Here is a 60948-nt window from a genome sequence, read left to right on the forward strand (position 1 = left end):
GTGGTGCATTCAGCAGATTCTTTATGAAGTCTTTTCCAGGGGTGTCATGCACCCCTTAAATCTGAGGGGGCACAAAGTATGTGAGGATGCCTGGAGGCTGGTCTGGAAAGGTGCTATGCCCATAAATTGGAGACTGTTGTATTTTTCAAACACCTGAAACAAAATCTGAGGGGGCACAAAGTACAGGAAGATGGCTGGTGGCTGGTCGGGAGGGGTGCAATGCCCAGTCCATAAATTGGAGACTTTTTCAAACACCCGAAACAGCTTTCTCCTGCAAATAAAAAAAAGGGTTCCAAAAGGGTTATTCGGCTGTCCCCATAGGAGAACCCTTTTTGGTCCGGCTCCAGCTAGAACCCTTTTTGGTTTGGTTCCAGGTAGAACCATTTTGAGCTCCACATAGAACCCTCTGTAGAAAGGGTTCTACATGGAACCCAAAAGGTTCTTCAAAGGGTTCTTTTTTTAAAGAAACTACATATGCTTCTCTGCATTTCTGCTAAAAATCTGTGTAAAAGATTGAAAGGAATGTGAGTCTTATTCGGTACATTTCGTTATTGCTCGCTTTTCTAAAAATCTATCAACCTTGTCAGCAGGCATGCCAACTAAGATAGACAAACTATCTACTCTAACTTGATTGATAGCCTGAAATGCCTTCTTGGTAGCTAGTTATGAAGGTTGTGACATTGGGAACATATCCGGGCTAGCTAAAGCCAACTTCATAAAATTGCTACGTGGCTAGTAGTATTACAGGACAAATCTGTTTGGGCACGTACCCCTGTGCCCCCCCATGGGAATGACGCCTCTGGTATTTTCTATGGCAGAAATTATGATAAAGGTGCAACAGGTTAGTTAGAGAGTTGTGTCAAGAAAGTGTAGCCTACAAGAAATTGTCAAGAAAGTGTAGCCTACAAGAAATTGTCAAGAAAGTGTAGCCTACAAAGAAACCGATGAGGTAAAACCCTAAATAATAATAAATCCATCATCTTACTCACCATGGCTCATGAACACCAGGATGTAGGCCTATATTGCGTTTACATTTGAGTCATTTAGCAGATGCTCTTATCCAGAGCAATTTACAGTAAGTGCATTCATCATGGGACAACCACATATCTCAGTCATAGTAAGTACATTTTTCCTCAATAAAGTAGCTATCAGCAAAACAAAAGTGAGTTCATCATTTAATCCACTATGAATTTGAGTTTTGTGAGCCCTGCATGGCACATACACACAATCCCATTGTTAAGCAAAACAAACAATGCATGCAAGATTTGTGTATCAATCATTTCACAAGGCCACCATGCAACTTCATCCTGGTATCACTGCGACAACACTTCAAGAGAGTGAAGAGGAGAGGAATCAGTTACAGGTTTGTATTGACCGATCTGTTGACACAGACAATGACGTGTGGTCGAATTCTGTTACAGACCTTACTATTGTTTGTCCACCCATGGTCCAAGATCCTGGACCTGTCACTGAGCGAAAAGGTGTCCTATTACTGCTGTGCAATGGCTACCACCTCTCTGAGATCTGTAAACAGAGCAACCCAACAGAGACCTGGTGATGACCTAATTGTTTTGACAGGCAAACAACGGACCCCTGAGAGCCCATATGGGAACCCATGAGTCTACAGAGGGAGGAAAAAGTGCACTGGTTTGCATTTCTGTGCTGCTGATGAGGAGTATCCAAGATGCCATTTTAATTTAGTTTCTATTGCTAATCCTGGGTTTCAGCCTCGCTAGCGCATGGGAAAGCAGTGTGTGGATCTCATGTGGATTGCTGAAAATGCACATTCCTTCACATTGTGTTCCACAGCCTTATGATAACAAGGCATTGTAGGACTAAAAGGAGTCAGATGAGGGTACGATGGCAACAGCTGACACCCCTCAGCCACGAGCCATTTGTCCAGCCAGCCTTGGGTGATGATGATGAGGTAATGGTTGTTCCTGAAGCATCACACCTCTTTATCACTAAAGCCCTGTTCAAACAGGAGCATCTCTTCACATATTTCATGAATTATCCTACAATGCAACAGGCCCTGTGACCTCAACGTAAAGTCATGTCTGGGTTAGCCTTCACGAACAGTCATAAAAAAGTCAGTCAATTCTTTTTGTGACATGCATGAGATAGATTCAGAGATACAGTATAGAGGAGGGGTGCAACACTAGAAGAGCACCTGGTCATTTTGCCAAGGTATATCACATTTTAAAGAGAGAAAATATGTATATCTATATATGAATATATAAATATATTTGGATATTTGATCATCATTAGCTATACTGAATTCACACAGAATTTCAGAATCCATGTAACTGTTTTGTTTTTGATAGGGCCTAACTGAATTTGATGTTTGCTGTCAAGGGGGCCAAGGTTTCTTCAACCTTATCCAATATGATAAGACTTTGCTGAATTTACTGCAGAGACTGACATATGCACCATTAATTTGAGATGAGAGAGAATGTCATTGGTCCTGTCGATCTTTCTGTTAGCCTACATGTTTGTCACGACTTCTACCGAAGTCGATGCCTCCTTGTTCGGGCATCGGAGGTGTATGTCACCATCTTCTAGCCATCATTGATCCATTTCCCCCCCCCCCCCCATTGGTTTTGTCTTGTCTTGTCTTCCTACACACCTGGTTTCAAATCCCATTTATTACCTGTTATGTATTTAACCCTCTGTTCCCCCTCATGTCTTTGTCAGAGTTTGTTTGTTGTTCAGATTTCGTGTTGTTTGTATTGGTGCTCGACGGGTCCTCGTACCCACTTTGTTTTATATTATTCATAGTTATGTTTTGTTTAAAGTTACTAAACAACTCAATTCCACTAAGTTTGATTCTCCTGCGCCTGACTTCCCTGCCACCTATACACATGACTCTGGCAATGTTTAATTTGTTAAGGTGGTTTATGCATCTGTAAAACCAAACATAGGCTATACATTTGGTACACACAACATGTAAGGGATAATCAACAAGGGTCTATGAGTTCTATGGAAAATAATGAAAGGCATGGAAGGTGTGTTCAGGAGTGGAACTAATCCTCCATGGAGTTACCTATATATATATATATATATATATATACTGCTCAAAAAAATAAAGGGAACACTAAAATAACACATCCTAGATCTGAATGAATGAAATATTCTTATTGAATACTTTTTCATTACATAGTTGAATGTGCTGACAACAAAATCACTCAAAAAATTATCAATGGAAATCAAATGTATCAACCCATGGAGGTCTGGATTTGGAGTCACACTCAAAATTCAAGTGGAAAACCACACTACAGGCTGATCCAACTTTGATGTAATGTCCTTAAAACAAGTCAAAATGAGGCTCAGTAGTGTGTGTGGGCTCCACGTGCCTGTATGACCTCCCTACAATGCCTGGGCATGCTCCTGATGAGGTGGCGGATGGTCTCCTGAGGGATCTCCTCCCAGACCTGGACTAAAGCATCCGCCAACTCCTGGACAGTCTGTGGTGCAACGTGGCGTTGGTGGATGGAGCGAGACATGATGTCCCAGATGTGCTCAATTGGATTCAGGTCTGGGGAACGGGCGGACCAGTCCATAGCATCAATGCCTTCCTCTTGCAGGACCTGCTGACACACTCCAGCCACATGAGGTCTAGCATTGTCTTGCATTAGGATGAACCCAGGGCCAACCGCACCAGTATATGGTCTCACAAGGGGTCTGAGGATCTCATCTCGGTACCTAATGGCAGTCAGGCTACCTCTGGCGAGCACATGGAGGGCTGTGCGGCCCCCCAAAGAAATGCCACCCCACACCATGACTGACCCACCGCCAAACCGGTCATGCTGGAGGATGTTGCAGGCAGCAGAACGTTCTCCACAGCGTCTCCAGGCTCTGTCACGTCTGTCACGCGCTCAGTGTGAACCTGCTTTCATCTGTGAAGAGCACAGGGCACCAGTGGCGAATTTGCCAATCTTGATGTTCTCTGGCAAATTCCAAACGTCCTGCACGGTGTTGGGCTGTAAGCACAACCCCCACCTGTGGACATCGGGCCCTCATACCATCCTCATGGAGTCTGTTTCTGACCGTTTGAGCAGACACATGCATATTTGTGGCCTGCTGGAGGTCATTTTGCAGGACTCTGGCAGTGCTCCTCCTTGCACAAAGGCGGAGGTAGCGGTCCTGCTGCTGGGTTGTTGCCCTCCTACGGCCTCCTCCACGTCTCCTGATGTACTGGCCTGTCTCCTGGTAGCGCCTCCATGCTCTGGACACTACGCTGACAGACACAGCAAACCTTCATGCCACAGCTCGCATTGATGTGCCATCCTGGATGAGCTGCACTACCTGAGCCACTTGTGTGGGTTGTAGACTCCGTCTCATGCTACCACTAGAGTGAAAGCACCGCCAGCATTCAAAAGTGACCAAAACATCAGCCAGGAAGCGTAGGAACTGAGAAGTGGTCTGTGGTCCCCACCTGCAGAACCACTCCTTTATTGGGGGTGTCTTGCTAATTGCCTATAATTTCCACCTGTTGTCTATTCCATTTGCACAACAGCATGTGAAATTTATTGTCAATCAGTGTTGCTTCCTAAGTGGACAGTTTGATTTCACAGAAGTGTGATTGACTTGGAGTTACATTGTGTTGTTTAAGTGTTCCCTTTATTTTTTTGAGCAGTGTATATACTACCATTCAAAAGTTTGGGGTCACTTAAAAATGTCCTTGTTTTTGAAAGAAAAGCACATTTTTGTCCATTAAAATAACATTGAATTGATCAGAAATACAATGTAGACATTAATGTTGTAAATGACTATTGTAGCTGGAAACGGCAGATTTTTTATAGAATATCTATATAGGCGTACAGAGGCCCATTGTCAGCAACCATGTGTTCCAATGGCACGTTGTGTTAGCTAATCCAAGTTTATAATTTTAAAAGGCTAATTGATCATTAGAAAGCCCTTTTGCAATTATGTTAGCACAGTTAAACTGTTGTGCTGATTAGACTAGTTGAGTATCTGGAGCATCAGCATTTGTGGGTTCGGTTACAGGCTCAAAATGTCCAGAAACAAACTTTTCTTCTGAAACTCGTCAGTCTTTTCTTGTTCTGAGAAATGAAGGCTATTCCATCTAAGAAATTGCCAAGAAACTGAAGATCTCGTACAACGCTGTATACTACTCTATTCACAGAACAGCGCAAGCTGGCCCTAACCAGAATAGAAAGAGTGGGAGGCCCTGGTGCACAACTGAGCAAGAGGACAAGTACATTAGTGTCTAGTTTGAGAAACAGACGCCTCACAAGTCCTCAACTGGCAGCTTCATTAAATAGTACCCTCAAAAACACCAGTCTCAACGTCAACAGTGAAGAGGCGACTCCGGGATGCTGGCCTTCTAGGCAGAGTTGCAAAGAAAAAGACATATCTCAGACTGGCCAATAAAAACTAAAGATTAAGATGGGCAAAAGAACACAGACACTGGACAGAGGAACTCTGCCTAGAAGGCCAGCATCCCGGAGTTGCCTCTTCACTGTTGACTTTGAGACTGGTGTTTTGCACGTTGTTCGATTTATGGAACACTAAGATAAATAGTTATCTGTGTCGTATACAGTAATAACTACAGCCATATAATGTTCATATGTTTGTCATGTATAGTTTCAGACTCTGCTATAGATATACAGTAGTCTTAGTCTCCACTCTATGGAGACCAATGACTGTAGACAGAACTCTCGGGAAAGCCTGTTTATCACGCGCTGTCTCTTACACAGTAGTGTAGACCCCGGTTGCTACAGTACTCCATGGTAGGGGTGCTACCTGGTGATGGTTTGCTCAGGTCTCAGGTCTGTCTCTCAGCACCCTGCCATTACCTTGTTTGTGGAGGCAGCTGATTGCCCAGTGCCACCTCAGCTGGCCCAACTACGCCTTTTTAGCAGCTAATTAAGGCAGCAACAATGAAAAGTAATTTGTGAAATTGAGGTGGGGGAGGAGGAGGGGGGAGGGTTCTGCAGTCTCCCATCTGAGTTGAAAAAAAATAGGAGAGGGTGTGTGTGTGTGGGGGGGGATAATGGATGATGTCATTGTGATAACCCAAACATTGGCTCATCCTACAATGTGTTAGGAGACGTGCTGTGGCCTTCTGTTTTGGTTACTACTACCAGACTGATACAAATACACACACACACACACACACATACGCATAAAGACAGCTTTTAGCTCTGGCCCTCCTACAGAGTTTTGACTCGATGATATACAGTTTATGTCAGTTTATGTCAGAATTTACATTTGGTGCAGAATTTGTGCAGCAGGTTAGGATAATTAAAGTTGCAGGTAGGATACTTTGTTTTAAGGTTAGGAAAAGGGTTAGGATTAGGGTTAACTCAAGTGCAAAAAATTATAACTTTTGAAGTAAATTTGACATAAACTGTATCTTGTCTAGACATGACCCTCCTACAGGGGGGACCTGATGATGATGCACAGAACAGAGGGCATGGGGAAAACAACAGGGAGATAACTCAGTACAAAGCAAATGATCTCATTTGCATGCTTGTCACTATCACAGAGGTGAAAATTGCCTATTAGGGAGTGTGTATGTGCAGGTAAACAGACAGGGCAGATCAATTAGTGCATGTGGTTGTGGCGCTATCATGCCCTCATTTGAGTTGCATGACCTCACTCAAATGATGTGCTCTCGTTTAACGCATGATGCAGCCAAGAATAGAACACCAATCACATGACCAAGGGCGTAACTTCATCATCCACCATTAACAGCATCGTCCGTGTGGCACCACACAGCGTAAAGCAGCAGCATTATATATTCCAACAATGAAATTGTTGACAGCTTGTTGTCACATTTGATTATGAGGGCTCAGTTCCCGAAAAGCATTCGCTGTGCATCCCAATCAAAATGTTCACTTTGTGTTCTGTATCAGAGCAATAGATCCCTAGAGCAGGATTCACTGATGTGTGAATACATGAATGATTATGACTGTCCAAGTGAGACGCAAAATTAATAAATCATTCAGCATGAAATTAAAATGCAAGGCCATTTGGCTGTTTCTTATCTAAATAGAACACCAAATACGTTTGATTACTAGAGATTAACTAAAATATGTCTATATTTTATTCCTAGATATGCATGCAGATAATGTCTCAATTAATTTAACTAGCTGTATGGCAAGGTGGGGAGAGTTGGTTGAGATTCATGTATATTGTATTGCCTTCTCTTCTGGTCTCTCGTGAGTCGTGCAAGATGCCAAGCAAATTTGCCCATGATGGGATGTTCGCCCGGACATGTACTTGCGAGGGATTCCCCTTTTTCAGCGAGGACAATCTGTCATTTCCATCCGATTTAGGCACCGCAACAAAAGCCGCACCGCGGGCACTCCGCAGTTGAATGGTTGGGGTCAATGGTCGCACAGTCACGTTTCACATCTGAGGTTAATTAAAGGACAAGACAAGGGGATTTCCAATGCGCAGTTTGTGGTTATTTTGACAGCGTGTATAGGCTACATTATCATAATTAAACGTGTTAAATGAATGCATATATAGGCTATAGAGACATATGCTATGAAATTGAGCCTGCAATGTAACCTAGTCAACAAACCCCTAGATCCCAAATCTGCAAAATGTTTGCAAACAACCACACACAAAAAAGCAAAGGCCTTGTCATTTGAAAAGCACATGAAGACTACAATTTAATATATCTAATCCAATATCAGCAAGCAGGTTGAATATCCACAGATTAGGCGATTTGTCATAACTGGATTTCAGTGTTTGACAAAACATGTCCTAATCACATATTATAATTTGGGCATGTTTTCGTTTATGTGGGAGGTCATTTAAGGATTTGATTTAAAACATCAAAGCATTAGCTGCATAGGCCTAGTCATCATTTTGCATTTGGTGTCTTTAATGTAAGGGATTACACATACCATTTTCAATTGCATCATTGCAATTATCCAAATGAGAAATTGAAAAATATACATTTTAGAGATACATCTTACCCTAAAAGGTTGTTTTCCCCCACACAAAAGGGCAACACGTTTAAGTGATTTTTTTCAAGTATATTTTTCCCCTATGTGTGATCATAAAAATATCTGATCTCGAATAACAAGCATGCAATTGATAAAGAAAAGGGGTGCAATAAATCAATGGGTGACCACCCCTAACAATGTGACAGGTTATGAGTGTCATTCAAGCAATGTGCAACAGGCCTACTCTACAATTGTTCATGTATGTGTCTGTGTTATTGTATCCTACAGCCCATGGTTATAACGAGGTTATAACCAATGACGTCATATATTACGTGTTATAATATGCAATGCAGTCAATTTCCTCATACCCCATCTCAACTTCACAACACACCAAAAGAGACCAACATGATTTTTATGGTCTGACAAATGCATGCATTGATAATGACGCTGCTGCTGTTGATTTACTATGCTGTTTACCATTCAATGTATACATAGGACAGGTTTAAAAATATTACAGATTTTTGCACCCATAGGCTCGAGGCACCAGCTACTATCCAACCAGGCTTTGTTGACCGTTAACATAAAAGGTGCAACAGACGTGGTAAACTCACAGGAAAGCAAAAGGGGAGGGAATGGGGCAGGGTTGGGCAAAAAGGTGTTTTGTTTCTTCCTTGAAAGTCTTGTCCGGGGTATTTAAACTGAGTAGCAGCATGTATCTTGTCGATGTGCATGTCAGGACTTGTTGTAAATGCATCGAGGAGAGGGCGTGGCGAAACAGCCAACCGCGGGAGTGAAAGCAGAGTAATACCACTATGAAACAGTCTCCCCTGTTATCAACATTTGGACCATAGCTCGGTGATAACGTGTTGGATAAGCATCGTTTTCCACGGAATAAAATAAGACTATATGGTTTGAATGGGCTGACTTTTTTGAGAATCGCAGCGGGAAACGTGGAATGTCACAAACTGCAAGTGGACTTTCTTCCACAGCCAACGCAAGGACAAGCCGCTTGTTGGACACATTCTGATGTCAACAAGCCATCGACAGTGCCTCAACTACAGACAGATTTACAGTAATCGCGAATCATCAGATACATCAAGTAAGTCTTAAAAGTTATCAAATATCTTGATGATGCTGCTAGACTTGGCTACAGCTGTACTGTACAGCTGAGTTTTGACAGGCTGCTAACGTTAGCTTTCAAGGTCGAGTTGTTAGATATAGCTAGCTACACAAAATGTGCTATCTAAATCCTTAGAGGGTTTTTCGGCTGTGGATTTAGCTAGCTGTCAAAATAACTTGACACGTCAAATTAGGCTATTATAGCTAGCATGCTACATTGTAATCGTATTGTAGTAGTTTCAGAATATAGTTTTCGAGGCAATCAATGATGTAAGTTAGCTATTTAGAAATATGAAAATAAAGGATTCACGTGGTAGGAGTCAGCGGCATGAATGGGTTTTCCTGTAATGCAGAAAGTGTGTTTGTGTGAAATTCAAGTGGCATCATCTTGTTGGTTGCTGCTTTCGAAAGCGTTTGTTGTCTCTTGTTTTACACACTTGGCTGTCATGAGTTTGATGTGGGAACTTTTATGGTTGTGTGGAGAGGAACAGATAAGATAACAAATGACAGCAGCCCAGTGATGCATTTCCACGTTCAACTTCGAGATATGGAATTCACGTTTTTTATACCATGTTGAGCATTTTTCCCCATCTTCAATTACATGACTGTCACAAGGCAGTATTTCAACAAGTTGGGACCGAGGCAGACCCCTATCGCGTGGAACGGTTTATCCTGCGCAATCACAATCCACCTTCAATGTTTATTTTCCATACTTCATAATATCCGTGTGAAACGTTTTATGTATTTTGAGTCGGATAGGAATGATACGACCTGTGTGTTACAACGTAAATACATGTTTTGCTCAAAAATAATATCAAGCTTTGCAACAGTTAATGGGATGACAGGCGTTTGACAAAAAAAATTACAATTTTACTGCCGACAGAGTTTGGCGCGCTCAGTGATGTGAATGAGCGCGTGTCGACCCGCTGCTGGCTTGGCTGTGGATTTGTTTATAAATAAGGATCGCACACACGAGGGCGTAGTGGCTGCCATCTAGCGGCCACATAACATATGGGTTGATAGGTTAAACTGTCTGTCGAAAAGTCACTTTTTGAAAACATACATATGCTAAGACAATCTGTATTTCCAGTGGAACAAGGTATTTTAAGCTTGTACCTTTAAACCAAATTTAATGTACAATTTTGCTTGATATTTGGTTTTGAGGAATTTCTAACTCCACAGCACCGAGACCCCTAGGACATAGTTCTTCCTGACATGGTGTATTACCCAATGATGTATATTTAAACCCTGGATTTCTGATGCTTTGTATTGGCCATTGAGAGGCTTTGAAGCCACCGGTCGGCCATATTGGCTCTCCCAGTAGGAGCATAATTTATTACAACATATGTGTTGTGATAATTGTGTTGTTTGCTCTATAACATGGTAGTTCATATGCCTTGCGACCGTGATATATAGGTCTGAGGCCGAGACAATAAGAAGACACATAATGTTTAATCATAAAACCAGAGAGCAACATCTGTCCGGTGAAGTCCACAAAGCATATTGAATGTAACAAACAGTTACATGACCTACAGCATGGTCAAGCAAGTTAATGTTTCCTACATTTTCAGACTATTGATTTAGAACCAGAGAGAGTTACCTCAAGTCGGAAAGATGGCTTATCTTATACGGCTTAATTGTTTGCATACCTTTACACACAAACACACACTGCTCATAGTAAAAAGTTCCCCAATATCCACCAGGTGACAACAGTTTGTAAAAGGGGCGATCAGTCATGGTCTATTACAATTTTGTTATGCATTTGTAAACATCAACAGACTGCACCTGGTATGGCCCGCCCCCAGATGGAGAGTGGAGTGGACCACCATGGCCGGGGCAGACAACACACCTGCAGCATGCAAGTCCAGCGGCCAGACGCCTGGCCTGGTGGCAGCAACAACCCTCTCCAGGCTGCATACCACCAGTCCTGCCAACTGCTCCCCAACATGGACACCCAGCCCAGCCAGGGCTCTCCACCCCCCAACCCCAGAGAGAAGCCTCCCCACCCCCCAGTGCCCATCCACTGGACACCCTCAGAAGAGCAAGCACAGGTAGGTTATTACTACTAGTTGCTGGATACTGTGATGTTTCATATAGTCATATAGTCTATGTTGCTGCTAATACAGAGTTCTTAGGCATAGGCCTAAATGGTAAGCCACTGAGGCAGAAACCATGGTCATAGGATTACAAGTGGTAGCTGTGAATAGCTTAGTGCTATGAGGAAATACTAGCATCAAAGGACACCATGTTCACATGCTAGTGCAGTGGCATTGGATGGGAAAGTTTCCCCTCAACTGTGTGATGGAATGTGTGAGTCGATCGAAAAGGAAAGTTGATGAAATGGAGATGCATTGACTATGGAGCAATATAATTCAATGTGATTGTTATTATACTTGTTGATGTTTGTACATCTAAGATAAGCCAATCTAAGTGAAGTTCCTCATCTGCTAATTTTCCACCAAGTAGAAATGGGTTGGCTAGTAGTCATAAAACCGTTGTCATCACGTGTAGGATGTAAATACAGTGTCCTTTAAGCATCCTCCCTTATATGGCCTAAACCTGATGACGCTTTACCTAGATTGCCTTTAGTATGAACTTTTTAAAATTTGTTATTATTTATTTTTTTACCCCTTTTTCGTGGTATCCAATTGTTGTAGTAGCTACTATCTTGTCTCATCGCTACAACTCCCGTACGGGCTCGGGAGAGACGAAGGTTGAAAGTCATGTGTCCTCCAATGGACAACCCAACCAAGCCGCACTGCTTCTTAACACAGCGGGCATCCAACCCGGAAGCCAGCCGCACCAATGTGTCGGAGGAAACACCGTGCACCCGTCCACCTTGGCAAGTGCGCACTGCGCCTGGCGCACACAGGGGTCACTGGTGCGCGATGAGACAAGGACACCCCTACCGACCAAGCCCTCCCTAACCCGGACGACGCTAGGCCAATTGTGCGTCGCCCCACGGACCTCCCGGTCGCGGCCACAGACAGAGCCTGGGCGCGAACCCAGGGACTCTGATGGCACAGCTGGCGCTGCAGTACAGCGCCCTTAACCACTGCGCCACCCGGGAGGCCCTTTAGTATGAACTTGCTAACTAAGAAGTCTGCCCCTGGCAATGGCATGGACCCCAGATAGAAAGCTTTCAACCGAATGTTACACATTTGCTACTGTTTTATTCACTCAGTTTGATCTGGTGTGTCCATGCTTGTGGAAAGAGTAAACAAACCGCTAAACAATTGAGATGGGAACCAATGAGGGGAGGGGCCAGGAAGAAGGCAGTCAGAGTATTGCATCTCGAATAGGAGCTTCACAGTCATTGACAGGTGTGAAAAGTTAAGCCTATGTTTTGAAGGACACAAGCTACAGCATGTGGGTAATTGTCACTGTCATTTACTACAATGGTAAGTATGGATCAGGCTATTTCTCTGAATCTTGTCAGAGAAGAGCTCAGGGTTGTACTGATGTGGTGTGGTATTGGTGTGCATGTGAGGATTTTAGGGCTGCCGGCTTTGGTCTTGGGGCTATGGAGTTACTTAGGAGGTGAGGGAAGCATTTTGAGCATGTGGCTATGTAACTGAAAGGAATAGTTTGGAATAGTATCTCTCTCTCTGGCGCTCTCTCTCTTTCTGGCTGTAAGTCAAACACTGTGGTTGGGGCATGTCGAGACTTGTCCCCTGCTCATGGCTTCCCATAGAGAGAAGTCTGCTCGACTTCCTTCAGCGGGATATCAGCTCAACAAGCCAGTCAACCATCCATCCTGTCAATGCCCTCCCTGGTTAGAGGCATAGCCCTCTCTCTCCCCCTGTTACCTTCCGCGGGGACCGCCGCTTGTACTACATGACCATTTCTGTTTCTAATCCCTCTTTTAACCCCTCCCCTCCCTTGTGTTTCCTACTTTTGCACTCTCTGGCTCTTACTGCCTCTTCCCCAGTCCCCGGGCAGACTGGTCCTTCCCCGCCCCTCAGCCTGTCCACCCTATCCCAGCCTAGACCCTGAATCCGTCCGCCAATGGCTTGATTCCAGTTTATAGTTACCCTGGCAACAAGCCAGAGTTCCTCTCCATTCTCTCTCTCTCTCTCTCTCTCTGTCTCTCTCCTCTCGCTGTCTAGTCACCTGCATCTTAAGGATCAGAAAATACTCAGGACAGTGACACAAATCCCGCGGTTGCCAGGAGCCTTGCTTCCTGTGGAGCGTTCTGTCAGGGTTGTGAACAAACACAGTGGGGTTCAGGAGGAAATTTGGACGGAAACCATCCATAGAATGCACAGAGCTTTTCCTTCCACTTCATTTGAAGTGTCTACGAATCTTGACACTGCGCAAGCAGTTTATAAACGGTCACTAAAGCATTTCATAGTACTGTGCACACCCCGTGTAGCCTGTGCATATGACAAATAAAGTTGATGGGATTTGATTTCAAACGTATTTTCTCGACCACTGTCGGCAGTGGCAGTGATGCGAGCTCTTCTGAAGCTGTACAGAGTAGACAGGAGTTCCTTCTTTCAACAAACACTGTAATACACAAACACACGTATTCTAGATTTATTAAGCAGATTAGGAGATTACATTCTAACTTTGAAGGGGAAAATACGGGGTTGATGGCGGCAAGCCCCAAGATTTCAAAAAGTCTTCGAGACTAGCCTGAACAGTCTGACAGGGGTGGTGGAGGGTTGCTTTGGGGGAAGGGGAGGGGCACATGTTTAACCCAGTAAACAATGGGTCTGTGTTGCTAAGCAGCCTAGCCATCATTAAGATTGTAGCCTATATGGTTTCATGCTTGTTTCTAGACACCTAAGACTCTTATGGAGCCAGAGAAGTGTGTGTGTGTGTGTGTGTGTGTGTGTGTGGGGGGGGTGTTTTAGATCATATTTTTGTTGCTATACGTGACAACAATATACAGGGGCAGCAGGTAGCCTAGTGGTTAGAGCGTTGGGCCAGTAACCGAAAGGTTGCTAGATCGAATCCCTGAACTGAAGAGGTAAACTGTCATTCTGCCCCTGAACAAGGTAGTTAACCCACTGTTCCTAGGCTGTCATTGTAAATAAGAATTCTTGTTCTTAACTGACTTGCCTGGTTAAATAATAAAATACAGGAGACATGTTTTATGTGCCAGCGTGCTATCCACAATCTGCCTCCTACCGAAACTTGACCTGATTCAGCCTGGTCTGTGCTGCCGTTGATATAGGCTAGTTGATGTTGTGTTTCAGAGATGGTCGTGGTGGGCTATGGAGGTCCAGCTGTCTGCCCGAGGCAGTAATGGCACGTGTTGTTTTTTCTCCCCAGACCCAGACAGAGAGCTCCAGGACACCACAGCCAGGGATCCCCTCCCTGACCTGCTGCCCCAGAGAGATCGCTCTCCCCAGGCTTCTCCCCAGCACAGAGCCCCTGGAGTAGCGGACCCGCGGTTGGACGACGAGGTGGTGGAATTAGTGGCCAACCAGCTCAAGAGAATCGGCGACGATTTGAATGCTACGATCGTCCAGAGAATGGTAAGGTCGAATTATCCCTTTATGAGATGGTGTATTGTTTGGTCTGTTCTAATAAATGTGTAGAGGTGTTATCACTTTAAATGTGCATGTGTAAGTGTGCATGTGTGTATATGTGAGTGTGTGTGCATGTGTGTGTATATGTGAGTGTGTGCGCATGTGTGCATGATTGAGCATGTGCCAGTGGTGTAAATGGATCAATCTGATATCCATGAGCTGGGAGTGTTGTGACTTTAGTTGAGTTTCCAGTTGTTGGAACTTGATGACCTTCCCCCTCCCTTCGTTGTCTCTTTACCTCCCTCCCTCCGTTGTCTCTTTACCTACCTCCCCCTCCCTCCCTCCGTTGTGTCTTTACCTCCCTCCCTCCCTCTGTTGTCTCTTTACCTACCTCTCTCCCTCCCTCCATTGTCTCTTTACCAACCGCCCTCTGTTGTCTCTTTACCTACCTCCATCCTCCGTTGTCTCTTTACCAACCTCCCTCCGTTGACTCTTTACCTCCCTCCCTCCCTCCGTTGTCTCTTTACCTCCCTCCCTCCCTCCGTTGTCTCTTTACCTCCCTCCCTCCCTCCGTTGTCTCTTTACCTCCCTCCCTCATCTCTTTACCTCCCTCCGTTGTCTCTTTAACAACCTCCCTCCGTTGTGTCTTTACCTCCCTCCCGCCCTCCGTTGTCTCTTCACCTACCTCCCTCCCAATGGGGGCCCTGCTGGGCTGTATCGCGTGAGGAGCCAGTCAGTGAGGCAGTCGCAGGGGTAAACACAGGCTAATCCCCCCCGGCAACCTGCATCCCCCTCTGCAGACAAACACATCCGACGTCACTCTACTCCAGCGCTCACTCACTCACACGGATGCCTCTGCCGAGCCAACATTTACTACGCGCACTCGCAGACATAGACACAAATGCCCGCACACCCACACACACATAATAAACTGTCAAGTTTATTACAGTATAATAAAGCCCTTGGTCTGTGGAGCAGGATGGCGATGTATTGTGTGCCCTGGTTAAACTGGCTCTTGCCCTACTGTCTGGTATCAGTGGAAGGACAGGGGATTTTCAGAAACGTGGTTTACAGTGAGGATAGCTAAAAGAACAGGGGCTTCCTGAGCACGAGTAACAACAAAAGGGCGCGCACACACACACACACACACACCCACCACTCGACTGTTTCTCTTGTTCAGAGTTATTTGTCTGTATCTTGTCTTGTGACCTCCCCAACTGTGCCCCTCTTTCTCTGCATGGCCAGTGGTTTTCTATCTTCTCTTACCCTGTATCCTCCCCTACTCTATTTTTCTCTCTCCCCACCTCTCAATCTTTCCTCTCTTTCTCCCTCCCTCTCTGAGCGGTAACTCTCACTCTCTTTCGTTGTGTATTATTATAAGCTTTCTGCTGGCATCTCTCTGTCTGTCAGTGTCTGGTTTTCACTACTTCTCTCTGTCTCTTTCCCACATTCTCTCTCTCTCACTAAGGAGCAGGGCTATTTTTAGTGAGTGACTCAAAGCAGCTGTTGACGGGCAATGTGCCGCCTCTCCTGGCTCTGTTTTGCAGCCAGTGTCTGTCTAGGACTTCCTAACTCCACCCAGTTGCACGGCATACACACACACAAACAAACACACACACACGCACACACACACATACACACACACAAATGCACACACAAACACACACACGCACGCACACACACACATACACATGCACACACACACACACACACACACACGCACACACAGACACACACACACAAACACACGCACACACACACACACACAAACACACACAAACACACACACACACACATACACACACACACACACACACACACACACAAACACACGCACACACACGCACACAGACTCACATGCGGGGAAAGCTCACCTGTTCCAGTAAGGGGATATTAAAGTCTGTTAAAAAGTATAGAATCTAGAAAGTACGAGACTGTGTAGTAGTGGTTTCACAGAGCCTATATCATAATGATAGGATGTTGTGAATTTCTCTTAAAGCAGGGAACTGGATGCTATCCTATGGCATTTTCTAAATGAATCTCTTGGTGTAATTGTGGATGTTTGTAAAGACCCAAGCTATTCTAAATAGATCTTAAGAGCTAAGTCAATTGAGTGTTGTCCAGAATTAGGTCACTTACGTCCGTGTGGTCTTACACTGCAATCATCAACAATGTGACCTCTATCCCTTATGTACTACTGCAGACTGTCAACAATCATTCATTTGAACGAGCATCAAGACTGAAAGGGCAACAATAAAAGACACAATTGTTTTGGGGCTGACCACAAATTTTCCCTCTCTCTCCTTCTCTCCCTATTTCTCTCTCTCTCTCTCTCTCTCTCTCTCAGGGTGGCATCCCCCAACGGCAGGGCTGGAGAGGCCTGTGTCTAGGAGTCCTCCGTTTCCTCTCGGATACCCTCAGCAGTCTGCACCGACTGAGATAAACTGACTCTGGATCGGGATTGGATGCGCCGGAGCTCCCTACTGGACGAATCACAGACTGCTTCAGAATGGACTGAGTCCGCTGGAACGGACGGACCCCTTTTCTTTTGTCTCTTTTGTACATCTTGTGTGTGTGTGTGTGTATATATATATATATATATATATATATATATATGTTTTTTTCAATCTCTCGTTGGGACAGCTATTGATGTAGCATTCTGACCCAGGTGGGTCTCCCAGACCGTGTGGTCTTGTGTGTGTGTTCCTATCCTTCCTTGTAAACTGTGAAGCACAGTGCTGGGTGTCGTGGTGACGCGAAGGCTTTACTTGGTGAAGAGGCTATGGCTCCTGTATGTGTGTGTACAACTTCTTCCAACTGAGGCTATGCTAGAATGAGCAATTCAACTGGCCTTGACAGTGTGGCTTGATGCGGCTACTGAGGGGCCCGTGTAGAATCCCCTGTAAGTCACACTATGGCCTGAATAATATAGCGATATAGTATATGGGATCTGCTGTAGAGACACACTTGCGCTATACAATCATTACTGTCTAGAACTAGGATTTCCTCACTCCAAGAGCTCGGCCTATAGTTTCCGACAAGACCAACTTGACTTGGTAAAAAATGCCAGGGTTCTTCAGTTGTCCCCATAGGAGTACCATTTTTGGTTCAAGGTTGAACCCTTTTTGGTTCCAAGTAGAACCCTTTCCACGGAGGGTTCTACCTGGAACCAAGAAGGGTTCTTCAAAAGGTTCTCCTACGGGGACAGCCGAAGTACCCTATCGCACTTTGTTTTTTAAAAGTGTAGTGGTGTATATAAATTGATATGTTTGCTACTCTTCCCTTCGAACCTGAATACATTTCATTGACTTTTCCATCACTCCCTCCAGAATGGCCTACTCTATCACCGGGACAATCAGCGGTTGGTGTGTGGGACCCTGGATAGAGCAGTAGTTGACACACACACATTCCTTACGCACACACACACACACACACTGGAACGGAACACTGTATGCGTCAGTTACCAGACCATCACCTCTATTGGAGGCGCTGAGTTGAGCAGTAGCACTGTCGGACAATCCCATTATTATTACCAGTGTTAAATTGTTTGTATATATTTGTTTTGGGAGATGATGGCATGGTTTGGAGGTTGATAGTAGGAGCCAGTAACAAGCCATCATGGTTATTTCGCTGTCTGAAGAACTGTTATTATTGGATGAGAGTCAATGAGCTTTAAAAGTACTTCAATTGTAAGTTCTCTGTTTGTGTTTGAAATCTGCCATGTGTGCAGTTGTTTTTGTCTTTGGACCGACAGTTGGAAGCAGTTAGTGTATTTAAATCCAGTGGATTTGAGATGGCATTTCTCGTTAAAACATGATTTGGATCTGTATCTTTTCATGATTACTAAAGGTGATCAAATGATGATCAAATTTCCCTTAATTGTATGATACATGTATTGAAGTTTGGGAGAAGAAACTGAAGACCTTAATTTCTGGTGACGGTAGCCACGTTTTGTAGCATTTTGTTTTGTTTTGAAAAAATGTGTGATGAAATTAAGTTATTTTTACTTTTCATTCCTAATAAAAGATGATTTCAAAATGTATTTAAAAGCCAAGAACCAATAAAATGAGCATTGAAAAAGCTGACAGATAAATATCTGACAATAGACTGAACTAACTGGACCCAAGTCAGTTCATCCCCAGTTACACGAAGGGTGAACTGTCAACTGTGTTAGAGCATTGATATCTGTCTTTGCCAAGGCATTCCATTTAAAAGTGGCGTAGTATGACTTTTTCCATAACCAGTTTGTACATCAAGTTTTATTTCAAAGTGTCCAGGAAAGCAGGCCTTAAGAAACACATACCATTTCTGTAAACCAACTTACTATCATTCCAAAGCATTACAACGAGGAACAAAGTTGGTCTAAATGTCTAGAAAGAGGTCACAACAACAAGCAATATAGTGATGGAAATCGGTTGAGAACGTTTGCATGTCAGTGGGAGAAACTGAGCCTTCACTGTAGCCAGCAGTTTAACCTTGAACCCAAGAGGTTAACACAGTCCCAACTTGCCATGTAAACCTGAAACAGACGTTCTGATGGATACAACTGTGATCATCCTATTTTCTGTGTGTTGCCATACTGTGTCACTTATGGCCTTAACATTACTGCAGTCTGCTTTGTTTTCAGTTCAGGGCTTCTTTTTTTAAAGAGCCCCTTTTTGCAGTGTAATTACACTTGTACGCAAAGAACCTGTGAGAATACCCAACCACTTTTTTTCTGTGGGTGACTGGGCGTCCCCATAGCGTTCTGAGCATGTGTAGTTCATTTCCTGACTGGCTCATGACATCCTGTGGTGTGTGCTGTGTCGTGGTCCACTTCCTGTGGCGACTATGTGACTTCTTGTGGTTCCGTTCTCCAATGCATTCCCTCACAGAGGGACAGCGCTACTGAAGGTACTGTAAAGTAGCTCCGCATTTTTTTGTAATCTCAATCTGTTTCATGCAGTGAAAATGTGCTATTTTTGACTCTTTTTTTGTATTATGAACTTTCTACATGAATTTTTTGTACAGATTCTTTCCTTTTTTACAATAAAGATTTGAAATCTATTCACTTGTTCTGACATGTATTTTTGAGTAAGATTATCAGAGGTTATGATTTTTATTAAAGGCCCAGTGCAGTCAAAAAAGTGATTTTTCTGTGTTTTATGTATATTTCCACATTATGAGGTTGGAATAATGCTCTGAAATTGCGAACATTATGATAATGACCTTCTAGTTTAAGAGCTGTTTTAAAAGACCGCCCAAATGTCTGCCTGTTTTGGTGTAATGGATATTTTGCCTTCCAGGTGACATCACCAGACAGGTTAATTAGTTAATAGATCAATAAGAAAAATAGTTCCAAACCTGCTTGCCAATAACACCTAGTTGTCAGTTGTCCCCTCCCGACTCACAACACCCAGACAGTTCTAGCAAAACATTTCCTTGAGAAATTGCTCTTTGCTAAGATGCGATTTGTTTCTTTCTGAACATTTTAATTGAAAATAATTACAGTAAGGTACTTAATTGTTACCCAGAAGTGATTTGATATCGAGATAAAAAGGGCTGCGTTTGACCTTTAAAATAAAGATTCTAATACAATGATATGATTGTCTGTGATAAAATTGAGTGAACCTTTGCAGCGCAATGTTAATATAATACAATTACTTTTGTTGGTTCACAAGTACTTTATCCTCATGGCCCTGGATTAAAGAACAATCTCAGGTTATGTTCTTTCACTGGTCTCCTGTTTCTGCTACTCTATTATACTGGTAAGATCTTATCACACCAATGACTCTTTGTAGTCAGTCACCTGACTCCTTGTGGATGAATGGGGGACTGTGCTTCAACTGTGGCTAGCGTGTGATGGTCAGTGTGGTGGTCTGGACTGGAGGTGCGTGACAAACAGAAACACTACATAGAGTATATGGAGAACATGTCGGGGATTACCAGATAACATGAGCACAGAGACATCTTGAATAACTACACAGTAAGGCAAGCTTAAAAACATGTACGTGTGTAATGCTCTGATGTTGGCTGCTAATGATATTATGTGAGACTGTTTGGAGATTGTTGTACTATAGGCAATGTCCGCTCTATTCTGGAAGGCTTTGTTGTTGTTCTCATAGGTCTACACACGGCCTAGATTGCACATTGTTTCCAAAACAAGAAGACGAATGACACCTACTTATAATGAATAAGACCCCCCCCCCGTTGAACACACAGTCAAGACGTGTTGGAATGAGTCAACAGACAACATCTGGACCGGAGGACCTCACCTGCACTTTGTGCCACATATGAACCAATTGAATCCCTCCGTGTCAGTGGCAGAATGAGGTCCCCATTGTGATTGGTGTCTGGGATGACCGCTTGGATCTTTGCTGCTCAGTCGGGGGTCTTGACAAAATGAATGACCATACCACGGTGCTGAAGGGGGTAGCTTTTTTTGAGTGGGGGATGGGGGGGGAGTCGGGGAGGAGATAAGAGATTTGCTTTAATTAAAAGGATGGGCTTAAAGCGATGTCAGTAATTAATCCTGTATTTTCCTAATCCCTGGAAAAGAGCAGTGACTCCTTATGGGGCTTAATCACCCATGGTTTCATTTCAAGGCTCTGGCTGTTTTCCTTTTCATCAATCCCCAATGCAGGCGAAAAACAATACATTTATTTTCCACCAAGTTGCTTTTCCCCTCCCCGTTCTCTCTTCAATACGTCACAAACAGATACTCAAACAAACATGATAAACTATGTGGATTTTCATGCTGTTTTGTGCCTCTGGCTTGAAAAGACTTCTCTGCATGTAGTTTTATGGTCAAGGACAAAAATACTTTTTGGGGAAGAAGCATCATTTACATTGACGTTTCACCATACAGGTTGTCATTTCTATCAAGGTCGTTAAATTCAAAGAATAGTAGTCTACACGTCAGTCACGTGTCAATGTCAAAAGCTCACCACTAATTTATCTGATGTACAGTACCAGTCAAACAAGTTGACACACCTACTCATCTAAGGGTTTTTCTTTATCACTTTAAGATCGTCATGTCTTAAAGTAATGATGGACTGTTGTTTTTCTGCTTATTTGAGCTGTTCTTGCCATAATATGGACTTGGGTCTTTTACCAAATAGGGCTATCTTCTGAATACAAACCTACCTTGTCACAACACAACTGATTGGCTCAAACACATTAAGAAGGAAAGAAATTCCACAAATTAACATTTAACAAGGCATACCTGTTAATTGAAATGCATTTCAGGTGACTACCTCATGAAGCTGGTTGAGAGAATTCCAAGAGTGTGCAAAGCTGTCGTCAAGGCAAAGGGTGACTACTTTGAAGAATCTCAAATAGAAAATATATTTTGACTTAAAACGTTTGGTGATACGTGATACTTTATTTAGTAAATATTTTCTTAACTATTTCTTGAACTGCATCGTTGGTTAAGGGCATTTCACAGTAATGTATTCAGCACATGTGACAAATACAATTTGATTTTGATTTGATTCCATATCTGTTATTTCATAGTTTTGATGTCATCACTATTATTCTACAATGTAGAAAATAGTAAAAAAACTCTTCACTGGTACTGTACAGACACTCAAGTCTAGGGTGTTGCCACTCCCTCTATATACATACCTACATACCAACTCCACATTGTCCAACCACCTAATGCTGATGGAGGGAGAGATCCCCTGTTTTGGTGACTGAAGAGGAAACTATGATGCTCATGATAGGCCTGTATGGCATGTCTTGGAAGCACCTGGAAAAATCCCTGTATTTTGCTGCTGCAGGAAACTGATACCTGCTCTTTCACCCACAAGCGGCCATATATCCACTCATTGAACATATATGATCTACTGCTAGACACCTATTGAGTCATTCAAAATGTCACTGCTTTTCATTTCCAAATAACCCCTCAAAAGGCTAATCATTTTTGTTCACAATAGTTTTATTACAAAATGTAAAAATACTTCTGTGCTAGAAACATAAAACGGACAGTCTGACAATAGCGAACAAGAAAAGAGAACTTCCAGAAGGCGTGCTGAAAAAACCGTCTGTGTTGTGTGTGTGTGTGTGTGTGCGTATGTATAGTAGAAGGAGAACATGTAGAACGACAAATCCTTCTCGCCTGTTGAAACACTCGTTGAACGTTCAGCTGGAGGTGAACACTTACACATTGATAAATGGTCTGACTGGAAAAAAGAATGACATTTACATTACATTACATTTAAGTAATTTAGCAGACGCTCTTATCCAGAGCGACTTACAAATTGGACCAAACGTATTGTGCATGCGAGTGTAGGCCTTAATCTGCCGTGCACACACCTCTCCCTCCTCTGGTGGGAATATGGTCGATCACTTTGGGCCAAAGTAGTCCACCACCCCGCTGCCCTTCATACCGTCAAAGAAGAAGAAGTTCTTGTGCGGTGCGTCTCTCTGGGAAAGAGCCTGTAGAAACAAACAAACAGACGCTAATACCAGCCAACAACACACACTCACAACCTGACCATCTCTCAAACTAAGCCAACCATAGGTAAGGATAGCTTTGCTCTGGGAGATTCACCAGCTTTCCATACACGTGGTGTCCTCTAGTGTCCTCTCCATTGCGTGAGCGTCGGGTGCACTGTCCGTTGTGTGATCGCTTGACTTCACCCAGTGAGACGTCGGGCCGGTTGCAGGCCGTTTCATCCGGTTTCATCATTACGTCATATCGTGGAGACAGACAAGCCTGGCGCAGTGCCATCACCCTGCTGAGAGGGTTGTCATCTGTACTGACTGACGTTACCTCTTCTCACCTGGTTCCCTCAACTCTCAAACATAGGTTGGACTGTGACACTTCCCTTATTCTCCAATACTCAGGTCATATCCAAAACAGCCACACCATCTGCCTCAATCTCCCCAAAAGCCCCACAGGACTGAAACGTATCAGTGGATATTTCTGGATTGGACCCAGAATCAAGTGGAGCGGCCTGCTGTCGAGTGTTTAGCTTTCTACCTCCCCAAAATATAACATGGTATCTTTCTCCCCAGTGAAAGCTGCACAACAGTAACTGTGGTGCAGACAGTCTGTGATGTGTGGTGGTCGACACTAGTTTAGAGCCAGGATGGACAGTAAAGTAAGAATGATTTAAAGTCACAGAAACTAATGAAAAGTCAATAATACAAAAAAAAAAAAAAAAACTGACAACCAACCTTGACAACCTCCTGTCCCAGCACTCCTCCCACCACAGCACACACAGGGGCCATCTCAGAGAAGCAGTAGCTGATGACAACCCAAAACAACAACGTGAGTGTCACCAACAGAAACAAACTCCCCAGTTCAGTAGGATAAATTAACAATTGTCTTACCTCTGGAAAAACTGAAATAGCTCAGAATGGAGCAGCCAGTTACAGATGATCTTTGATACATCTAATAACTACCATCACTGGCAAAACCCCTACAAACCTACAGTGCCGTCGGAAAGTACTCAGACCCCTGGACTTCTTCCACATTTTGTTACGTTACAGCCTTATTCTGAAATGGAATAAATGTTTTTCCCCCTCATCAAACTACACACAATACCCCATAATGAAATAGAGAAAACAATTTATTTAAAAAAAACACAAAAAAAACATACTTACATAAATATTCAGACCCTTTGCTATGAGACTCGAAATTGAGCTCAGGTGCATCCTGTTTCCATTGATCATCCTTGAGATGTTTCTACTTGATTGGAGTCCACCTGTGGTAAATTTAATTGATTGGACATGATTTGGAAAGGCACACACCTGTCTATATAAGGTCCCACAGTTGACAGTGCATGTCAGAGCAAAAACCAAGCCATGAGGTCAAAGGAATTGTCCATAGAGCTCCGAGACAGGATTGTGTCGAGGTACAGATCTGGGGAAGGGTACCAAAACATTTCTGCAGCATTGAAGGTCCCCAAGAACAGAGTGGCCTCCATCATTCTTAAATGGAAAAAGTTTGGAACCACCAAGACTCTTCCTGGAGCTGGCCCCCGGCCAAACTGAGCAATCGGGGGAGAAGGGCCTTGGTCAGGGAGGTGACCAAGAGCCTGATGGTCACCCGATGGTCAACTCTCGAGCTCTGTCTCGAGAGTTCCTCTGTGGAGATGGGAGAACCTTCCAGAAGGACAACCCTCTCTGCAGCACTCCACCAAATCAGGCCTTTATGGTAGAGTGGCCAGACGGAAGCCACTCCTCAGTAAAAGGCACATGACAACCTGCTTGGAGTTTGCCAAAAGGCACCTAAAGGACTCAGACCTTGAGAAACAAGATTCTCTGGTCTGATGAAACCAAGATTGAACTCTTTGGCATCACATCTGGAGGAAACCTTGCACCATCCCTACGGTGAAGCATGGTGGTGGCAGCATCATGCTGTGGGGATGTTTTTCAGCAGCAGGGACTGGGAGACTAGTCAGGATCAAGGGCAAGATGAACAGAGCAAAGTACAAAGAGATCCTTGATGAAAACCTGCACTCTGGTCCTCAGACTGGGGTGAAGGTTCACCTTCTAAGAGGACAACAACCCTAAGCACACAGCCAAGACCACGCAGGAGTGGCTTTGGGATAAGTTACTGAATGTCCTTGAGTGAAAACCCGGACTTGAACCCGATCGAACATCTCTAGAGACCCAAAAATAACTGTGCAGCAACGCTCCCCAGCCAACCTGACAGAGCTTGAGAGGATCTGCAGAGAAGGATAGGGGAAACTCCCCAAATACAGGTGTGCCAAGCTTGTAGCGTCATACTCAAGAAGACTCCAGGCTGAAATTGCTGCCAAAGGTACTTTAACAAAGTACTGAGTAAATGGTCTGAATACTAATGTAAATGTTATATTTAAGGTTTTTATTTTTAATACACTTGCAAAAAAAAGTTTTTGCTTTGTCATTATGGGGTATTGTGTGTAGATTGATTTATTCCATTTTAGAATAAGGCTACAACGTAACTTAATGTGGAAAAAGTCAAGGGGTCTGAATACTTTCCGAATGCACTGTATTACTAACAGTCCAGATTAATATGTGGCTGTCAAGTGATGCACCATGTGGTGAAATCTGGGTTGAATTGAGCCGGGCACCTGACGAAGTCGTGAGGTAGCAGGTCGCTACTCAGTCCCATGGCCTCCAGGACATCATCCCGGATCTGTCTCAGGAGCATGGCATCTGCCTCAAAGCTTTCTGGGTGGGGGTCGCGACCTTTGTCTGTACGGAACTTCAGCAGTACTGTGGGAAAGAAGAGAGGAACAAACGGAGAGAAAACAATAGATCGAGTGGTGGAGAAGTGCTGGAAACCATAGAAGAAACAGAGGAAGCTCTGATTTTATGGGTTACATTGCTTCATATACTGAGCTGCGTTTCCATACGAAACAGTATGTTACTAAGGAAATGTTGGTGGAGTTGTGATTCTATCACTTGCTGGAATGACACTGGCTGGCAAATTTTTTTTTTTTTTAAGTACAAAAAAATGGAAACGCTTCCAATTACATACTGATCATCTTGTGGAAACAGTGTGCAATCAGATCTTTATCTGTGTTGTACCACAGACGATTGACAGTGGCAATCAACGCAGCACCACAAGTGTTGCGCCAACAAACCTCTTCATCTGATAATGGCTTTGAATGAAGAGCAGTTTTTGATCCGTTTGACAAGGCCGTGATCAGACATCGATGACTCATGTCCTTGTCCTGTCAGCACGCGCCACTAGTACTACACCCATCCTGTGTGAGACCGTGGGCAGATGTGTCAATATGAGCAGGATGTGGTTTAGAGTCGGAATATTACTAAAAGGGAAATAATTAAAAAGGGGAGAGATGGACGCACCGTTGCAACGGAGGCGTTTTAGGTTCTAAACCCCCCTTTAAGCCTGGCATGTCTACTCTCCCCCTCAGTGTTAAAACAGGTGTCATAACTTCCTCTCTTTAGCTGTCCATCAAACACATCATGGAGCCCAGTCCGCCCACGGCTATTTCCAGTAGAATGACACCTTGCACGCACGCTCGCAAAATAAATAAATAAAATAAATGCATAAATCACCATCATCACTCTCAACTAAATATTCTCTCACCCATTGAATTATCTCAACCTGTAAGTGTACAAAGATATCTGTGCAAAGTAAACATTGTCTTAAGAGAGTAGTCTGGAACATTCTTGATTAGATTCAAACGGATGAACCAAAAACAACACATTCAAATTACATTGACTAAATCAAAGTTGAGGGAAAACAGTCCTGTGCCCCCACGCCTGTGCTGCCTTCCATTCCTCCAGAGGTGTTATGGTTGCATACAGTAAGCTAACCCCCAACCCCTGACACACAGAGGAGCTGTAACAGAGGAAGTGCCACTTCCTCAAGAGCAGCTCGGTCGAGAGATACCACTACGTCTAGACATAATTATAGAAACCCAAATGCTATAAGACACCTCCTGAAAACGACAAAAACAAACAAATGAACAGCTTCTTTCCTTTCCGGCTGTTATTTTAATATTAGCTAACAACAGGGACTAGAGTACGCAGCCTTGCGGATGAAGTGTCGTGGGTGGTGGCTGTTTGTTTCTCTGTTCTAAAGTCACACACGACTGGCCATGGAGAGCCTGTGATGGAAACAGAGCCATGTTAAGAAGGTCTATGAAACCAGGTGAAGGCTATTAAGGGACAAAATCAGACTAGAAGGAACAGGGTGCAATGCTACAACAACCAAAACAAGAGGGGGGGGGGGGGTGTGGTGGTGGGCGATATCATTGGAGCTGCAGGCACACACGTGTAGAGGAAAAAAGACGTGATGGCAGCCAGTTAGTGATCTAACTCCCTTTTATCAGATAGACATTTATATCCAATGGCTTTGTGGAAGGAGCAGGTACCGTGTAGCAGGAAGTAGTCCACGGGGGTGTGCTTCAGGCTGCTCTTGGCCTTCTCATTGGTCCAATCCACTTCCAGAGCCAGTTTCAAGGAGCAGAAGCAGGCCGTCTGTTCAGTTGGGACAGAGAGAGCGCCAAGGAACATGACGTCATTAGATGTGGAGGAGGATAACGCTAATTGAGATATTATTATACAATGCTCACCTTTTTGATCATGGTGGTCTCATTTGGGTCGATCTTTGTTTTTTTGGCCTCGGGTCCATCATTGGACTCCTCTGTTTTGGGCTTGACTACTTTGGGCTTCTCTCTAGACGGGGGCATCAAAACAAGGGACAGATGAGCATAAGTATAACTGGTGAATAATCAAGACAAGTAAATTAGACACACGACAATCACACACAACACTCACTCAACATAGTTGTGCTCCTGGCCAAGGTCGGAGAACATGTATCCGTGGTAACCGAAGACGTCGCCACAGAAGACCTTGATGTTGTGCTGGAAACAGAGTTGGTCCACGCGTACCATCAGATCTCTGGAGCAGCCGGTCAGACACACCTGAGAGGAACAAGGGAGGGCAGGACAAAGTCAGAGAGAGCAGCTAAAACTCCAACTCCCATGGTGCTATCTACACTACATGACCAAAAGTATGTGGACACCTGCTCGTCAAACATCTAATTCCAAAATCATGGACATTAATATGGAGTTGGTCCCCCCTTTGCTGTTATAACAGCCTCCACTCTTCTGGGAAGGCTTTCTACTAGATGCTGGAATATTGCTGCGGGGACTCCAGCCACAAGAGCATTATTCAGGTCAGGCACTGATGTTGGGCGATTAGGCCTGGCTCACATTCAGATTCCAATTCATCCCAAAAGGTGTTTGATGGGGTCAGGGCTCTGTGCAGGCCAGTCAAGTTCTTCCACACCAATCTCAACAAACCATTTCTGTATGAACCTCGCTTTGTGCAAGGGGGCATTGTCATGCTGAAACAGGAAAGGGCCTTCCCCAAACTGTTGCCCAAAAAATTGGAAACACAGGATCGACTAGAATGTCATTGTCTGCTGTACGGTTAAGAATCCCCTTCACTGGAACTAAGGGGCCTAGCCAGAACCATGAAAAACAGCCCTAGATCATTATTCCTCCCCCACCAAACTTTACAGTAGGTACTATGCATTGGAGCAGGTAGCGTTCTCCTGGCATCTGCCAAATCCGGATTTGTCAGCGATTCATCACTCCAGAGAATGCATTTCCACTGCTCCAAAGTCCAATGGCGGCGAGCTTTACACCACTCCAGCCGACGCTTGGCATTGCGCATGGTGATCTTAGGCTTGTATGTGTCTGCTCGGCCATGGAAACCCACTTCATGAAGCTCCCAAGAACAGTTCTTGTACTGACATTGCTTCCAGAGGCAGTTTTGAACTTGGTAGAGTGTTGCAACTGAGGACAGACGATTTTTACGCACTATGCGCTTCAGTGGTCACATTCTGTGAGCTTGTGTGCCACTTTACGGCTGAGCCATTGTTGCTCCTAGACCTTTCCACTTCACAATAACAGCACTTACAGTTGACCGGGGCAATTCTAGCAGGGTAGAAATTTGACGAACTGACTTGTTGGAAAGGTGGCATCCTATGATGGTCCAATGTTGAAAGTCACTGAGCTCTTCAGTAAGGCCATTCTACTGCTAAAGTTGGTCTATAGAGATTGCATAGTTGTGTGCTCAATTTGATATACCGGTCAGCAACAGGTGTGGCTGAAATAGCTGCATCCACTAATTTGAAGGGTTGTCCACAAATTTGTTTTAATTTATTTAACCAGGTAGGCTAGTTGAGAACAAGTTCTCATTTACAACTGCGACCTGGCCAAGATAAAGCAAAGCAGTTCGACACATACAACAACACAGTTACACATGGAGTAAAACAAACATACAGTCAATAATACAGTTGTGAAAAAAGTCTATATACAGTGTGTGCAAATGAGGCAAGATAAGAAAGGTAAGGCAATAAAATAGGCCATAGAGGCGAGGTAATTACGATATAGAAATTAAACACTGGAGTGACAGATGTGCAGAAGATGAATGTGCAAGTAGAGATACTGGGTTGCAAAGGAGCAAAATAAATAAATACAGTATGGGGATGAGGTAGTTGGATGGGCTATTTACAGATGGGCTATGTACAGGTGCAATGATCTGTGAGCTGCTCTGACAGCTGGTGCTTGAAGTTAGTGAAGGAAATAAGATTCTCCAGCTTCAGAGATTTTTGTAGTTCGTTCCAGTCATTGGCAGCAGAGAACTGGAAGGAAAAACAGCCAAAAGAGAAATTGGCTTTGGGGGTGATCAGTGAAATAAACCTGCTGGAGCACGTGCTGCGGGTGGGTGCTGCTATGGTGACTAGAGAACTGAGATAAGGGGGAGGCTTTACCTAGCAAGACTTGTAAATGAACTGGAGCCAGTGGGTTTGGCGACGAGTATGAAGCGCGGGCCAGCCAACGAGAGTGTACAGGTCGCAGTGGTGGGTAGTATATAGGGCTTTGGTGACAAAACGGATGGCACTGTGATAGACTGCATCCAATTTGTTGAGAAGAGTGTTGGGAGGCTAATTTGTAAATTACATCACCAAAGTCAAGGATCGGTAGGATAGTCAGTTTTACGAGGGCTTGTTTGGCAGCATGAGTGCAGGATGCTTTGTTGCGAAATAGGAAGCCGATTCTAGATTTAATTTTGGATTGGAGATGCTTAATGTGAGTCTGGAAGGAGAGTTTACAGTCTAACCAGACACCTAGGTATTTGTAGTTGATGCTGGACGGGCGGGCAGGTGCGGGCAGCGATCGGTTGATGAGCATGCATTTAGTTTTACTTGCATTTAAGAGCAGTTGGGAGGCCATGGAAGGAAAGTTGTATGGCATTGAAGCTCGTCTGGAGGTTTGTTAGCACAGTGTCCAAAGAAGGGCCAGAAGTATACAGAATGGTGTCATCTGCGTAGAAGTGGATCAGAGAATCACCAGACCCAAGAGCGACATCATTGATGTATACAGAGAAGAGTCGGCCCGAGAATCGAACCCAGTAGCACCCCCATAGAGACTGCCAGAGGTCCGGACAACAGGCCCTCCGATTTGACACACTGAAATCTGAGAAGTAGTTGGTGTACCAGGCGAGGCAGTCATTTGAGAAACCAAGGCTGTTGAGTTTGCCGATAAGAATGCAGTGATTGACAGAGTCGAAAGCCTTGGCCAGGTCGATGAATACGGCTGCATAGTATTGTCTCTTATCGATGGCAGTTATGATATCATTTAGGACCTTGAGCGTGGCTGAGGTGCACCCATGACCAGCTCTGAAACCAGATTGCATAGCGGAGAAGGTACGGTGGGAAATGGTCGGTGATCTGTTTGTTAACTTGGCTTTCGAAGATCGTAGAAAGGCAGGGCAGGATAGATATAGGTTTGTAGCATTTTGGTCTAGAGTGTCTCCCCCTTTGAAGAGGGGGATGACCGCGGCTGCTTTCCAATTCCAATTATACAGTGTACATGTTCATTGAGAGACCTTGCAGGGAATGTGATGACAAATTACTTGATGATGAGCAAGTAGGCCTAACTCTGCATTTACACGCACACATATACACCTTTTGGATAGATTCCACCATAGCCATTCTTAAACAACCTACTCCTTTACCCCCTTGAACAACACACCCACCAGCTTCTACAACAGACACCCCGTCCTTCTGACACAAAACATATTCAAGTAAACTAAATCTGTTATTCAGTCAAAGAATCAACTAGTTTGTTTTGGCTAGTTTGTTTTATCTGAACGAGGGGGGTAATGGGCCTTAATAAACAACTGACCCTTGGGCTGGGTCCATCTTATCCTTTAGACCAAACCCAGCACACTCCACACTTGGCTAGAGATAAGGGGCTGTCTGGCAGCTGACGGGCATCTGTCTGTGGCATCGCTGACATGGGTGAGTGGTACATGCTGTTCCCTCCCAGAACACAAAGTACCACAATGTTGGGAAGTGCCAGCATCGAGTTGACTACACGCACCAGTGATTTTCCAAGGGCAGCTTAATGATGTGTGACTGTATGTTTGAAGTTGTTTTAAATTGCTGCCCTCATCTAACGCAAGATGGCGCTGATAGAGATGGCAACTTCGCTTCAAGTACTGGAAACTATGCAGTATTTAAAAAAAAAAAAAAGTATTATTTATTACATTGCAAGCCCAGAAAACCTTAAGTGTTATTACATACAGCCGGTAGGAACTATTGGATATCAGAAAGACGTCAACTTACCAGCACTATGACCAGGAATACGACTTTCCCAAAGCGGATCCTTTGTCTGCACCTCCCAGGTCATTTGAACTGATTCTAGAGGCCGACCCAAAACAATACCATCGGAGGAGAGGGTGCCGGAGCGGTCTTCTAGTGAGGCTTCGGATGCGCGCACACTACCCACCGCTTCAGAGTATGTTACTCACTAATGTCCAGTCCCTAGTTAACAAAGTCGATGAAATTAGGGCAAGAGTTGCTTTCCAAAGAGATATCCGGGATTGTAACATACTCTGTTTCACGGAGACATGGCTAGCTGGGGACATGCTGTCGGAGTCCGTACAGCCAACGGGATTTTCAGTGCATCGCGCCGACAGGAACAAACATCTCTCTAGTAAGATGAAGGGTGGGGGTGTGTGTTTCATGATTAACAACTCATGGTGTAATTGTAACAACATACAAGAACTCAAGTCCTTTTGTTCACCTGACCTAGAATTCCTCACAATCAAATGCAGACCGTATTATTTCCCAAGAGAACTCTCCTTGTTTATCGTCACAGCAGTGTATATCCCCCGCATGCGAATACCAAGACGGTCATCAAGGAACTGCACTGAACTTGATGCAAAATGGAAACCATATATCCTGAGCCTGCATTTATTGTAGCTGGGGATTAACAAAGCTAATCTGAGAACAAGGCTGCCTAAATTCTATCAGCATATCGATTGTAGTACTCAAGCGAGTAACACACTCAACCACTGCTACTCTAACTTCTGCGATGCATACAAGGCCCTCCTTCGCCCTCCTTTTGGTAAATCTGACCATGACTCCATCTTGTTGCTCCCCTCCTATAGGCAGAAACTAAAACAGAAAGCACCTGTGCTTAGGTCTATCCGATGCTGGTCTGACCAATTGGATTCCACGCTTCAAGATTGCTTCGATCACGTGGACTGGGATATATTCCAGGTAGCCTCAGACAATAACATTGACGTATATGCTAACTCGGTGAGCGAGTTTAAAGGAAGTGTATAGGAGATGTTGTAACTATTAAAACCTTCCCTAACCAGAAACCGTGGATTGATGGCAGCATTCGTGCAAAACTGAAAGCACATACCACCGTATTTAAATCATGGCAAGGTGACTGGAAACATAGCCGAATACAAACAGTGTAGTTTTTCCCTCCGTAAAGGCAATCAAACAAGCAAAGCATCAGTACAGAAACAAATTGAAGTCGCAATTCAACGGCTCAAACACGAGGGTCTACAGACAATCACGGATTACAAAAAGAAAATCAGCCCCGTCGCGGATATCGACGTCTTGCTCCCAGACAAATTAAAAAACTTCTTTGCGCTTTGAGGACAATAGAGTGCCACCGACACGGCCCGCTACCAAAGACTGTGGGCTCTCCTCCTCCTTGGACGACATGAGTAAAACATTTAAACGTGTTCACCCTCGCAAGGCTGCCAGCCCAGACGGCATGCCAAGGCGCATCCTCAGAACATGTGCAGACCATCTGGCTGGTGTGTTTATGGACATATTCAATCAATCCCTATCCCAGTCTGCGGTCTCCACATACTTCAAGATGGCCACCATTGTTACTGTTCCCAAGAAAGCTAAAGTAACGGAAATAAATTACTATCGCACCGTAGCACTCACTTCTGTTGTCATGAAGTGCTTTGAGAGACTAGTCAAGGATCACGTCACCACCACCACCCTACCCGTCACCCTAGACCCAGTCCAATTTGCTTACCGCCCCAATAGGTCCACAGATGATGCAATCGCCATCACACTGCCCTATCCCACCTGGATAGAGGAATACCTATGTAAGAATGCTCTTCATTGACTACAGCTCAGCATTCAACACCATAGTACCCTCCAAACTCATCATTAAGCTTGAGACCCTGGGTCTCGACCCCGCCCTGTGCAACTAGGCCCCGGACTTCCTGACGGGCCGCCCCATGTGGTGAAGGTTGGCAACAACACCTCCACTCCGCTGATCCTCAACACTGGGGCCCCACAAGGGTGAGTTCTCAGCCCTCTCCTGTACTCCATGTTCACCCATGACTGCGGGGCCATGCATGCCTCCAACTCAATCATCAAGTTTGCAGACGACACTACAGTGGTAGGCTTGATTACCAACAACAACAAGACAGCCTATAGGGAGGAGGTGAGGACCCTCGGACTGTGGTGTCAGGAAAAATAACCTCTCACTCAATGACAGCAAAACAAAAAGAGATGATCGTGGACTTCAGGAAACAGCAAAGGGAGTATCCCCCCTATCCACATCGTCGGGACAGCAGTGGAGAAGTTGGAAAGTTTTAAGTTCCTCGGTGTACATATCACCGACAAACTGAAATACTCCACGCACACAGACAGTGTGGTGAAGGCGGCACAGCAGCACCTCCTCAACCCCAGGAGGCTGAAAAAAATGTGGCTTGTCAACGAAAACCCTCTAACTTCTACAGGTGCACAATTGAGAGCATCCTGTCGGGCTGTCTCACAGCCTGGTACGGCAACTGCACCGCCCACAACCGCAGGTCTCTCCGGTCTGCACAATGCATCACCGGGGGCAAACTAGCTGCCCTCCAGGACACCGACAACACCTGATATCACAGGAAGGCCAAAAAGATCATCAAGGACAACAACCACCCGAGCCACTACCTGTTCACCCCGCTTCCATCCAGAAGGCAAAGTCAGTACAGGTGCATCAAAGCTGGGACAGACAGATAGAAACTGTTTTTCAATCTCAAGGTCAACAGATAGTTAAACAGCCACCACTAGCACAGAGCCACCACTAGCACTTTAACAATGCCACTTTAAAAATGTTTACATATCTCATATGTATATGCTGTATACTGTTTCCTTCACTATCTATTCTTTACTATCTATTGCATCTTAGCCGCTCTGTCACTGCTCACCCATATATTTTATACTCATATATTATTATCCCATTTCTTTACTAGATTGTGTGCATTAGGTGTTGTTGTGGAATTTGTTAGATATTAGGTTTTGTTGTGGAATTGGTTAGATATTAGGTTTTGTGGTGGAATTGTTGATATTACCTGTTAGCTACTGCTACACTGTCGGATCTAGAAGAATAAACATTTCACTACACTCGCAATAACATCTGCTAAGCATGTGTATGTGACCAATAACATCTGCTAACCATGTGTATGTGACCAATAACATCTGCTAACCATGTGTATGTGACCAATAGCATCTGCTAACCATGTGTATGTGACCAATAACATCTGCTAACCATGTGTATGTGACCAATAAAAATTTGATTTGAAGATTGATAGACAAATCATCAATGATGGGTGCATGCTTGATGATTGAAAAATGGACTGGAAATCTTCCTTAAACCACACCTCAACTCAACTTGATAGGAAGGTCTTATGGGGGAAGGGGAACCCTTACAGACTGCTATGGAAGTCCTATTGGCTTTAGTTGCCAGCTACAAAAAGGCAAGCCCTCTGTTGTGGCACTGGCAACAAACACTGAGAGACCCTGGCTGGACATGTTGGGCTACTGCTGCTGGTGTAGTTCATTAGAGTGGATTGGCAGTGGGAACTGAGATTGCTGGCACTGGCAGACCGGAGGGGACAGGGCTTTTTAACAGCCTGGCCAGCCGTACTGTCTCTTCCCTTTGAAGGAGGCGTGCAGCTTGGGCGCCTCCTCCCGATGGCCTCCGGCAAGGGCTTTGTGAAGAGGGACACTGAGCTGGATTGTTTGAGACATGAGGGAGGGAGGGAGTGAAAAGAAGGAAGCGAGGAAAGGGGGGGGGGTATATAGCTTATCTGTACAATGGAACCTAACAACGAAGAATTGGTCTGGTAGGAGGTGAAGGGAGAAGTTAAGTGATAGACATGCAGAGAATGAGTGGTTATGAGTGACTCAATGAGAGTACTGGAGTGAGAATTGGGAGAGTATACCAGTATGGTGAGTGAAGTAAACAAGAATGCGTTTGTTTGTTGTGAATTGTTGCCTCAAATGATCTCTATAAGACAAAAACACCTGCAAACACTCTCTCAGGATCGAAGTTATAATCCAGACATATCAATCCCTCAGTCCAAAACACAGTGACTAAAAATAGCAGCCCCTTGTCATGTATTGCAGCAAATTTCAACCAGTTTCAGTTTCCCAGTGCTACACCACACAGACAAGACAGATCCGTAGCTAGCAGATAAAAGAGTCTACCAGTCTACAGCACAGCCCACTCCGCCTCCCCCTCCTCCTGAACTTCCATTAGCACTCCCCCCGGGACGCTTCCGCCGTTTCTCCACCACAGTCAGACTAGGGAAGTGGCTCGTTTGCGCTTTGAAAATCCCTGAGCATCTGATGAGGAGTCTCTTCAAACCCCCGCCCCAGTACATGATTCAGAGCAGAGCACTTCAGACAGCTTCCTTTGCAGTGTGTCTGGAACCAAACGCCACAGGAAAGCTAAGTTTCTACTTGTTAGCTGTACAGACACAAGTTAGATAAATGCATTTATCTCCAAACTCGAGGGTCTTTAATGTTTATGCTATTCTTTTCCCCTACTGGCACCTGTCAATTCCCTCACTCTGTCAGTGTATAAATTATATTTATATGCATCATATTATGAAGCCCTTTATCTACTTCCAGTCAGATGAACTTGTGGATACCATTTTTATGTTTGAAGGAAGTTGCTAAATAGCATTAGCGCAATTACTGGTAGTCTGTGGTAACTGCTAGCATGCTAGGGAGGAGGTAATGCTAGTTAGCATCGAACTTCCTTCATATTGGATGCGGTTACATAAAAGTTGATGACGTCCATGAGTTCATCTGAGTCTGGGGAAGCAGATAAAGGGCTTCATTTATCTGCAGAAAAAAAAACATATGCGCAAAACAGGTGCTACACTGGCATTGGTCTGCTGCAGAGTGTGGTACGGTCTGCCTAACGCATCACTGGGGGCACACTGCCTGCCCTCCAGTACACCTACAGCAACCGATGTCACAAGAAGTACCAAAAAGATCATCAAGAACATCAACCACCACGACCAACGGCATGTGCACCCCACTACCATCCAGAAGGCGAGGTCAGTACAGGTGCATCAAAGCTGGGACCGAGAGCCTGAAAAACAGCTTCTACCTCAAGGGTACCACCCGGCTACTCAACCCTGCACCTTAGAGGCTGCTGCCCTATATACATAAAATCCCTTGCCACTTTAATATTGGAACACTAGTCACTTTAATAATGTGTACATACTGCTTTACTCATCTCATATGTATGACCATGGTGCTTGCCTACGGAGCTGTGAGGGGAACGGCACCTCAGTACCTCCAGGCTCTGATCAGGCCCTACACCCAAACAAGGGCACTGCGTTCATCCACCTCTGGCCTGCTCGCCTCCCTACCACTGAGGAAGTACAGTTCCCGCTCAGCCCAGTCAAAACTGTTCGCTGCTCTGGCCCCCCAATGGTGGAACAAACTCCTTCACGACGCCAGGACAACGGAGTCAATCACCACCTTCCGGAGACACCTGAAACCCCACCTCTTTAAGGAATACCTAGGATAGGATAAAGTAATCCTTCTCACCCCCCTTAAAATATTTAGATGCACTATTGTAAAGTGGCTGTTCCACTGGATGTCATAAGGTGAATGCACCAATCTGTAAGTCGCTCTGGATAAGAGCGTCTGCTAAATGACTTAAATGTAATGTAAATGTATATACTGTATTCTATTCCACTGTATTTAATCAATGCCACTCTGAAATTGCTCATCCTAATATTTATATATTTTTAATTCCATTATTTTACTTTTAGATTTGTGTATTGTTGTGAATTGTTAAGATACTACTGCACTGTTGGAGCTAGGAACACAAGCATTTCCCTACACATCTGCTAAATATGTGTACGTGACAAAAAAATGTGGTAAGAAGTATGGTGCAAATGCAGCACCTAGAGGCCATTTAAGGTAAAAACATTTTTAAAAAAGATGCACAAAAGTAATCTTGATAATAGACCGGTCCTGCACTACCGTACTCACTGCCTCAAATTGTAGGAAGAATTCGTCTGGTTTGGTCTCCACCCTGTCTGTGTCTGCCTTCACCTCTACCATGGGGTTGAGGTACTGGGCACGCTCCAGGGAGGCCTGGGCTCGATTCTGGCCCTGATTGTTCACTGGAATCAGGAACTGGGCTCGGCATGACTCCTCCGTCACCTGGGAAGCAAGGGAACAGACATAGTTAGCAATTTGTAGCATTCATTTCTACTGTCCTGCAATTTTCTCAGTGTTTATCCAACCATTAGCCTACTTGGGAAGGTTCCCTCTCACCTAGCCTCTGCCGAGTCCCCAAGAACGGTAAGAGCCTGTGACGCTACTTCCGCTATTAGACTCCATCTGAACTCCTCCTCCACATTTACTGGATTGGTTGGAGAGTGAAAAAGAATACCTCCACCAACAGTTTTTTTCCTTCTCTTCAAGACCAGTATATAGTGGATCTAGTTTCAGGTGTTTATTTTACACCTGCTACTTTAGGTTACCTCTGTTCTGACCTAACTCTGTTACAACCCCCCTTTGTGTTTGTGGTCAATACCAGTTCGTGGTCCAGCATGGTCAGCCCCTTCACTCCAGCCAGGATGAGATTTTTGGCCACCTCAGCCCCCAGGCCCCTGAGCCCCACCAGGAGCACACGAGACCCCCGCAGTCTGGAACAGAAGCAGATGGCAAAAACCTTAATTAGCTATGTAGCGCCATCATACAATAACGAGTAGAAAGCCGTAAAGACAAAATATGCATGCCTCGTGCAGATTGATAAATTATGTAAACATCAACATTTTGAGTGTTTTACAATCCATTCTTGCTGTGGGACCCCATTTTAACCCAGAACGAACAAATCGGATTCAAGCTAGCTAGATGGTTAGCAAAAACTACCTCTTTTGTGCATCCAGGCCCCATAGTCGGATCTGCCGGTCATACTGAGCAGCTTCTTCCTCGCTAATGATAGAATCCTCCTTTTCAATCATGTCTATCATCTCAAACTGTTTGTCTAGTTTAACAGTAATGGGATTAATAAAACCCTTTTCAAATTCAGGTAGGGTACCGCTATCGCTGATTTGAACGGACGCTGGAAGATGACGTTATCTTCTTCTTTTTTGGTATTATGGCGGTCCGCAAACAAATGTTCTAGGTGCATGCCGCCATCTACTGTATTGGCTGTGTATCAGCCTACTATGCTGTAGTATCTATTCATTACACTTTATGAAAAAATTATCCTACCAACTATCATCACTATTCCACTACTTTGGTCCTATCTAATCCTGCACCTGGCCAGCAGCCTGGGAGTATGGGACACTGTCATTCAAAACACCTTGTAACTCTTCTGCAGTAAAATCTTGTACACCCAAGTACTTCTCTGCAGCTGCCACCACAACATCTATCCTCTGTGATTTACATTCCATTTCTGCGGTACAGTTGACCACCATGGCCATGTACGCCAAAAAAAAAACCTTACCAAAGCACGTTATTCCTATCACTCTCTATTGACCTTGTCCTACTCACAGGGATCCTCTTAGGATCAGTCACCCTTACAAAAAAGATTGCTGTTTTGAAACTGCAGTAAAAGTTTAGTAACTGCAGTCGACTGTAGTATTTTGGACACAGTAATTGCAGAATAACTGCAGTGTCCTGCAGTTGAACTGCTGTTATACTACAAAATCACTGCAGTTTAAAAAAATGTGTTCTTTTGGACGCAGTATTTGCAGCATACTGCAGTTATAGATAAACAATTGAGATCATACCATCACTGCCTGGTACGGCAAATGCACCACCCACAACCGCAGGGCTCTCCAGAGGGTGGTGCGGTCTGCACAACACATCACCAGGGGCAAACTGCCTGCCCTCCAGGACACCTACAGCACCCGATGTCACAGGAAGGCCAAAAAGATCATCAAGGATAACAACCACCCGAGCCACTGCCTGTTCACCCACTACCATCCAGAAGGTGAGGTCAGTACTGCTGAGCTGGGACAGAGAAATTTAAAAATAGCTTCGATCACAAGGCCTTCAGACTGCTAAACAGCCATCACTAACACAGAGAGGCTGCTGCCTACATACAGACGTGAAATCATTGGCCACTCTAAAAAATGGATCACTAGTCACTTTATTAATGCCACTTTAATAATGATGTTCACATACCTTGCATTACTTGCATTACTGCATTATGTATACACTGTATTTTATACCATCTATTGCATCTTGCCTATGCTGCTTGGTCATTGCTCATCCATATATTTATATGTACACACTTATTCCATCCCTTTACTTAGATTTGTGTGTATTAGGTAGTTGTTGTGGAATTGTTATATTACTTGTTAGATATTGCTGCACTGTCTAAACTAGAAGCACAAGCATTTCGCTACACTCACAATAACATCTGCTAACCAAGCATCTGTGACTAATACAATTTGATTTGATTTGATACTGCCATTATACTGCACTTTGACAGCAATCTTTTTCCGTAAGGGTGGACTCATCTTCCTCTACTACTCTCTTTAGTGCCTCAGCATATGACACCTGCATTACTCTGATCCTGGCAACCTCAACCTGCCTTTCTCTCACCAGACACCTCTGATCTCCAGCACCATGGATACCCCTACTGTTTCCACACACACAACCTTTTCCACCGATACTACACAATCCTTTGTCTTAGGCCCTCCTGCACACTTCTCACATCTAGGAATATCCATCCTACACACTACTGTCACATGACCATAAGCTTGAAACCTAAACCAGTAATGGGTTCGGGTCAAAAGCTCTCATGGTATAACTGACACATCCTAACTTGCAGAGTTTTTACCAGATAAAGGCATCAAAACTCAGTAGTACAGACAGTGTCATCTCTGTTTCACCACCCTGTCCACCGGGGGTCTCCGTTGCACCAAACAGTGGGCGTGACAGACACCGGGAATCTTAAACTTCAGTTGAGCCTCCTCAACACTTAACGCCAGGTGGTGCGGAGCGCACGTTCCTCTGGACGGCAGAAATACAAAAACATAAACAAGATTCCACTTCCCCACCATTCCTCAAACTCTCCTCCACCCAACCTGACACCACATATGAAACACCCAGAAGGCAAGGATCCATTCTCTCCAAAAAATCTCACTCTCACTGGGCAAAAACATCTTTATCGCCATCTGAATGAGGCTCAAACTCTGCGTTCTTCACCGCACCTGCCACCGCAGTTAAATTCACCCTCACTAGTCATGTTACATTGTATTCTGTAGCACTCAATATTTACTCTTAATATGTTCCACGTTCTTCCTTTTTCCCTGTCTACCTTCTTAGTCCCACGGACGTTAGTTTCTTCTGTAGCGAACATAGGGTAGTTTAAGAATTCCGTTTGAGTCGTCGGGCAAGCTTTCTGCATACACAGTCTGAATTAAAGCACTGCAAAAACTTGAAAGTTTCCTTACAAGTCAGAATGTAGAGTACAATTGCATTTGGACTTACTCTACCGGTTGTCTATGTGGTTGGTCCTTATTCGGGTCAAAATCTGAGAAAAAAATATCCACACGACAGTATTATTCACCTGACCTTTAGAGTAACGGCACTGCCGTTGAGACTTTTCTATCACCTGGCACATGCACAAAACCTTGTAAACACCTGCAAGACTTCGGTTAGTATGCATACATTGCGTGGATGTACTTCCATCTTGTGCACATCCCTTAGGCGATGAGCAAACAAATCGTGATAGCCATACACAGAGACCCACCTTTTGAAGTCGATTTAATAATACTTTCCTGTGGATATTTTGTCTCAAATTCTACCAGCAGAACGAAATCAGTGGACAACAGGTAAAGTTCAAATTAAGTTTATTCTACATTTGGACTTGTAAAGGGACTGTTTGGAATTGTTCCATCTATATGTGAAGAGAGTGGACCCATTGAAACTCAGATCCGTAGAGGTTTGCACTTTATAAAAAGAATAGGCCATCTCCTTATGTTTTTTTCTCTCACTGTAAGACATACAGTGGCAAGAAAAAGTATGTGAACCCTTTGGAAATACCTGGATTTCTGCATAAATTGGTCATAATATTTTATCTGATCTTCATCTAGGTCACAACAATAGACAAACACAGTCAGCTTAAACTAATAACACACAAACAATTATCCGTTATGTCTTTATTGAACACACCGTATAAACATTCACAGTCCAGGGTTGAAAAAGTATGTGAACCCTTGGATTTAATATTTGGTTGACCCTCCTTTGGCAGCCATAACCTCAACCAAACGTTTTCTGTAGTTGCAGCTCAGACCTGCACAACGGTCAGGAGGAATTTTGGACCATCCCTCTTTACAAAACTGTTTCAGTTCAGCAATATTCTTGGGATGTCTGGTGTGAACTGCTGTCTGGAGGGCAGGCCACAGCATCTCAATCGGGTTGAGGTCAGGACTCTGAATGAGCCACTCCAGAAGGCACATTTTCTTCTGTTGAAACCATTCTGTTGGTTTACTTCAGTGTTTTGAGTCACTGTCCTGTTGCATCACTAAACGTTTGTTGAGCTTCAATTGGTGGACAGATAGCCTAACATTCTCCTGCAAAATGTCTTGATAAACTTGGAAATTCATTTTTCCGTCGACGATAGCAAGCTATCCAGGCCCTGAGGCAGCCCCAAACCATTGATGCTCCCTCCACCATACTTTACAGTTAGGATAAGGTTTTGATGTTGGTGTGCTGTGCCTTTCTGTCTCCACACAGTGTTGTGTGTTCCTTCCAAACAACTCAACTTTAGTTTCATCTATCCAGAGAATATTTGGTCATTAGCACTGTGGAACATCCAGGTGCACTTTTGCAAGCAGTGGCTTCTTCCGTGGTGTCCTCCCATGAACACCATTCTTGTTCAGGGTTTCACATATCGTAGACTCGTCATCAGAGATGTTAGCATATTCCGTAGATTTCTGTAAGTCTTTAGCTGACGCTCTAGGATTCTTCTTAACCTCATTGAGCATTCTGCACTGTGCTCTTGCAGTCATCTTTGCAGGACGGCCACTCCTAGAGAGTAGCAACAGTGCTGAACTTTCTACATTTATAGACAATTTGTCTTACAGTGGACTGAGGAACATCAATGTTTTTAGAGATACTTTTGTAACCATTTTCAGCTTTATGCAAGTCAACCATTTTTAATCTTAGGTATTTTGCAATCTCTTTAGTTCTTACATTTTATGAGTGTTTTTTATAGGTTAAGGCAGCTCTAACCAACATCTCCAATCTCTGTCTCATTGATTGAACTCCAGGTTAGGTGACACCTGACTCTAATTAGCTTTTGGAGAAGTCATTAGCCTAGGTCACATACTTTTTCCAACCTACACTGTGAATGTTTAAATTATGTATTCAATATAGACAAGAAAAATACAATTTGTGTGTTATTAGTTTAAGCACACGGTGTGTCTATTGTTGTGACTTAGATGAAGATCAGATCCAATTTGAATACCAATTTATGTAGAAATCCAGGTAATTCCAAAGGATTCACATTTTTTCTTGCCACTGTATGCATACCATCATAGCACAGGCCTACCAACAAATGTAACAGTGGAATAAATGAATTCATGACATTTTTAAATGCAGTGCTCAGACATTCTGTGAGAGGAAATTACTTTTAAAACATGATATGAAGCTATAAATCAAAGTTCCCTTATGACAACAAAAACATGAAAATGGAGCCTATACCTGGTCCTTGGTTTGTATTTTGTGATATTCCTTAATTATTAGTTATATATTATTTTCTTCTAATCTGCATGGTTGGTTAAAGGGCTTGTAAGTAAGAATTTCACTGTCAGGTGAAACACCCAATTAATGAAATATAATTGGTTAGTTGAAATTTGACTGTGACTTTAATAGTAAATTATAATTAGGTTAGGCTCGAAGACACACGTCGCCGTTCACAGCTACCACCAATATAGTAATTCCATGGAGAGGGAACTGAGGGCCAACTAAGAGAAAAGTAAAGTGAACTTGTTCAAATTACTAGACAGGCAGCAGAATACCTCAACGTGCCCTAAAATCCAGTCCCCTAGGCTGCAGATATGCATATACACATGCCAAAGAGTGATCTTTCACAACTGCTGAACGAAAAATGTTCGGGTATTTTCGTGACAAACGTATGAGAACGTAATGTTTATGTCGTCATATTCGGAATATCCCGCCCCTTCTCTTTGGAGGAGACAGTCAGCCATTTTAAGTGGATGAGTTTCATTTTACAGCGCAACTGTAGGACGGAGAATCTCAGGACACAATTTCAACCTATTTCTCTAACAACTGTTAGTGGGGAATTGACTACTATGAACTGAAACTCTTCCTTAAACCATTAACAAGTACTGTAGATCCAAGTTAAGTGACGCATAAGCCAGTAGAGTTGTAATTTTTTTTGCACCTAAATGTAGCTAGAGGAAATGGCTGTGGAAAGCATGACTGTCCATCCAAACTCCCCAACAACAACCAACCACGAACACAGTCTTCTCACTGACGAAAGGTCGAGTAATTCTACAATCATATTTCTATCAAACTATTTATTTGTCCTGTGCTTTTTAGGTATAAAAAGCCCGGGTTTCTTTTTCCTTTTTTTCTTTCAAAGGGATTAAACTCGCCTTTTTCTGGGGAACAAGTACAGAGGTAACGAACGCCATCTTGAAACGTTGCTCAGCGCAAACTGGAAGGTCAAATATGAACCTGGGATCTGTTCAGTTTGAATAAGTATTTCAATGAGTTATTTTATGAAGGAAAAAGACCATCAGTTCAAATAATTGATCCATCAAAAGTTGCATCCCCACCAAAGTAGAGTGAATGAAGAAAAATATGATTTTTGCTTGCTAATTGTCCACCATCAATTTAACTAGCAAAAATGTATTTCTGAATAGATTTCCAATTAGTTATGTCCAAAACGTTTTTGAACACAAAAGCTTTGCAAAATTGCATCGCAAAGACGTCTAGCTATAACGCTCCAACTCGCCAGCTAGCTGGCTGCCCTCCGTGGGGGAAAAAAAAGCCAGTTTGCTAACTATCCGCCAAGCCAATAGGGCGAATTTTAACAGTTTCATAATTAATCATTACATTCTAGGTTTTTCAGTTCAGACAAAGACTTGATTGCAATGGATTTAATAGCCAGTTGTGGGACATTGGAGGTATTTCCTTTATTAGCACTCATGCTAAGTAACGAAGTGGCTAACTACGCAGTTATTTTTTTGCTAGCTAGCTTGCCAGACCAATCTAGCTTGTAAGCAAAGGCCGCCATTGTGACTGCCCCCTTTTTTTTAGCAACTAGATAGTTGTGTTGAAAACATTTTGTCATTGGAATTGATGCAGCTGTTCACTTGTCACCCTATATATAGACAGAGCCCTCTTAAATCGGCGAATAAAATGAATTGGTTCGATTAGTTCATGTTAACTACCTATGAAGTTCACTATTGGTCCACGGGCTAATGTTAACTAAGACAACTAGCTAGGGATTAATATAACGTTTAATCACTAACAATTAACAAATTGATACATTTCCAGGGCGTGAAATTGGTCATACTAACTAGTCAACAAAAATGTAACAAACGTGATTGCACAATTGTTTTAGCATGCTCATCCACTTTAATGTTTGTGCCACCCATTTTTTAAATTTTATTTGAATTATTACTAGATCTGTACATTAATGGATTTAACATTTTCTTCCTTTGCTAGTTCAGGGCAATTGCCTAATTTTGTGCCCCTATAAAGTTTCTCTTTTCTCAGGACAGACTGCTATATTACTTTAGATTATCCCAAACACCCACCAAATCCCAGCACTGTGTTGAACGTTTGCAAAGCATATCAGATGTCTAAAAAGTCAAGTAAGCCACAAATGTTACCTGATTTCCCTGTCTGTCTTCAGCACCCCCAACAACCCAAGTTATACAATTTCCACAAACCCTAATAATAAAGTGGGGAGACCACTATTATGTTCCAAATACTTTTTGGGGGGGAAATGGTCATACCAGTGCTTTTGAGTGCAGAATGTGAAAACCTCTCACAGTAAGTACTTCCCAAAGGCCCATTGTTTGTAGTTTAATTGATTATTAGGGAACTTTTTGACCTTTTTAATTAATCTGTAATTGTGTTGTGATGATGCATGAAAAGTATTGTAAAATGTATTTTTAAGTGAAAATGTAAGTTTACATGACTGATTGTACCTAGTACTTTCAGCATTAACTCAGTTTATGCTCTTGGAACTACATAGGGTGTGTCCAGTGCACGCACACAACTTTATAGCAACTGTAAAGGTTGTCTTGTTTGAAGTGTGATTGTGTATTATTTATTTTTATTAGGCTATATATTTGGATCCAAGTGTAACTTTTGTTCTGTTCATAGTTCTTTGGCGTAGAGTAGACTAGAGCCTTATCTAATTGGTAGTAGTGAGTGCTATCATTTCCTGACCACTCTGTTGTTATTGGAGTGATACATCCTTTTTTTTGCAAAGTCTTTGTGATGTGGGCTATTAAACCCAGAGGAGGCTGTTGACAGGTGCTTTGCATTTGCCATTTAACACAATTGTCAGGACATCTAACCAGCCTGACAATATACTTTTTATATCAAATTCTTTATTACTGTAATGTTAATAAACCAAACCTGTAACCTCAGTTTGAAATAGGCTACTACATAATGTTGTAAGAAGAAGTTTTCATTCAGGGCAAGACAAGATAGGTTTGGCTGGACCCTAACGTCTCTTTACACAACTAAATGGTTTGGCATACTCCCAACCAATGGGAGTGGCACACCTCTGTAGAAGTATAGGTTGGCTTGACTGGCATCTGAACTGAGCAAAATCATGATAAAGCATTTTGCTTGTCCGCAGAATCCTGAATACTTGAACCTGGCACCCCACTAGAGAAAGGGGCAAGGAATCAGAGCTATGTCAGTAGAGCCTTTGTTCTGTGTACGTGCCCATGTCAGTCCAAAGAACCCCCAGCAATGCAAAGTTCTGCGCTCATCAAGAATGGCCTCATTGTGCCTCTTGAAGGACGTGAGTGATCATGATTCAAGGGTTGGCTGTGTTGAGTTAAATTATGTTGACGCCATTGATTTATGCCAAGTGGTAATACCATGCCATTCACAATGAAGGAAAAAATGTATCAACTTGCAGTTGTAGAGGAATTTGGTTTATTTAAGAGTGGCTAGATCTATATCTGGTCCCTTTCTGGCTGAGAGTAAACTTAGGATAACTAAACGTAAGGAGGAGCAGGAGACTGTAGTAAGTCCCAGCAACCCTCAGGCCCCGGAGGAAAGTCATGTCCTACATAGGAAGTTAGTATGTTGAGGATGTGGTGTGTGATCTGTGTTGGTGTGAGTATAAAGAGAGATCAGTCAACATTTATTTGTGTCAATTGGCCTATAGGCCTATGTCCACAGATTGGGTCTGTATGCTCAGATTATAGTCTATTCTATAGCCTACATCGAACTCATTGTTTTACTACCGAAACCATTTCTGTGTACTTTGGCCAAAAGTCAGAATTGTAATCTGTATTTGAATAATCAAATAAATACAATTTTGAAGTTAGGTTATACCAGACACTTAAAGCGAGACTGTTACTCAAGCCTGCTCTGATCAGTGTCAGCAAATATCCATTCACTCTGTAGGCTGAACTCTGGCTATAGTGACGCTTCAAATGGACATAGTGGTTATATCCTACTTATTACCCATAGGGCGGCGCATAATTGGCCCAGTGTCGTTAGGGTTTGGCCGAGGAATGCTGTCGTTGTAAATACAAAATTGTTCTTAACTGACTTGCCTCACATGCCTTATTGTCACGCCAGTGTATTTCAGTAAATCATGTAATGGCACGCCTCTGTGAAACTACACCTTGAAAGATGGCAGGTGAAAAATTGATCTGTTTCTAATTTCTTGTCTGTGTTCTCTAGCCACATTTAGGCCCAGCTATTCCAGTTTTAATACAGTTTTAACCATTGCAGTTTCCTGTGTAAAGTTTGAGATGTGTATTGGTTGTTGGTTAAATATAAGTAATAAGCAAGCATATTGCATGCTGTTGAGGTCTGTTGACAGATGAAATTGACTAATCTTCACTGATAAATAGCAGACTGTTTAAGATCATTTTTGTTATGTAAACACTTTGATCTCCCCGCACAGGAATGACTAGCTCGATTTAGTGATGGGCCTATTGCTTTCAAAATGTCCTTGAAATGAATGTTGATGTTGAATCCACCCTGTATCATGAAGGCCAACGGATTCCGCATGTCCAGCAGTACTGAATCCCCCTCCCCACCAGTTGCATCATCATAGTTGCATCACTCTCAACTTCTCCCAGTCCAAAGAGACAAAACAGTGAAGCTCAAAGTGTACACATTACACACACATGGAAATGTCATACCTATAACGAAATGCAGAGAAACTTGCTGTTACTGATTGCTGTCCCATATATTAACTGCCATATAATTTGTTTACCACAGACCACACCCACCTTATCCCTGTCCTCCTCGCGATAACTCAGCTTGTTTTGACACAAATAACACACATCCTTTACACCCTAGCAGTCCTATCTCCAGCATACAGTCGTTAGGCCTATGTGTTCAGTCTAAGAAAAACATGATCTGGCCCTCTGACTCTCAGCAGACACTAGATCCTTTATGTCACCCACAATAACAGCCAACCGTCAACCCAGTCACCCAAACACTCATAACTCATCAGAATGTTCCAGCAGAGCAGCCTACGTTGTGTCATGGTTTGTGGGTGAACGGTGGTGTGATTAATGTTTGACGAGTTCAGAGAAACGCAGCTCTCAGACATTATCACAGGATAGGATAACAACAGCTTATTGGCCCCGAGGACAACCGCATTATCTCCACTGTCAAGACAAACGTACAGAAATGCACAAGGAAACGCCATAATTAAAACCCACAAATTAAATTCTTCACGTTAGAACATGAGGGAAGTGACTCCCTCGGGCTATACAAGTCATCAATGTGTAGAACAGGTACACTTGAATTTTGCTATTTTAGCTCAACCATGAAAAAGGAATTATCCAAATTCCCAGCCTAGCACTCGCAGTTGTTAATGCCATTTTTTCCCACTTTACCTTTCCCCAGACAAAAAGCTTTGATCCCTTATAATTATGGTCTGGTGGTGGTGTCTAGGAATGTAATGTTCACCACCCAGGAACCATCCACCTGTCCCATACTGGGAGTCCAAACATGAACTACGCGTTTGAGACCGGAGTGTGGCTTGAACAGCATTTTGATGTGTTGCCTATCTGTTCTCTGTTTGTCACAGACGTGAGGATGGTGAGCTGGAAGAGGGGGAGTTGGAGGATGATGGTGGAGAGGTGGAGGTGGCAGAGGAGCCCAGCACCGGGGGAGGAGGAGAAGATGGAGGTGCAGGTGAAGAAGCAACAGCAACAGAGGCGGCCCCCCCAGAGAAAATTCACCGTAGCAAAGAGCGCCACGCCAGCGGCGACGAGAAGGACGACGAGAAGGCCCGCCGCCACAAGAGGAAGAGGAAAAAAGAGAGGGAGCGAGAGAAGGAGAAGAGGAGAGCCAAGAAGAGACGCAAATCCAAGCACAAAGTAAGATAGCGTTTGTGTGTGTGTTTCACATCCAGCTCAGCTCTGGCTTTCATCGTCCTATACATACCCTTCAGATCAGGGATGTTATTGCTTTCTTACTGTTTAGTCTAAATGTTTCTTCGTACTTTGTCACTCAACCTATCTCTCTTTCTGTGTTGTGTGTGGTGTTACAGCGTCATGCCTCCTCCAGTGATGACCACTCAGACTTTAGCGATGACTCTGACTACAGCCCAGGTGAGAAGAGGAAGTATCGGGACTATAGCCCTACGTACACCCCTTCTGTAAGTTACCCCATGGCTGCGCTCTAAATCACATGATACCTGCTGCGGAGTTGCTAGTCTGTTTGTCACCATGTAATTACAGTGGTCTAACAATGATTTTGTTTCCTTCCCAGTCCCTTGGAGGTTACCCACCAGCCCCGTCCTCTGGCCACGGGGGCCCCATGCCTAAGAAGGGCAGCTACGTGAAGATGGACAAGCAAAGCTACGGGAGCTACGGCGATTATGAAGAGGAGAACTACGAGGGAGAGGAGGATGAGGAGATGGGCGATGAAGACTACGATGACTTCACCAAGGAGCTCAACCAGTACCGCAAGGCCAAGGAGGGAGGCAGCGGCGATGGAGGTGGAAGGGGCAACTGTCGCGGGGGCAGAGGTAGAAAAAATGGGGTCAGAGGTGAATTGAACGACCCTTACTAGTTTGCTTGCAGGTCCCCGCGTGCTGTGGAGATGCTGACACAAGGTGCTGACAGTGCCTCTTTTTCTTTCTCCACAGGAGGTAAAGGTCGTATGAAGAACCAGAGAGGTCGAGGAGGCATGAGAGGAGGGCGTGGAGGTAGAGGAAGAGGAGGGAGCAGGGGTCGGGGACGAGGGGGCAAGATGGGCGGAGACAATGAGGATGGAGAAGGGATGATGTATGGAGGAGGAGGAGGAGGAGATGAGATGGAGGTGAGTCAAAGACAGTCATCCTCTGGCCCCAGATGTACAGATCATTTCACATTGCTTATCAATGATACTGGTGTGCTTGCTAAATTATATTGTTTTGGGAAAGTGTTTTGTTTCTGAATTGTTCCTCATCCAGTTGATGTTGTGTTCTAGTATGGAGACGATGACTATGACCACATGGGTGAAGATGACTATGATGAATACTCTCAGTACAGGAAGTCCAAAGACCGTGGAAGGGGTGAGTTGGCTGTCAGAATGTGAAGGATTACCACTATTATTCACACTACACAATACTTAGTCATGCTACTGTAATAAAGACATGCTAGGTTAGCTGTTCTGATGTCCTTCCTAAGTAAACATGCTTTGCACCTGATCCAAAATGGTTGCCTGTCTTGTTTCATTGTAGCCCACTGATGAAGTGTCTCTCTCTGCTCCAACCAGGTGGTAAGCGGGGGCGGGGCCGGGGGAAACAGGGGCGTGGTATGAACCGGGGAGGCCGAGGGAGGAACCGGGGGAGAGGCCGAGGGGGCGGAGACCAGGGTCACGATGAGGACAACAATGGAGACAATGGGGACATGGGGGTGAGAATAAAACCAACTACAACACCTTACAGACCTGCTCGCTCATCTGAATGAATACTCAACCTGTACAAGTTTCTGATAACGCTCTGAAACTGGTAATGTTTGTTTGCTTGTGTTGTGGTGCAGGATGGAGGAGGAGGCCAGCACAACAAGCACCAGGGGGACAAGCACCAAGACAAGAAAGGGAAACCCATCTGCAAGTACTACATGGAGGGCCGCTGTACTTGGGTAAGAAGGAAATCATGGAATTTGAGCAGAGATAATGTTCTTGCCAGGCATTCTCAATAGAATGCCAAATCATTTTTCTTCTGACATATGTTACCGTCAACTGCTTTTTAAAATCTTGTCCAAACGTGATTTTTTATTGTTTTAACGCTTTGCCAACTTTCCAGGGGGAACACTGCAACTTCAGCCACGACATTGAGCTGCCCAAGAAGAAAGAACTCTGCAAGTTCTACATCACCGGCTTCTGCGCAAGGGCTGAAAACTGCCCCTACATGCATGATATCCTTTACCTGCAGTTCACTTTGTATCAGATAGGACATTTCCTTCAGTGTGTGTTTCCAGCTAGCATTGCTAGAACGGCCATACTAGTTGTCAAGTTTAGTATAGCCTATATCAGTGCTACCCCCGAGACAGTCTTTGAGTGAGTTCAGTCCATTCAGGACTTCCATAGTTCCTTAACTCCCCAGCACGTGATTTCCCCTGCAAGCTGTTCCACACCACCGGGAGCTGTGTGAATGGAGACGAATGCATGTTCTCCCACGAGCCTCTGACCGACGACACCCAAGACCTGCTAAACAAGGTGAGCCGTCCTCAAGTGGATTTAGACACCAATTCTCTCTGTTTCTTTAAATCACTCACCCTCCTCTGTGTTAGTCTGTTAACCCCTTTTGACCACCTTTTCACCTCATGTTTGTAGATGCTGGCGGAGGATGCCGAGGCTGGAGCTGAGGATGAGAAGGAGGTGGAGGAGCTAAAGAAGCAGGGGATCAACCCCCTTCCCAAGCCTCCTCCTGGGGTGGGCCTGCTCCCGACACCGCCCAGACCAGGGCCACCCGACAACTCTGGCCCTGGGGACTTTGGATCTCCTGGACCACCAGAGGGCCCCATGTCCCCCAACGGCCTCCCCGGCCCAGGGCCTAACCAAGGGCCCGGTCCCTGTCCTGGTTCCCTTCCCGCCTACCCAGACAGTGGCCCCTACCAGGGCCCTCCCAACCCCAATGGTCCCGCACCCCCATCCATGGGCCCCCCACCCCCCTGTCCTGGCAATGGAGGGAAGAAGATCCCCTCGTTGTTTGAGATCAAGGTGCAGCCCACGGGACAGCTAGCTCAGAAACTAGCTAATCACCGGTGAGCTTTTCACATCCATCCAAACCTATTTATGTGGCTTTTATAGTTAGTTTTATAGTTATAGAGTGTGCGCTAGGAACATGATATAACTCAACAATCTTTCTCTCTGCAGAGGTCAGACCCCAGGAACTGCCACAGGCCAAGCTGGCGCCACTGGCCCCCAAGGGCATCCCGGTGGCCTTGGTGGGCCTCCGCCTCGGTTCCCTCCACCTGGCATGATGCCCCCAGACATGTCCATGTGTCCTCCCCCACCCATGGGCCCTGGAGGACCCCCCATGATGCCAGGCTTTGGCCCAGAAGGGGGGCCTATGATGCCCCCCGGACCTCCTCCAGGGGGTAACTTCTTTGATAACTTCTTCAACCAGCAGCAAGACATAAATATGGACGAGGTAGTGGAGGAAGGTGAGCTGAGCTGAGCTGATATCGTATCACATCATGAACGAAGCATACAATCACTGTTCGCATCAGAGACTAATCAGAGACTTCCCTCCAATATCATTTCAGATTGAATCTAAACCTGTGCTGTTATGTGTCTCTGAGAGTGTTCTGTATTGTAGTTGTCAACCTTCCTCCTGTACCTTTCAGGTGATCACTTCCAGGGCTTTGGAGGGATGGACGTGAAAGAAGCAAGAGGATCGGGAGGAAACCATAGCTCCGTGGGAGGTCCTGACCTTCCCGCAAACGGAGGCTCGGCCAATCAGCAGGCGGGGATGGGAGTCCCTGACTTTCTGCCGCCGGCCCAACGCATGCTGTTCATGAGAATTCAACAGAAACAGCAGGAGGATGAGGAGAGGGCCAGACTTGCCAAGGGGGTAGGAGAGAGGGACGTGGAAGGTACGTTCTATATATATATATATATATATATATACACACACACAGACAGACAGACCGACTGTAGACCAGGGGTGGGCAACATGCGTTCAATATTTTTTTAATCCTAAAATTCAAAATCACATATCTAAATGATCCTTGGTATGACCATTTTAAATCAATTTAATATGTTAGCTTAGTAGACCCCCCCCCCCCCCCCCCAGGCGTAGACACTACAGGCCACTCTTTAAAAAATGTTTAAAAAATAATTGTGATTGGATAGAGAGAGAGAGAGGGGAAAGATAGAGGAGAGATTGCTGAAATGGGCCGGATTCGAATCCATGCTGCAGCATTACACTGGAGGCAGCGACCTAGAACGTTACACCACTCTAGGCCACTCTTGAATGTCTAAAACTAGATATAAAGTACACTACATGACCAAGAGTATGTGGACACCTGCTCGTCGAACATCTCAGTCCAAAATCATGGGCATTAATATGGAGTTTGTACCCTCTTTGGTGCTATAATAGCCTCCACTCTTCTGGGAAGGCTTTCCACTAGATTGGAACATTGCTGCGGGACTTGCTTCCATTCAGACCACAAGAGCATTAGTGAGGTCGGACACTGATATTGGGCGATTAGGCCTGGCTCGCAGTCGGCGTTCCAATTTATCCAAAAGGTGTTTGATGTGGTTGAGGTCAGGGCTCTGTGCAGGCCGGTCAAGTTCTTCCACACCGATCTCGACAAACCATTTCTGTATGGACCTCACTTTGTGCAAGGGGGCATTGTCATGGTTAAACAGGAAAGGGGCTCCCCCAAACTGTTGCCAAAACTGTACAGTTGGCACTATGCATTGGGGCAGGCAGCGTTCTCCTGCCTGGCATCCGTCAAACCCAGATTTGTCCATCGGACTAACAGATGGTGACGCGTGATTCATCACTCCAGAGAATGCATTTCCACTCCTCCAAAGTCCAATGGCGGCGAGCTTTAATCACTTTTGCCGACGCTTGGCATTGCACATAGTGATCTTAGGCTTGTGTGCGGCTGCTTGGCCATAGAATCTCCTTTCATGTAGCTCCCAACGAACGGTTCTTGTGCTGATGTTGCTTCCAGAGGCAGTTTGGAACTTGGTAGTGAATGTTGCAACTGAGGACAGACGCGCTTCAACAGTCGGCGGTTCCGTTCTGTGAGCTTGCGTGGCCTACCACTTCACGGCTGAACCGTTGTTGCTCCTGAACGTTTCCACTTCACAATAACAGCACTTACAGTTGACCGGTGCAGGTCAGAAATTTGACAAACTGACTTGTTGGAAAGGTGGCATCCTGTGACGATGCCACGTTGAAAGTCACTGAGCTCTTCAGTAAGGCCATTCTACTGCCAATGTTTGTCTATGGAGATTGCATGGCTGTGTGCTCCTGTCATACACCTGTCAGCTAGGGCTGGGCATTGTGGGCGATATGACGATATATATCGTCTGACGATAGAGCATAATATAAAACGATAGACATTTTCCTATCGTTTATTTCATTGTGTCGCAAATCACACTCTTTATGGCAATATTTTTCGTCAATTGGACGTCGCTTTGCGTGTAAAAGGAAATTTGCAATACAAACAAACATGGAGGAGAGTGAATGTGACACTGACACGGACCAGAAAACCGTCCTCTGCCAAATATGCCGCAGGCCGGTCCCGACAACAGGCTCAAACACCACTAACCTCTTACCACCTACACAAGAATCATGTGAAACAGTACGGAGAGAGTCTACGGATGAGACCCAAAAAAGTACAGTCGAGTGATCAAAACAAACCCCCGACTCAGACCTTGCAATAGGCTTTTGCCTATTGGCAAAGAATCACGAAGATGGAAGGAGATAACAGCTGCCGTTACAACTTACATCTGCAAAGATATGGCCCCAATTTACACGGTTGAGAGATGGGGGTTTCGTGAGTTGGTGCTCAACACTCGACCCAAGGTACCAAATGCCTTATTTGTTGAGTATAATTCTAAATGTAATAAGAAAGGCCTTTACGTGTGGTCATTTTATATAAACTATTTAGTAATTGAATTGACAGAAAATGTGTATATTGTAAGATGTATCATTATTGGGATATGAAATTACCTATATCGGGATATGAGATTTTGTCCATATCACCCAGCCCTACTGTCAGCAACTGGTGTGGCTGAAATAGCCGAATCCACTAATTGGAATCGGTGTATGTCAAATTATAATAGTTTTCAAATAACTATCCTTTTTCTGGCCTGCAAATTGCTTTTGATGAACAAATTGGTCCGAAAACATTGCCCACCCCTGCTTTAGACACTGTGTTGAAATCTATTATGCTTTTTATTTATCTGTTATTTTACCAGGTAAGTTGACTGAGAACACGTTCTCATTTGCAGCAACGACCTGAGGAATAGTTACAGGAAGAGGGGGATGAATGAGCCAATTGTAAACTGGGGATTATTAGGTGACCGTGATGGTTTGAGGGCCAGATTGGGAATTTAGCCAGGACACCAGGGTTAACACCTCTACTCTTATGATAAGTGCCATGGGATCTTTAATGACCTCAGAGAGTCGGGGGACACCCATTTAACGTCCCTTCTGAAAGACGGCACTCTACACAGGGCAGTGGGATATTTTCTTTTAGACCAGAGGAAAGAGTGCCTCCTACTGGCCCTCCAACACCACTTCCAGCAGCATCTGGTCTCCCATCCAGGAACTGACCAGGACCAACCCTGCTTAGCTTCAGAAGCAAGCCCGCAGTGGTATGCAGTGTGGTATGCTGCTTAGACACTAATATAATAGCAAGCCAGCACAGACAAAAACATAAGTACTTCTACTGGGCCTGGTTAACCTGGCATGACTCCATCTCAATTCTCCATAGACAAAACAAACAATTCCCACTGACACCGTATAAACAGTGCATTGGCAGTGCAAACACTGCAGGACAATGCTATATTAATACTGACACCATATAAATACTTGCTCTAGGTCGCACTCACCCGTATAGGCTAGCTATGTAAGGCGTGTAAACCCTGGCTGCACCCTGGTCTAAAGTGTGCTCTATACAGGGAATAGGGTGCCATTTGGAACGTATATAAAGCTAACGGTAATTAACAAGTCGTACGGTTTTAGCCTCAAAGTGCTTGCGTAAGTCTGGAAAATGTACAGTGTTCCTGTCTCCTTTTGTTTTGTTAGAAATGTATATGTGTCCCGAGGAGGCAGGAAATGTCTGTATGACACCGCTGACCCTCACTTGTAACCCTCAGCAGAGTCAACATCCTCTGGGCTCTGGTTGTGTAATACACTCCCATGGATCAGATTAGTGACTCCAATGAGCCTCTACTCCACTCCGTCGCTAGGTGGAGCTGTTGGTGTGTGAGACTACTAATTATGTTGGGCTCTGACATTGATTTAGGTCAGGCCAAGGTTTTATGAGATAAAAGATTAAACATTTTAATTCAATTTTTGGTATTCAGTCGTAAATTTACATATTCTTAGATTGGAGTCATTAAAACTTGTTTTTCAACCACTCCACAGATTTCTTGTTAACAAACTATAGTTTTGGTAAGTCGGTTAGGACATTACTTTGTGCATGACATAAGTCATTTTTCCATACACTAATATTGACGTGCCTTTAATCAGCTTGGAAAATTCCAGAAAATTATGTAATGGCTTTATGAGCTTATGATAGGCTAATTGATGTAATTTGAGTCAATTGAAGGTGTACCTGTGGATGTATTTATGACATCATGGGAAAATCAAAAGAAATTAGCCAAGAAAATATTGTAGGCCTCCACAAGTCTGGTTCATCCTTGGGAGCAATGCCTGAAGGTACCACGTTCATCTGTACAAACAATAGTATAAACACCATGGGACCACGTAGCCATCATACTGCTCAGGAAGGAGACGTGTTCTGTCTCCTAGAGATTAATGTGCTTTGGTGCGAAAAGTGTAAATCAATCCCAGAACAACAGCAAAGGACCGGTTGAAGATGCTGGAAGAAACAGGTGCAGAAGTATCTATATCCAAAGTAAAACAAGTCCTATATCGACATAACCTGACAGGCCACTCAGCAAGGAAGAAGCCACTGCTCCAAAAGCGCCATAAAAAAGCCAGACTACGGTTTGCTACTGCACATGGGGACAAAGATCGTACTTTTTGGAGAAATGTCCTCCTTTCTGATGAAACAAAAATAGAACTGTTTGGCCATAATGACCATTGCTATGTTTGGAGGAAATGGGGAGGCTTGCAAGCTGAAGAACACCATCTCAACCGTGAAACACGGGGGTGGCAGCATCATGTTGTGGGGGTGCTTTGCTGCAGGAGGGACCGTTGCACTTAACAAAATAAATGGCATCATGGGTAAGGAAAATTATGTGTATATATTGACACAACATCTCAAGACATCAGCCAGGAAGTTAAAGCTTGGTCGCAAATGGGTCTTCCAAATGGACAATGACCCCAAGCAGGATCCCAATTTCGTTTAAAAGTTTTAATGTTTAAATTTTCAGTGGTTGTGGTTCTACTTACAGACCGTCAGTACGGTTGACTATGTCACTGATTCCTGTTGCTTTATCTCCTAGGTGACTCAGCTAACTGGTACTCCAGTGAGGATGAGGATGGAGGCGGCAGTGTCACATCCATCCTGAAGACGCTCCGCCAGCAGAGCCAAGGGCCCCCCAAACCGGAGGGTCCCCCCAGCGACCCCCGCCTCCAGAAAGGCTCCCCAGCGCACCCCTCCATCCGACCGGCGGACTCCCGTCAGGGGGACCCCCGGCTGGCCCGCGACCCCCGCCTCTCCCGGGCTACAGACTCTGCCCAGGCGTTGGACTCTCCCAACCCCTCCTTGGCCTCCACCGTCACCCCTGCAGACCCCCGCCTGGCACGGCTCGCTACCACCACCCTCACCCCCAAACCAGACGCCCCCTGGTGTACAAGCCCCCACCCCTCACGGCTCCCCTGCAGAGGAGGAGGAGACGGAGAGGGTTCTGAGGACAAGCCTGTGCCCATCCCCTGGACCCCCTGATGGGCATGGCCCTGAGGGACCCGCGCTCCCAGCTGAGGCAGTTCAGCCACATTAAGAAGGACATTCTCCTGCACATGCCCCCTACGCTAAGACAGTGACATGGAACCCCGAGGACCTCATCCCTATCCCAATCCCTAAACAGGACCTTCTCCCCCTCCCTCCAGGCATCCCCCTGTCTCAGCCCTGGATCCCCGCCTCTCACGCAGCCAGCAGCGAATCCATACGGCCCTCCCCCATACCCCACCCATCCCCCTCCCTCCTTAGAACCCCCAGCCCCCTCCTCCTCCCTCCCAGACTTTGAATTGCTCTCTCGCATCCTCAAGACTGTTAACGCCTCATCCGGCCCCTCCCAGTCATCCCCTTCTCTCCCCCTTGTCCCTCCACCGGCCTTGTTGCCGGCGCCTCCTGCTTTGTTGCCCATCCCTGTCGACAAGCCCGTCGATCCTCGAATGGCCCGCAAAGCCCCCGCTGACCCCCGGCTCCAGCCGCAGAAATCTGTCCTGAAGCAGCCTTCAGAGTCCCCTGTCCCCCCTCTGACGGTCACCCCGGCAGCCCCTCCACCCACCTCCGGCTCCTCCTCCCCCACCATCGCCCCCTACGACCCTCGGCTACTGTCTGCAGGTGGAGTGGGTCGTGGAGGGGGAGCGGGTGCAGTTGGTGGCAGCAGTGTGCTGAGTGGTATCAGTCTTTATGATCCCCGGACTCCTAGTGCAGGTAAACTTGAGGGCCCTGGTGCCACCACAAACACAACCCCCAGCAGTGGCCCCGCAGAGCCCAAACCCAGTGAGGCAGCACCAGCCAAGCCCAAGGCCAAGGAGCCCCTGTTTGTCCGTAAGTCTGCCCTGGACCAGCCGGAGCCAGAGAAGAGCAGCGAGCAGTCCACTGACCGCTACAACAGCTATAACCGGCCTAGGCCCAAGCCTGCACCCTCGCCGTCCACCGGGCCCCCCGGAGGTCCTGCTGCCTCTGTCTCCTCCATGGCCGGACAGGGCCCCCCTGGTGGTGCCGAGCAGGCCCCGGCGGGTGTCCACAACCTGCCTGTGTCTTCGCTCTTCAGCATGGTGAAACAGGCCAGCAAGCCCAGCGGCTCTGGCAGCCCCTTTGGTGGGAACAGCCCTGTCCAGCCTGGCGACACCACCACCACCACGGAGCAGGACAATGCTTCTCTGAAGGAGGTTTTCAAAGGCTTTGACCCCACGGCATCACCCTTCTGCCAGTGATATCTGAGCCTATCCTGGTCGAACATTGTTTTAGAGACGAACACTGAACGCATCAGCAAGGAGCGCACTGAGGCAGAAGTTGGACTGGCCACAGACTGTGAACGTTTGAACATGTTGCTCAGGAGTCACACCTGCAGTGTTTGCTAATCAGATTCTATAACAGACTTTGGGGCCAGGGAGGGAGGGTTTAGGGTGGATATGTCGGAGTCTGGGAAAGAGCGAACTCTATTTTAAAACAAACAGATGTATAAATAAATGTATTCCCTTTACGAGAGTCCCTCCCTACTTTAAGAGAGAACAATTATAGGACAACAAAAATGAGTCCACAGATTTAAATGGGCTGTACTTTGTCATTTATGCTCCTCCTAGTCCTGTTCATTTTCCTTTGCATTTGTTTGTAACTCCAGTCTCCAAGCTCTCCCTTTTATCATCCGTTCTGTCCATATCCCACCAACCCTTTCACGTCACTAGCTTCCACTGTGTCGCCGTCAGAATACTTGTCAATCATTGTAGCTTTTCTAGTACAATCACAGGCAAAGATAACACATAGAGAACATTCACTGCCACTCCCTCTGCCTGTAGCGTTATAACAGTACAGTATATTATATATGAATACAATTCTTTTGTTGCTTGATTTGAAGTAATTTCTTTGCACTGTCCGTCTGTTATCTGCCAGTCTTTCCCCTCTGTTGGCTCTCTTCTTATTTAATATTTGAGCCCTATGCTCTGTCGGCACAGTTATCTCTAACCTCTCTGTCTGTCTGTCTGTCTGTCTGTCTGTCCTATGACTTTGTCGGCCATGTTGGTCCCACTACCCCACACACCCCTGCTTGAGGTTCCACTCACACCTCTCTGCCAGAGTCAGAACTGTGAATTGAAAACCACATAGTCCATCTGTCACGTGAGATATGATCATTCTAATTTATTTTTTATACTTATGAGATATCTGCCTCTCCTGTCTCCTCTCTATGTCACATGACAGTTAATTTGAATCATTTGACATTGTGTGTGTGTGTGTATATATATAGATAGATATATATAGATATCACACGTGTATATTATATATATATATATATATATATATATATATATATATATAATTAGAAAGAAATACATTTAATTCCCCTGCATTTAAGTGGGATGCAGCCTGTAACCGTGAGAGGAGAAACAGACACTGACATTCTTGTTTTGTTGAAGGTTCAAACATATAAAATAAACTCAATTCCATAGAGGTATGAAAGCCTGGCTACACAAGCATCTAGTTTTTTCTAGTTTTGTTTTGCCCTTTACAAAAAGTGACTGCTTTGTAAATTGAACAGTGTCCTGTTTGACAAGAGGTAACATTTTGTAACTGTTCACTGTAGGGGAGGTTGTGAAGTATTTAATAAAGGCGATACATGATCAACCAGTAACTTACTGACCAGTGTTTCTCGTAGTTTGGTGGGCAGCCTAGGCGGTAGGGCGGGCAGGCGTCTCTGTGGTAGTATGTCATCAACCTGTTATCCTAGTGTTTCCTGCTAACCATGATCCCTGTGTGACTCATTTCCTTACACCTCTTGGCTCCAGGAAGTCACGTCATTATCAATCCCAGATCTCTTTAGCTAATGGTGGATGTCCACTGAGGATTTACCCCGGTGTTTTACCCAAAAGACGCAGACTATTTTGTTTCCATCTACGCGGGCCGGAACCTGTTTCTCACTGGGCCATGGCTCCAGTGTACCTGCTCTGACTTGGAGCCAAGGCCTGGGTACTTTTTAGCTTGCGTTTACATACACAGTAACAATGGCTAACTGAACTTTAACACCTCACAAAGCAACGGTCTTGAATGATGCAGAGGTTGTTGATTCTGCCCGCCACAAGTCT

The 60948-nt window shown here is 44.7% G+C and overlaps 2 protein-coding genes and 1 pseudogene across 2 annotated transcripts; 2 read left to right on the forward strand and 1 right to left on the reverse strand.

Annotated features, from left to right (window-relative positions):
• The first annotated feature begins 8664 nt into the window (after positions 1-8664).
• On the forward strand, positions 8665-19570 carry LOC135559670 (uncharacterized). Its single transcript, XM_065000255.1, has 4 exons — positions 8665-9024; positions 10823-11095; positions 14325-14530; positions 16872-19570. Exons 1-4 carry the CDS (start codon positions 8952-8954, stop codon positions 16965-16967), a joined length of 648 nt encoding a protein of 215 aa, XP_064856327.1. The 5' UTR covers positions 8665-8951; the 3' UTR covers positions 16968-19570.
• Positions 19571-22421: 2851 nt separating this feature from the next.
• On the reverse strand, positions 22422-38703 carry LOC115141668 (SUMO-activating enzyme subunit 1-like). The gene is made up of 10 exons (XM_029680746.2): positions 38487-38703; positions 38149-38260; positions 37599-37772; positions 27752-27897; positions 27547-27649; positions 27346-27451; positions 25570-25714; positions 23687-23756; positions 22820-22942; positions 22422-22686 (listed from the first exon to the last, which is right to left on the reverse strand). Exons 1-9 carry the CDS (start codon positions 38585-38587, stop codon positions 22850-22852), a joined length of 1050 nt encoding a protein of 349 aa, XP_029536606.1. The 5' UTR covers positions 38588-38703; the 3' UTR covers positions 22422-22686; positions 22820-22849.
• A 5075-nt stretch (positions 38704-43778) lies between these two features.
• Positions 43779-60497, forward strand: LOC115141669 (zinc finger CCCH domain-containing protein 4-like; annotated as a pseudogene).
• The last annotated feature ends 451 nt before the right edge of the window (positions 60498-60948 follow it).

The sequence above is a fragment of the Oncorhynchus nerka genome, linkage group LG14 (assembly GCF_034236695.1).
Source record: "Oncorhynchus nerka isolate Pitt River linkage group LG14, Oner_Uvic_2.0, whole genome shotgun sequence".
In the NCBI taxonomy this organism is placed as follows: Eukaryota; Metazoa; Chordata; class Actinopteri; order Salmoniformes; family Salmonidae; genus Oncorhynchus; species Oncorhynchus nerka.

Bases quoted from the DNA above. Each gene is read 5' to 3' on its own strand.
- LOC115141668 (XM_029680746.2), bottom strand. From the start codon at position 38,587: ATGATAGACATGATTGAAAAGGAGGATTCTATCATTAGCGAGGAAGAA. The intron at 27,898-37,598 runs GTGAGTACGGTA...TGTTCCTCTCAG, and splicing joins TCTTCCTACAATTTGAGGCA to GTGTGTCTGACCGGCTGCTC. The intron at 22,943-23,686 runs GTTGGTTGTCAG...TTGTTTCTACAG, and splicing joins TGGGACAGGAGGTTGTCAAG to GCTCTTTCCCAGAGAGACGC.
- LOC135559670 (XM_065000255.1), top strand. From the start codon at position 8,952: ATGTCAACAAGCCATCGACAGTGCCTCAACTACAGACAGATTTACAGT. The intron at 11,096-14,324 runs GTAGGTTATTAC...TTTTCTCCCCAG, and splicing joins CCTCAGAAGAGCAAGCACAG to ACCCAGACAGAGAGCTCCAG. The intron at 14,531-16,871 runs GTAAGGTCGAAT...TCTCTCTCTCAG, and splicing joins CTACGATCGTCCAGAGAATG to GGTGGCATCCCCCAACGGCA.